General features: G+C 39.5%; 1 protein-coding gene, 1 non-coding gene and 2 pseudogenes across 4 annotated transcripts; 2 read left to right on the forward strand and 2 right to left on the reverse strand.

Moving 5' to 3' along the window:
* The first annotated feature begins 947 nt into the window (after nt 1–947).
* SPATA18 (spermatogenesis associated 18) lies at nt 948–44,014 on the forward strand. Of its 3 annotated transcripts, none has more exons than XM_074324681.1 (13): nt 948–1,323; nt 10,846–10,951; nt 11,059–11,174; nt 22,032–22,144; nt 26,559–26,654; nt 28,218–28,712; nt 30,375–30,687; nt 32,237–32,395; nt 33,257–33,432; nt 37,075–37,198; nt 39,007–39,090; nt 41,474–41,519; nt 41,818–44,014. In XM_074324681.1, exons 1-13 carry the CDS (start codon nt 1,237–1,239, stop codon nt 41,823–41,825), a joined length of 1,923 nt encoding a protein of 640 aa, XP_074180782.1. In that variant the 5' UTR covers nt 948–1,236; the 3' UTR covers nt 41,826–44,014. The 3 variants fall into 3 exon arrangements, 2 of the variants coding, with proteins under 2 accessions (XP_074180782.1, XP_074180781.1); XR_012493739.1 differs by having other exon boundaries at nt 1,095–1,323; nt 37,075–37,248; nt 41,818–41,907; XM_074324680.1 differs by lacking the exons at nt 39,007–39,090; nt 41,474–41,519; nt 41,818–44,014 and having other exon boundaries at nt 1,095–1,323; nt 37,075–37,514.
* On the reverse strand, nt 31,663–31,765 carry LOC141570226 (U6 spliceosomal RNA). Its single transcript, XR_012494237.1, has one exon. It is a non-coding gene; the product is annotated as a U6 spliceosomal RNA (small nuclear RNA).
* Nucleotides 44,015–44,158: 144 nt separating the features above from the next.
* Nucleotides 44,159–51,955, forward strand: LOC141569981 (protein FAM136A pseudogene; annotated as a pseudogene).
* On the reverse strand, nt 48,950–50,077 carry LOC141570006 (patched domain-containing protein 3-like; annotated as a pseudogene).
* Nucleotides 51,956–72,089: the final 20,134 nt, after the last annotated feature.

Consider the following 72,089-nt stretch of genomic DNA (forward strand, 5'->3'; position numbering starts at 1 on the left):
ACAATGTTCATATATTTTCAAGTCCCTAAAGAAAAGAAACTGAATTAAACTAGTAAAATGAGCTGAGGCCCTGCTCCACCCTACTGTTTTAATGACTAGATAAGGCTGATTTGCTACCAGTACATCATTTGATAGAATATAAAATAAGGGCTTCTAAAGTGCTTAACGATGGTTGAAATGGTTTCATTTCAAACTATTATCGTGGTTTAATACATCCTTTTGAAATGGTATCAAAACAGGTCTGAACTTTCACAAAGTCTCAGAGAATGCAGAATTAAATGAAACTTTAAAGTACTCAATGATTCTAAAAATATACTAACAAATCTTGTCTAATCCTGAGGGATTCATTTTAATTTGTGAACATCCTGGAACTAAAATCTATTGACTTGGGCACCCACCCAGTGGGCCAAGGAACAAAGGAAATGATAGCAGTTGGCAGAATTGAAACTTTAGTTAAAGCAAGTTTCATATACATAAGCCCTAGGTATTACAAATGAAAGATTAAAGGCCTGAGAAGTGCAAGAATAAAGAAGGCGCCAAACATGCTTTCCTAACCAAAAACTTCTATAGAGAAATAATCGTTGCTTTTCTAGACAAGAGGTCTCCAGCTGACCCCCTGTCTGCCTCTCTCCCCACACCCACCCTCCCGCCCGCCCTTGTTCCACACTGCGGGCCTGTCTCCTGCAGCCGCCGTCTGTAGTCTTGGTTTCCTCCAGCCCCTGGCCCAGCAAGGACTCTCTGCGGTAGGAGGCGCCCTCGCCTTGGGCCAGCAGCCGCAGCTTTAGGAGCAGCAACACTGCGCTCCCTGGCGGGTGCCCAGGAACCCTGAGGATTCTGGGCTCCAGGTGAGTGGAGGGCGCAGTGCGGGCTGAGTGGCGATCCGGGCGTTGCCACGACGCCAGCGGCGCGCGTCCCTAGCATCCGCCCCCCCACGTCAAGGTTTGTTTAATAATCGCCCGGGTATTTATGGCCGGGCTCTGGGCAGCCGCCCGGGAGTCAGGAGACTGCGGGGCAGCAGAGGAGGCGCGGCAGCGGTGGCTCAGGGCACCTCCCCCCTGCTCCCCAAACCCTGCCAGGTCTGACCCGCGGGGGAGGATGGAAATATCCGCCGCGCTCTGAGCCCCTCAGGAAGATAACACTCTTCCCGCCATATCACCCCGAGGTCCTGCGTCGGCTACCGACTGGTCCCCTCCACGTCTCCATCTCCCAGAGCCGGGCCGAGCGGAAAAGCGAGCGATGGCGGAAAACCTGAGGAAACTAGTCTCCAGCGAATCCTTACGATCGATGCAGGACAAGCTAGAGCTCTGGCTGAGGGACTACAACGTGAGTCGGGGTGGAAGACCCCCGGGTCGCCCTCCCTCTAGTCCCTGTACAGCCCTCAGAGGAGGTTTCTTAGGGCTGGCATCCAGGTGGCTGCTTTGCAAAGCCGTGGCGGTTGTGATTCCGAGCAGGGACGCAGCCTCAGACTGGGATCGCGGGGACAGAAGGACAGGCACGTGTCTGCCAGCGCCCTTTGCTCGCCACCGCGCGGGGCGGCGCTGGGGTGGCGCGGCCGGCGGAGCGCGGGATTCGGAGTGGAGCAGTAGAGAGCGCTGTCACTTTAGTGGTAACTAAGGACGCTGGTGGCCCTAGCAACGGGAAAGACCTGTTACCTGACCTGGGTCTGGTCAAGCCTGCCACTCTCCCTCCCCTTCTCTCCGCCAGCAATCCACTCACTACCCCCAACTCGAATTATAACCCTCCTCCTTCTTCTCCATAAACCTCCTATTCTTGGAGATACTCAGCGGTTGTATCAGGACAGATTTTACAATATACCCAGGAATTATTACCCAGAGCAGAGTGAGTGAAACGGACACTTGTCAACGTTGCGGTTTCACTGGTATGCTGGCACAGTTAAAACACCAAGGCAGATTTCAGAAGGCCTGTTGCCAGGGCATTTGTAAGAAGCCAGCCTCTTCAAGTCTTCTTAATCCCCTCTCCGGCTCCCATTACTTCTCCCCACCTCCAGAAAGCAGAACTCCAGTGCTGAATTTGCTTTACATTCGGTCAGTCCGTCTTAAATAGGAGAGTCCACGTAGCAAGTAGAACGGTGACGCAGACAGAGCTGGGGATGTGGAATCCACCCTCCTAGATTCTAGGATCTGGCTCTGTGTAGAACTAGCTGAATGACCTGGGGCCATTTATCTAACCTCTCTGGGCCTCAGTGCCTTCTCTGTTAAATGGGAGAGTCTGGACTATATGATACATAAAGTTCCTTTTCTGATCTCAGTTTTTTGAGTCTAGATCAGCTTGTTTCTGAAACCCTACCAGGAAAAATGGAACTGGCTGCTGTCCTGAGACCCTTGGACTTTCCCATTCACCCTTAACCAGGACACCTGAGGTGGAAGGGAGCTCAAAGAACAGCCACGGCTTTCTCCTTAGCCTTCCTTCCTAGTGTTTGCCCCCTTTGCCCACTTTTAAAGAATCAGCACTGACTATTCCTTCTCTATCAAGATTGCAGGAAAATTAGAATTTCCCTCTTTATCACAAAAGCCTTGTGTTTCCCCCACCACCTTTAAAAGTGCCTACTTGCTACTTGGACTCAAAAGGTTGAGAATAACAAATTTTGATACATGTATTTACCCTTCTTAAAACAATCTCAATGAAAGAAAATTTGTTTTATTGCCCTGTGGCCTAAATAAACTCTGAATGTTAAAAAGACTATTTAGTTTGCCACAAGACAACATTTAACACAAATGACACTAGCATATAGCTGGACCAAATTAAATGATTGTTTTAGAAACTACCTGTAAGTACTGAGAAATGCTCAAGTTTATTGTACTTTCCCTTCTCATTAACAGTGGTCCATCCCATTCCTCTGTTCTCAATGAAACCATTTCAACCTAGCTCTGCCCACTACCCACCCACATACACGTAGTAAAGACTGCACTCTCAGAGACCGGTGTCTTTCCAAATTATGTGCCCATCATTTTCTTCAACTCTCTGGCATCTCTGTCACATTTGACTGTTGATATTCCCATTCTTCTAAGACTCTATATTTGTTATTTGTCTCCGTGCCTTAATCCACTTCCTCTTGTGGCTGTTGTTCAAGGGCCAGACTTTAGAAATCTTACCTTCTACCTTCATTCCTGCTTCAGCTCTTATAAGTGAGCTGATGAATCTCATAGCTATATTCAGGGCCTATTCTCACTTCTCCAATTGCCCATTGGATATTTCCAATTGTGCTGTCATCTCAAAGTCAAAACCAACATTAGCCTCTCCTATGCCCCAAACACCGACCTTTTTCCTAATTTGTCTTAAGAACCACTCCATATCCTTTTCACCAGCATAATGTGTTGGTACCAACTTCTAAATTTACACAGAACCTCAGCGCTTTTCATCACTTCCACTGCTGCCACCCTTGTCCACTTTCAATCATCTTTCATCTGGGTTATTATGCAAATAACCCAAAGTTATTCTTCTAAATGTCAAGTCAGATCAAATTACTCCTCTAGCAAAACCCTCCAGACTTGTATCTCACTCAGAATGAGTCACATTTCCTAAAATGGCCATCAAACTCCTATGCAATTGTGTTTTTTTAAACTTTGTGACCTCATCTATTACTCTCCTTGCTCAATCTGCCCTAGCAATTCTTGGCCTTCTTGTTCTTTCTAGAGCAAAGCTGTCCAATAGAACTTTCTGTGATGACGGACATGTTTTGTATCTGCACTGCCCAATATGGTGGCTATTGAAGCAAATCATAAAAACAACAGCAAACATTGCCGACTCATTTTCTTTTAGTTATTAAAGAGATGCTGGATTATTGCATTACTTGGCCTTTAAAGCTTGGATCCCACTGGATGTTCAGGGACAGCTTCGTGTGGACACCTAACTTGCAGAATTGTTTCCCTTTTTTGTGGTTATTGAGAATGTTGGTGAAAGAGCCACAGAGAATCCCTTCTTGTTCAACCAAGAACTGAACCAATTGTTAAGAGCTTAATAATTCATTCAACAAATGGTTACTGAGCTTCTGCTATGTGTAAAGGTTTGGGTGAGGCACTCTATACTTTTTTGCAGTGCATTTATGAATTTATTCAACAAATATTTTTTTCAGAATTTACAATGCACCTGTTTGCGCTAGGTGCTGGGAATAGAAATGTCAAGTGCATCGTAATGATGAACTTCCCATTGGGGAAGAGAACAAAGGGTAGAGGAAATAGCATGTGCAGAAAGCTAGGAGGTGTGAAAAGGTTAGGAGTGGAAATGAGATGAGGCTGAGGAGGTGGGGTGGGGTGGAGCCAGAGGGTGGAGGGACTCGGATGCTGTGTTAAGGAGTTTGGATTTGATCCTGAGGGCGGTGGGGCGAAACTAAAAACGTTGTGCAGAGAGGACACGTGTTTGGGCTGTGTTTTGGAAAGTTTTCTCTAGCTGTTGCATGATGGGGATATTGGGAACTCTAGGGAGAATGGACAGGGCTAGAAGATACTTTAGGCAACACATGATATGAATCAGCCTCTTGTAAACTACGCTGGCGCATTTAGTAAACAAGGGCAAAGATTCTGAAGTGAAAGGCACTAAAGGATTGGTGGTCATCCTGGTGCACACATGATATGTGCAACGGCAGAGCATGATAATGACTGGAGTGGAGAGAGTCGCTGGAGGAAATTAAGGACCTTGGAAACTAGGCAACATTTAGGCTCAATGGGTCAGGAGCTTTTGCTTGGGCAAGAGAGTGGTGACACTGAAGGGATGGGAACAATGTTTCTGTCCTGTTGCTCTTTCCCCACACTGTGACTATGACACTTCTTGAAAGAGGAATCTGTTCTTCTGTCCTCATTGCCTTAGCTTCTTCAACTCCCATTTGTTCCTCATCATGGAACAATCTGGAAGTCCATCGAGTACCCCTCCCCCCCATCATTCTGGTAGAACAGGTCTCCTAACAGTCATTAGAGGCCACCTGGTTGTCAGTCAAGTCCAATCTCGTTTTTTCCTAGTCCTTATCTCCTTTATTTCTCTGCAGCAATTGGCACATCTTATCAAATTGTATGGCTTTAGCTGCTTCCCAGATGCTGGTGAGTCCCAAATCTATTTGCAGCATGCGCCATTCTCCATCACTCCTGATGTGAGTGCCCACCTGCCTTCCAGACAGCTCCACGTGGAAGCTCCACCTCCTCTAATCAGCACGAACCACGCAGGACTAGTTATCCTCTCTCCAGTCTTGTTGGCTCTCCGCGTGTGGCCTCTGGTTGGGCGATAGCCCCTGAGACCCAAGTCCTGGGTCCAGAAACCTGGGCCCTTCCCTCCCCATTCTGCCTCACAAGTGGGTTCATCAAGCCCTGAGGACTCTACCTCTTCAATATCTGTCAAACGCCTCCCACCTTTCCCCTCTAGCTACTGTTGCTCTTATTCAAGCTCGCATCATTTATTACACGTGCAGGAAAACCAACTTCTAGGGTATGTTTAGGGCAAATCTCAAGCGAAGTTTGTTGCAAAAATACCTGTTGCAGCCAAGGAGGAGACCCAGGTATAGTAATAGTAGCTTCTTGCTGTCCAGAGAATTCTGTCCCCAGCAGGACTCACAGTATCTTTACAGCCATCGTGGTTACAAAAGGAGGCTAGTAGCCCATCTCTGTTGCACAGGGGTTGGTAGCTTTCAAAGAACAAGTTCTGCATATGCTAATAATGTTGGTAGTTATATTCCTTAATGTTCTACTCCTTTCTGTTACCTCTTGCTTTCCCATGTGCTCAAAGCCGTAGACTAAGTCTGAAGGTTATTTAAGTTCCCATCTAGAACATGGCATATTTCTATTGATTTCCCTGCGTTGCTCCTTGCCGACCTCCAATTCAACTTTGATATAGCTGTTTGAGGGGTGACTTTTTTTGGCTCCTCATTTCCCAGACCAGTGATTTTCAACACAGAGCAAAGCACTATCCCCGAGGCAGTGCTTTAAAAACTTACCCACAGAAATCAATGCATTGTACTCCACAACATAACACATATACACCCTTATGTATATGTAACTGAAGCAAAGTTTTCACGAATCTTTAGTAATTGTGATATACTCTGTTATCTCTTAATTTTTCTTGGTGGGGGGCTGGTTGAGCCCTACTAAATTGATCTCACTTCCCACTAATGCCGTGGTTCTCAATCTTGGTTGCACATAAAAATCATCTAGAAAGTTTCAAAAAATTTTCTAGCTCCCAGGCCTCACGCTCAAAGAACTAGAATTTCTTGGAGTAGGAGCCCACCAAGCTCCTCAGGTAAAGGCTTTCCTGAATCTTCCTGGCTTCTTACCACGTCCTCCTTTGAGCCTCACCACTGAAATCTGGTCCTACCTTTATGATAGCAAATAGTACCTGGTTTTGCATTTATTGACATGTTTGTCTTAGACTATAAATTCCTTGAGGGCAAGAGACTGACTCCTTCATCGTTGTGTCCCTCGCCTGCAGTGCCCAGTAGCTCCCTCCAGAGGGATTTGTTGAGAGCATAAATGCGCGAGTGAAGCATTTTTTGGCTCCTGGTTGCCTTCCTGGTTCTTCATCTTTCTTCCTGGCTGTCCTCTAATTTCTTACCGCTCTTGTTTTGGTTTTCATTCACTGGCCCTTCCTCCTCAGTCCACTTCTGAATTAGCAAAATTGCCCTCTGCCCAGCCCTCAGCCTTCTCCCCACTCTGTACTCTCCCTAATGATCTCATCTACACATATGGCTGCTTCCACTCTGTCCCTCTGCTGAAGGCTTCCAATGCCACATCCCCCACCCCACCTCTCTTCTGAGAGCTAGGCTGATTTTCCAGCTGTTTTTGGTAAAACATCATGGTTGAGAACTCGACTTCAGTGTCAGAGGCCGCAGGAATGGGTTTAGGTTCCAGCTCAAACACTATCTCTTCCAAATAACTTAAGACCTTTGTTTTGCTCATGTGTGAAGTTGGGATGATGAATGGCATCCAGTTTGCAGGGTTCTTTTGAGGATTAAAGGAAAGTGTATTTAAAGCCCTTAGCACAGTGCCTGGCTGGCACAGAGTAGGTGCTCAATAACTGTTAGGTATCATGACTGGAAATCTCCATCGGAAGGTCCTGCAGACACTGACTGTCCCCAAACAGCATCATCCTGCTCACACCTCGTATCTGGTTCCAAACTTCCCAGCTGCATCCTCAAGTCCTGCCTCAGTGGTACCTTGGCTGACGCAGCTGTGATTTGGGGCCTAGATAGGAGCTTTAGGGGACGCTTGACGTCTCCGCAGCCCTCAGCATCTCAGCCAGACTCACTCTCTATCCAAACTCTATCTGGTCTCCTTCTGCCAGACTGATTTTCCTAAAATGCAAAGCGAATCTGACCATGTCATACCCATCCTCATCTACTTGCCCCATTAAATCTTTTAATGATGGTATAAAGCCCAGAACTCCTCATGTGGCAAATTGAATTTTTCATTATTTGGTCTCTGGACCCTGTGTTCCACTTTCCCCTGTAATGTACCTCGCTGCTTCTTGCCTTTGTACCTGCTGTTCCTCTGCTTGTGATGCCCTAACCTCTCACCCCTCACCCTTTATCGGAGTGTGCTTTGTCCCTTCCATAGCTCACTGCCCACCTAGAGCACTTAATAAACTCTAAGGTAATATTTAACCCCTGTGTATTTTCCATTCTTCGTTCCACTTCCCCAGCTAGTGAGCTCAATGACAGCAGGCAACCTATTTTTTATTCTTAATTTCTCTAACGTGGCTTTGTGTCCAGAAGTGCCAACCCAAGGCCTTACACATAATAGGAATTCAATGGTTTGTGAATGAATGAACTTTGAAAGTCTGTGCTTTGGAATGAGGAGGCAGTATAATTATTTATCATGTGCGAGTACACGTTTAGTAGAGTAACGTGACCCTATTGAAACATGAGTATCTTGTGCGATGCTTTGTGTTAGAAGTTGCAGCATGTTGTGACATGTCTTGGGAACAGGAACTGTCTGACAGTATATTCTCTTCTGTTATCTAAGTTGTGTATGCAACCATTTGACAAGCATTCCTTTAGGTTCCTACTTTGTACCAGATACTGGGCAAGGCCTAGGGGCATATAATAATACCACAGTAATACTGCTAATTATTATGTCCCTTCTCTGCTCTGTATTTAAGTTAGCTCGTGAGATCAACTTCTTCCTAAATACGAGTAAACAGAGGCAATTTCATATTTGAAATTTCTTTTCTAAGGGAATGCAGCTAATTAGTGGAGAAGCAGATTTGAACCAAGGTCTGCTTTATTCCGAAGCCCATTGCTCCTTTCGCTACCACATACCACCTCATAGGGACCAAATATTGGACATCTCCTGTCTCTGAGGTGCTGATATGCATTATTTTGTGCCTGCCCTGTTCACTCTTGCATTCCCAGCCCTGTATTCTAGCTTCTCTATGTAGGTAAACTCAATAATATGTGTTGGATGGATGAATAAACATGAGACAGTTCACTCACTTTGGATTTGTTACATACCTCCTAAGTGCCAGGATCACACAGAACTTGTGGCAAGTGGCAGAACTGAGACACTCATTCAGGTTTGCTGGGCTCCCATGCCCATTCTCTGTCCACGTAGCACATGGCACGGTCTAGCCAGGGGGCAAAAGGCTGCAACAGGGGAGCTAAAGGTCAGTGTGGTAAGTGCAGGAGTTAAAGAGCAAGGACAGGGGCTGCTGGTTCATGAGGAAGGAATGGAGGGCGCTGTTCAGGCTGTGGGTTCCCGGTGTTCTGATCATGTCGATATTATGCTGTTAAGTCACTCATTCATTCGTCCATCAAACGTTGTTGGGCCCTTCCATTTGCTATGGATACTAGTGGCAATTGATACAAACATGAAAAACACAGTCAATTGTAAAAATCTCATAGTCTTCTTAGGAGAAGCAGAGAGGGTAAGACAGAAACAAATGGCCACAACAGAAATAAGCGCTACAACAGAGCTGGTCACCAGGTACTACTTACCAGGCAAGGAAAGTAAACCTGCAGTTGCCCCCTAGGTTATGATAAGTCATTCCATCCAAACTCCTTCCAGGCTCTGTCCTGCCAACCTCTCTGACCTTCTGGGCTTCGGCCACATGCACCCACTTTTGGTTCACAAGGTGGCCAAAGTCCTTCCTGCCACAGCGCTTTGCCCTGCTGTTCCCACCGCCCACACGCTCTTTCTCCTGTCTCTGCATCCAGGGCTTAGTGTGTGATAAGCGTGGGAAACCACTTACGTGCGGAGGAGGCCTTCCCAGGCTGCCCTCCCCATTCATTCTTTGTCGCAGCGGCTAGTCCTCCCTCTACTCCCAGCACTAATCACCGTCTAAAAGTCAGTATAGTTTAGTGGGTAAGAGCACGGGCTCTACACGAGGCAGCTTGGGTTCTAGCCGCAGTTCTGGTATTTTCCTAGCTAAGTAACCTTGGGCTAGTTATTTCACCTTTCTGCATCTCAGTTTTCTCATCTGAAGGTGGGGATGATAACAACGGCACTCACAGCTCCTAGCATAATATTGTGGGGATTAACTGGGTATATATGGAAAGTATTAATAGCGCCCGGCACTTAGGAAGTGCGTAACAAATCCAAAACGACTGAATTATCTCATGTTTATTCATCCATCCAATACATATTATTGAGTTTGCATATATAGAGACGCTGGAATGCAGGGCTGGGAATACAGGGCAGGAACAGGGCAGGCCCAGCCTCCTTCCATAGGGAGCTCACTGCCTGTTTGAACCATTTCCCTTGATGACACAGATGTGCATTTTGTAAACTTATAAACTCTTGCATGGAGATCATCTAAACTTTTCCTCTTCATTCTCGTTTCTATCCTCCTTGTAACCCGCTTCCTATCTCAAGACTCGTAGTGTCCAGGAGGCACCCATGGCTAGTGCCTTATTATGGCTTAAGTCTATGCATTTTTACACCCATGTTATTTGTTTGTTGCTTGTATTTGTGTTCTTTCCTTTAGTGTTAGGATCAATTAGAAGTTTGGCTAATTAGGAAACGTTAAACGTTCACCAGGAGACGACAAAAGCAGGATGATAGCTAAGCCCTACCTCCTGGCTTCTTCATGTTCTGCTCTTATTGCTTAGACGGTTCCACAGCCACTCGAATCACCCCTTTCCCCAAGTCTGCCTAATTTCTTCTCACCTCTCGGAAGTCTTCCCCGACTTTCCGCGACAATGGCTCGTGAGTAGCCCTTGTGCTCGCCCTATAGTAAGACTTACATTCCACTGCAGGTAACCGTCCGTGCTCCCGTCTCCCGCACTCGTCTGCATGTACCATGTGGCCTGGCCCCTCGTTTTGTCGTCTTCACCATTGTATCCTCCACCCGGCAGTACCTTCTTACTGTTAACAAGTGGTGTTCTTTATGCACACATTGAACTTAGGTAGAGGACAGAACCAACAAAGCGGGTAAATTAGGAAGCAATGGTGTGTATTGTGTTCTAGGGTCTATTCACTTTATAAAATGACTTTTTGTAGAATTCCATTGAGTAGGAGTCAGGGTTATTGCTATTAAAAATACCCCCAAATCTCAATGGTTTAACATCCACAAAAAGCTTTCTCTACTAGGTAACAGTCATTAGAATGTTCAATGAACAGCTTTCCAAATCTCGTGGCTCCACCATCCCTTATGTCCTTGGGGTCCTCTGCTGGGTCCTCTGCATTTGGCTGGCTGACGAGGAAAGAGAGAGAAAGAAGAGAATCGCTCAGGAGGTTTTCTTCTGGTCACACCTGGAAACGGCACACATCTCTTCCCATCCCATGGACCGCAACTCAGTTACATGGCTGCACAAACTGCTAGGGACGCTGAGGAAAATGTTAGGAAGCAATGTGTGCCCAGGAGGAAAGGGAACTATGTCTACTGATGCCTACCGCTTTGGCTTTGCAGAAAAACTCATGTGATCAAAACTTAAATGTTTGCCTCGAACTCATCGAACAAGTTGCCAAAGTGCAAGGACAACTCTTTGGAATCCTCACTGCAACAGCTCAAGAAGGTGAGAATGGCCAGAGCTTGCCCATGCGGCTCTCCCTCTTTTCTTCATGCTCTTTGAGTTGGTGTGGTTGGATTTCTCTCATTGACCTGATTTGTGGATTCTTTTAGGAGGACGTAATGATAGTTTGGAAGTAATCAAATCACGCCTTTTGCCTTGGCTAGAGGCCACCTTTACTGGTGCTTCCCTGGGAAAACCTGTTAGCAGCAAGGCCCCCTTTCCACAGGTAAGGATGCTAAAGGATTCCCCTTGACTTTCAGCAGGCTCTGGGAACTCAAACATATGGAAGATATGGTTTTGGCCTAGTGAGGGGCTCAATTTTACTTAGGGAATTGGGACATAGGTATGAAAGGTGAGTTTCTGTTTACAGTTGTATGGGGCACAGCGGACTGAGTTTTCCCTTAAGACAGGCCTGCATCCAATTCTCAGCTTTGCCTACTCACTAGTGGTGTGACTTCAGACAAATCAATGAGCCTCTGCTTCCTCCGCTATGACAAGGGCCTGGTGATGACCTACACCTGGGACATTGCTTGGCTCACACTAGACATTAAATAGTAACCTTTAAATGACAAATCAGTCACCCAGATAGTTAGGGTACCACGGGTGCTCAGAAGGGAAAGAGATCATTAGATGGGGGAAAGCTCGGTATTCTGAAAGAGTGAAATAAAACTAATTGGAAACTTCCGAGATAAGAAGAACACTTAGTTCTGGTAGACTGACAAAGGGAATCACAATGTGTTGTTGATATTGGTGGTTCCCATGGGACAGTGTCAGTGTTATAACAGTTGAAGACCAGCCTGGAAAGAGAACATATAGCTTGCTTAAGGCATTGGCATCGTTATGGCTGGGTAAGCAAAACATTAGTAACCTGGATTTTAAACGTTTATATGCATTTACATAAGTTCCTTTCTAAAATTAAAGCATGTTGAGCCAGGCCTTATGAGGTAGTGGCTGAAGGATTCCGGTTTGGAGATCACTGGACAGAATTCTACTTCCTCTTCTGTGGTCCTTGGCAGGTTGTCTAACCTTTTACGTCATAGTGTCCTTATTTGTTGAACGGGGACAATGGTTTTGCTGGTCTAATAGAGTTATTATGAGAATTAAAGTGATAAGCATGCAAAACAACGTACATGTGATAAGTACTCTATTAGACATTAGTTGTCTTTTTTTCTTTTTGATACTTTTATTTGGTATTTATTTATTTATTTATTTGGTCAATCAATTGTCTGCAATCACAGGAGAATTATATTTTATTTTATTGTTATTAGTTTCAGGCATACAAAACGACAAAGTAGTCAGACATTTATATAACTCACAGAGTAGTAACCCAAACAAGTCTACTATCCATCTGACAATGTACATAGTTATTAGAACATTATTGACAATATTCTCCATGCGGCACTACGTATCCCCATGACTATTTTTGAAAATTATAGTTGACATCAATATTATTTTATATTAGTTTCTGGTGTACAGCATAGTGGTTGGACATTTATATAATTCTTGAAGTGCTCCCCCCAATAAGTCTACTACTCATCTGACACTACACAGTTTTTACAATACTATTGACTGTATTCCCCATACTGTACTTTACATCCCCATGACTCTCCTGTAACTATCAATTTGTACTCCTTAATTCCTTCACCTGTCTTACCCAGCCCTCCAGCTCCTCTCCCATCTCGTAACCATCAGTTTGTTCTCTGTATCTATGGATCTGTTTTGTTTGTTTATACTGTTCTTTAGATTCCACATATAAGAGAGATTAATGGTATTTGTCTTTATCAGTCTGATTTATTTCACTAAGCATGTTGTCACAAATGGTAAGATTTCATTCTTTATTACAGCAGAGTAATACTCCGTAGTATATAGGTACCACAATTTCTTTATCCAATCATCTACTAATAGGCATTTTGGTTTTTTCCATGTCTTTGCTATTGTAAATAACACTGTAGTGCACATAGGGGGGCATATATCTTTTCAAATTAGTGTTTTAGATTTCTTTGGATAAATACCCGGGAGCAGAATTGCTGGGTCATATGTAGTTCTATTTTTTAATTTTTTGAGGAAACTCCATACTGTTTTCCTTAGTGGCTGTACCAATTTGCAATCTTTTTTTTCCACATCCTCGCCAACACTTGTTGTTTGTTGATTTATTGATGATGCCATTCTGAGAGGCGTGAAGTGGTATCTCATTATGGTTTTAATTTGCATTTCTCTGATGATTAGTGATATTGAGCATCTTTTCATATGAGGTCAGACAATTAAGTTCTCACACTCATTCTAGAAAAGGTGCCACATACCTCATTGTTGAATGATTACAGTCACCTTCAAAGTACTCTTCTTGGAAAGCTATGCACTGATGCCAGTGCCTAGTCCACCCTTCAAATCAATTTGGAACTCTTTCTGGAATGGCCATCAGAGCTGTCATCGTATTACCCTTGATGTCCTGAATATCATCAAAATATCTTCCTTTCAATATTTCCTTTATTTTTTGGTAAAGAAGGAAGTCTTTCTGGGGGCCAGATCAGGTGAGTAGGGAGGGTGTTCCAATACTGTTATTTGTTTACTGGCCAAAAACTCCTTCACAGACAGTGCCGTGTGAGCTGGTGCATCGTTGTGATGCAAGAGCCCTGAACTGTTGATGAAAAGGTCAGGTCACCTAACTTTTTCATGCAGCCTTTTCAGCACTTCCAACTAGTAAACTTGGTTAACTGTTTGTCCAGTTGGTACCAATTCGTAATGAATAATCCCTCTGGAAGGTTAGCAACATTGTTGCAACAAGTTGGTGGACTTAATTGTCAGACCTTGTATATCTATTGGCCATCTGTATGTCCTCTTTGGAGAAATGTCTATTCAGGTCCTCTGCCCATTTTTAATTGGATTTATTATTATTATTATTATTTTTGGTGTTGAGTTGTATGAGTTTTTAAAATAAATTTCGGATGTTAACCCCTTATCAGATGTATCATTGGCAAATATCTTCTCCCATTCAGTAGGATGTCTTTTTGTTTTGATAGTTTTATTTGCTGTGCAAAAACTTTTTCATTTGATGTAGTCCCATTTGTTTATTTTTCTTTTGTTTCCCTTGCCCAAGAAGATACCTCACTAAACATGTTACTAAGGGTAATGTCTGAGAGTCTACTGCCTATGTTTTTTTCTAAGAGTTTTATGGTTGCAGGTCTTACATTTAAGTCTTTAATCCATTTTGAATTTATTCTTGTATATGGAGTAAGAAGATGGTCCAGTTTTATTTTTTTGCATGTATCTGTCCAGTTTTCCCAATACCATTTATTGATTAGATTGTCTTTACCCCAATGTATATTCTTGCTTCCTTTGTCATAGATTAAGTGGTCATATAGGCATGGATTTATTTCTGGGCTCTCTATTCAGTCCCATTGACCAATTTGTCTGTTTTTATGCCAATACTATACTGTTTTGATTACTATGACCTTGTAGTATATTTTGATATCAGGTAGCATGAAACCTTCAGCTTTGTTCTTCTTTCTGAAGATTGCTGTGGCTATTTGGGGTCTTTTATGGTTCAATATCAATTTTAGGATTATTTGTTCTAGTTCCATGAAAAATGCCATTGGTATTTGATAGAGATTACACTGACTTTATAGATTGCTTTGGGTAGTATGGACATTTTAACCATATTAATTCTTCCTATCCATGAGCATGGTATATGCTTTCATTTATTTGTATCTTCTTTAATTTCTCTCATCAATGTCTTATAATTTTCTGAGTATAGGTCTTTTACTTCCTTGGTTAAATTTATTCCTAGGTATTTTATTTTATTTTATTTTTTGATGCAATTGGAAATGGGATTGTTTTCTTAATTTCTTTTTCTGATAGTTCATTATTGGTGTATAAAAATGCAATCGATTTCTGAAAGTTAATTTTGTATGCTGCTGCTTTACTAAATTCATTTATCAATTCTAATAGTTTTTTGTTGGTGCTTTGGGATTCTCTCTATATAGTATCTTGTCATCTGCAAATAATGACACTTTTACTTCTACCTTTCCCATTTGGATGCCTTTTGTTTCTTTTTCTTGTCTGATAGCTGTGGCTAAGACTTTGAGTGCTATATTGAATAGAAGTGGTGAAAGTGGACATGTTTGTCTTCTTCCTGTTCTTAAGGGGAATGCTGTTAGCTTTTCCCCATTGAGTATGATGTTAGCTGTGGGTCTGTCATATATGGCCTTTATTATGTTGAGATATGTTCCTTCTATTCTCACTTTGCTGAGAGTTTTTATCATAAATGGATGCTGAATTTTGTCAAGTGCTTTTTCTGCATCAATTGTTATACCATACGATTTTTATTTTTCATTTTGTTTATGTGGTGTATCACATTAATTGATTTGCAGATATTAAACCAACCTTGCATACCAGGAATAAATTCCACTTGATTGTGGTGTTGGAGCTTTTTAATGTATTGCAATGTAATGAATTCTGTTTGCTAATATTTTGTTAAGGATTTTTGCATCTGTGTTCATCAGGGATATCAGCCTGTAATTTTCATTTTTGTAATGTCTTTAGTTTTAGAATCAGGGTAATGGTGGCTTTGTAGAATGAGCTTGGGAGCCTCCTCTCCTCTTAAATTTTTTTTGACTAGTTTGAGAAGAATCAGTGTTAATTTTTCTTTGAATGATTGGTAAAATTCACCTGTGAAGCCATCTGGTCCAGGATTTTTGTTTGTTAGGAACTTGTGGATTACTGATTCAATTTAATTAGTCATAATTGGTCAGTGCAAATTTTCTGTTCTTCTTATTTCAGCCTTGGCAGATTGTATGCTTCTAAGAACTTATCCATTTCTTCCAGATTGTCCAATTTTTTGGCATATGATTGCTCATAATATTTAAAATATTTTTTTGTGTTTCTGTAGTGTCAGTTGTCACTTTTTCATTTCTGATTTTATTTATTTGGGTCCTCTCTCTTTTTTTCTTGATGAGTCTGGTTAAAGGTTTATCAATTTTATTTATCTTTTCAAAGAACCAGCTCTTGGTTTCATTGATCTTTTGTATGTATGTATGTATTTATTTATTTATTTATAGCCTCTATTTTGTTTATTTCTGCTCTGATCTTTATTATTTTCTTCCTTGTACTCACTTTGGGCTTTGTTTGCTGTTTTTTTTCAGAAGTATAGATGTAAAGTTAGACTTTTTATTTGAGATTTCTCTTGTTTCTTTAGGTAGGTCTGCATTGCTATGAATTTCCCTCTTAGTACTGCTTTTGTTGCTTCCCATAGATTTTTGGGTCATTGTGTTTTCATTTTTGTTTGTCTCAAGGTATCTTTCGAATTCTTTCTTAATGGCATTTTTAACCCATTCATTGTTTAGTAGCATGTTATTTAGCCTCCATATGTTTGTGTGTTTTTCTTTTCTTTTTTTTTTTTTTTTTTGTAGTTGATTTCTAGGTTTATATTTTAGTTGTGGTCAGAGAAGACACTTGATATAATTTCAGTCTTTTTAAATTTGTTGAGGCTTATTTTATTTTGTGACCTAAGATGTGGGCTATCTTGGAAAATGTTCCATGTGCACTTGAAAAGAATGTATATTTTCTGCTTTGGGATGAAATACCCTAAAAATATCAATTAAATCCATCTGGTTTAGTGTGTCATTTAAGACCACTTTTTCTGTGTTGACTTTCTGTCTAAAAGATCTGGCTATTGGTGTCAATGGGGTGTTAAAGTCCCCTACTATAATTGTGTTACTGTTATCTCTCACTTTAGGTTGGTCAATATTTGTTTTATATATTTAGGCGCTCCTATGTTGGGTGCACAGATGTTTACCAGTGTTATGTCCTCTTGTTGGATTGATTCTTTTACAATTATGTAATATCCTTCGTTGTCTCTTATTATAGTCTTTGTTTTAAGGTTTATTTTGTGTTGTATAAGTATTACTACACTGTTTTTTTTGTTCATTTGTTTGTTTCCATTTCCTTGAAATATCTTTTTCCATTCCTTCATTTGCAGTCTATGTGTGTCTTTTGATCTGAGATGGGTCTCTTGTAGGCAGCATATGTATGGGTCTTGTTTTCTTATCCATTCAGCCACCCTATGTCTTTTGATTGGAACATTTAATCCATTTACATTTAAAGTGATTATTGCTAGGTACATAATTATTGCCATTTTATTATTCATATTTTTGATCTTCATTTGTTTGTTTTTATTCTTCTTTCTTCTGCTTAAAGAAGTTCTTTTAACATTTCTTGTAATACTGGCTTGGTGGTAATGAATTCCTTTAGCTTTCTCTTGTTTGGGAAGCTCTTTATCTCTCCTTCAATTTTAGATGATAGCTTTGCTGGGTAGAGTAGTCTTGGTTGTAGGCCCTTGTTTTTCATCACTGAATATTTCCTGCCACACCCTCCTGGCCTGCAAAGTTTCTATTGAGAAATCAACTGACAGCCTTATGGGAGTTTCCTCATTGTCTTTCTCTTGCTGCTTTTAGAATTCTCTTTTTGTCTTTAACCTTTGGCATTTTAATTATAATGTGTCTTGATGTGGGTCTGTTTAGGGTCATCTTGTCTGGGAATCTCTGCTTTCTGGACTTGTATATCTATTTCCTTTGCCAGATTAGGGAAAATTTCAGTTATTATTTCTTCAAATAAGTTTTGAATTCCTTGCTCTCTCTCTTCTCCTTCTGGTACCCCTATGATACGAATGTTGGTATGCTTGATGTTGTCCCAGAAACCCCTTAAACTCTCCTCATTTTTTGGATTCTTTTTGCTGTTTGGGTGTTTTCTGCTACCTTACCTTCTAAATATCTGACTCGATCCTCTGCTTCATCTAATCTATTGTTGATTCCCTCTAATGTATTCTTCATTTTCATTATTGTAGTTTTTGTTTCTGACTGGTTCTTTTTCATGTTTTCAATCTCCATTTTTATGTTTCTGATCACTTTATTGAAGTTCTCCCTGAGATCATTGAGCATCCTTATAACTAGTGTTTTGAAATCTGCATCTGGTAGATTACTTGTCTCCATTTTGTTTAGTTCTTTGTCTGGAGGTTTGTTCTATTCTTTTATTTGGGACATGTTTCTTTGTGTCCCATTTTGGCTGCCTCCCTGTACTTTTTTTCTTTTTTTTTTTGTAGGGCTGCTATACCTCCCAGTCTTAGTAGAGTGCCTTATGTAGTTGGTGTACAGTGCAGCCCAGTGGTGTAGTCTCCCTGGTCATCAGAGCCAGGTGTGTTCCTTGTGTGGGTTGTGTGTGCTCTCCTGTTGTAGTTGAGACTTCATTGCTGTTTACACATCAGTGGGAGGGATTGATCCTCAGGCTGATTGGTTGTGAGGACTGGCTGTGACTACAGTGGGAGAGCTGTTGTGCAGAGGTGACCATACAAAGCAGGGTTCACTTTAGTGGGGCTTTGGTGCCTGCCTATTCTGGCCTTTCTGTATGTCATCTTTGGAGGTGACTGGGTGATACTCCAGGTCAGTCCAAAGCTGTCTACTGGGCCTGCCATCCCCAGGGCCTCCTGGGCGGGTACCTGCTGCTGGCCAAGTTCAGTGGCAGTTAGTGCCCTACCCTGGTCCACCTGGCATGAGCCATAAAACAATCCAGAGATGGCCCCCACCTGCACAGTAGTTGGAGGTGCCTTGAGAGGCCAAGCCACGAACTAATGCCAGCTGTAGCTAGTACCAGGCTTAGGGGTGTTTAGCCAGAGGTATGGGACACATAGAAGCCAGCTGCTGTTTGTTTGGGTTTTGTGAACCTTTGAGAGATTTTTAAGAAAGCCTGCAGCATGAGCCAATGCAGGCTGTTTACATGGAAAAGCCACTGGTAGTTGCTTGGGTGTGCCCAAAAGTTGGGTAGAGTGGGGTCTCGGGATCACTAGGGCAAGGCAGATGAAAGGTGATAGCTGGTTTGATGGAGACTCAGATGTAGTGTCTGCCTGTGTCTGCACGCAGGGACAGGGAGGGCTGGACAAAGAAACAATGGCTTCTGCCAGCTTCTCCATCTGGGAGAAAGCTGCTCCTCTATTGCTCACCCTGAAGCTGGACAATTCAGTTCCTCCCTGTATGGTGCCTTTTGAGCTGCTGCCCCAGTGCTGGAGCTCAGAGCAAGTGAGTCTGTCAACGAGTAAGTCCATGTGTGATCCCTTTTAGGGGAGCGCCTGGGAGTTCAGCTGCCCTCCATCTCACTCAGCCACAATCTTTGCTGGTTTCCACAGCCAGAAGTTATGCAGACTTCTCTCCCCAGCACTGAAACCCTGGGCTGGGATCCCTCACTCCTCAGTAGGGAAATTTTGCAGCTGAGAGATCCCTCCCTTGTGTGATTTAAATCCCTCATGTGATTTTTTAATGGTCACACATGATTTTGGGTGTGGCCCATTCCACATCTTTGCCCCTCCTATCAGTCTTGAGGTGGCTTCTTTTGTATGTCCATAGTTGTAGATCAGCTAGGCTTCAGGCAATTCTCAATAATGATTGTTCAATGGTTTAGCTGTAATTGATATGGTCCTGAGAGGAGGTGAGCACAGCATTTACCTACTCCACCATCTTGACCCTATACCCATGATTCTAGTATCTGCTTCATCTAATTCACCTACTCCACTATCTTGATCCTATATCAGTGATTCTATTATCTACTTCATCTAATCTGCTATTGAATATTCTTCATTCCAGTTATTATATCCCTCACTTCTGACTGGTTCTTCTTTTGGTTTGTATGTCCTTCTTTATGCTTACTATCTCTTTGTTCAAGTTTTCCCTAAGTTCTTTAAACATTCTTATAACTAGTGTTTTAAACTCTGTCTGTGATAGGTTGGTTGCCTCCATTTCATTGAGCTCATTTTCTGGAGTTTTCTTTTGTTCTTTTATTTGGCACATGTTTCTTTGTTTCCTCATTCTGTCTGCCTCTCTGTGTTTGCTTCTATGTATTAGGTATCTATCTCCTATGTCTCTCAGTCTTTGCTAGGTGGCCTTATGTAGTAAGTGTCCTGTGTGGTCCAGTGGGCACAATCTCTCTGATCACCTGTACATGTGTTCCAGGAGTGTCCCTTGTGTGTATTCTCCTGTTATAGTTGAGCCTTAATTGCTTTTGGCATGTTAGTGGGTGGGATTGACTCTCAGGCTGACTGGCTGTGAGGACTGGTTATACCCACAGTGTATGAGCAGCTGTGGGGAGGTAAGGGAGTTGGGAAGTGGGGGCTGAGCCCTCAGAAAGGGATTCTCTCGAGTGAGCTGTTGTGCCTATTAATACTACCCTTTGGATGTGCCGCTTGTGGGGCTAATCAGGTAGTGCTCTGGTGTGGTCTGAGGATGGCTTCTGGATGTATTGTTTTTTGTGCCTCTTAGGAGGGGTCATGTGCCAGCCAATTTCAGCCTTGCCTGTGATCAGGGGCTACCCTATAGGACCTGCAAAGCTATATGTGTTTGTTTGCTGCCTGTGTTGGACCTGGAGGCATGTCGGGGTGGCCTTACTGTGAACAGAGGTTGGCTGCCACCTGTGTCAGACCTGGGGCAGCTTAGCAAAAGTCCCAGAGTCCCCTTAGATCTGTTGCCAACTGTCCATAAGGCTCAGTGACTGAAAGAGCTTCCTTAGGTGGACAGGCTGGGCTGGTTGACCCAGTGTTGACAATGCCCTCAGGATGCTGCCTGAGTTGTGTGGGACTGGGTTCCAGGGATTCACTGGGTATGGCCAGTGGTTTTCACAAAGTTAATGCAGACTTAGTTCTTGCGCCAGACTGAGCCTGTGGCCACTCCACAATACCCTGAGAACAATGTGGCCAGCTGTCATTAGCTTTAGGCCCCCAGAACCCTGGGAGCCACCCCAGAAAGACTGCAACGCAAGCTAGGCTGACTACTTACCATTGAAATCTTCCCAGGCCACAGTGGGCTGCCTGCTGCTGTACAAGCCTCCAGCAGCTTGTAGGGCAGGGCCAAATGCCCGGGAGCTAAGGGTGCCTCGGTGATTTCACACTAGTTGGGGGGGGTCCTCGGGAGTCACCAAGGTGGTGCATGCACAAGTGGATTTTACCAGACCAACTCGATCTCAGATTTGGCCCTATGGGGGTGGGCTCAACACAGGAAAGATGGTGCCCTCATGTAGGTTACACGTGAGGTGGACTCCATGCAGGGATAATGGTGGTTATCCCTCTGTGCCTTAATCTGAAGCCACACTACTCAGTCTTTCCTGATATATTTCTGGTGCCTCTTGAGTCATCGTCCTTCCACTGGAACCCCGGGTGAGTGCCTGCAAGGGAGTGACTCAGTTTGCAGGTCCTTTACGTGGACATCTGGGTTTCCAGCCACCTTCTGTCTCACCATGAGGGACGGAGGGAATCCTCACTGATTTTCACAGCCAGATGTTGTGGGGACTCCTCTTCCTGGCACAGGACCCCTGGGCTCATGAGCCCAGTGTGGGGCTGGGATGCCTCACTTTAAAGGGGGACCTTCCTCCCGGTTCTCAACCACTACCTGTGGGTTTGGGATCAACCTGTTTTATATCTCCGCCCCTCCTACCAGTCTCGATGTGGTCTCTTCTTTATAACCTTAGTTATAGGAGTTCTGTTCAGCTAATCTTCAGATGATTTTCAAGGTTGATTGTTCAATAATTGTAATTTTATGAGATCACGGGAGGTGGCAGGCATAGTGTTTACCTATTCTGTCATCTTGCTGATTTCCAGATGTCAGTTATCTTTAACCAGTTTTTTTTCCCTGGGGATTTTCATATGCTTCTTAGCTTCTCACCCCTATGCATGTTATTCTGGGTGTAGAGATATACGATGATATTTCAATGTCTTTTTTAAAAAAACATTGAAGTATATTTACCTACAATAACATCCACAGTTGGATGATTTCGACAAATGCATATATCTGTGTAACTCACACCCCTATTAAAATATAAAACATTTTTATCACTCCTGAGCATTCCTATATCACTTCCCAACCACCTCCCTCCATTCCCAGGGCAACCACTCTTCTGATTTTATCAGTCTAGATTAATTTTGCCCGCACTAGAACTGCATGTAAATGGAACTATACATTATGGGCTTGATTTCTTTTGCTCAGCCTAATATTTTTGCAATCTCTTTATGTTTTTTATACATTCAGATGATTTTTTTATGTGTGTATCCTTGCAGGACATGCTGGATAAGGAGAAACAGAAAGATCCTGGTGTTCGGAATTGGGCTATACAACAATTAGTCTCTGAGCTGAACTCATCTCCTAATCAAGTCAATCAGGGTCAAGACGAGTAAGAGGAATGCAAGTTATCTTTTTCCAAAAAAAATTGTTTGTTCTTCATTTAATTTTTAAGTTTGAAAGGAGAATAATGGCTCATGTATAATGTAGGCATTTGCTAATAAGTAATGTGAGTGTGTGTGTGTGTGTGTGTGTGTGTGTGTGTGTGTGTGTGAGTTGGGAGTCAGTGTCTTTGAAGCTGGGGACAGGATTTCTATATTATGTCATGATGCCCAAGACCCTGCTTCCCTTGGCTCCATTCCCGGAGCTCCTTCTTCTCCATAAGCTCATTATCAGCCATATTTATAATCAGAGGAATATTGTTACATGAAAATCTATTCAAGATGCAGAAAGGAAGAGTTAAGGAGGGTGTAAGATCAGGTAATGAGAAAAATTAAGAGAAAGAGCAAAAGCAAGATGAAGCAGGCTGCATTTATCTGTCATTTAGGGAGTGGGACTGCGAGATAAAACTCTTTACAGAATGAACAATTCAAGATACTGGAATAACGATTAGATATAAAAATGTGTTTTTAAAAAGTGAAGCAATGCCAGACAACAACAGATATCAGATGCATGCTATGTGCAAAGCCAGGGTGACAAGTTTAAGGAATCACTGCCAAGAAAATCCCAAACTTTGGCTTGTACTTGATGAAGATAGACATGTGTGTATGAAACTGCATTCAAAGGACCTAACACAGATACATCAATAAGGTGTTACCCCTACCACAGCATCGCTCCACTGCTGACATATATGGGAGAGTGAGGAATGCTTTGTTAACTAGTTAAGGCTTGTGATGGAATAGGGTGTGGCATTCTGCCTTGTTCTCTGTTGAGATTTCCTTCTAAGGAAACCATCTCGAACGATTTAGTTCTGCCTGATTAGAAAATACAAATTTCTTTCTCAAAATGTATACGACAAGGTATCAAAATGAAAATCACCCTGTTAATCTTATCCCTGTTAATATTCTGGTATATTTTACTCCAGACATTTTTCTTTGTGTGTACTTGCACGCACACGCATAGTTACTTCCACACATTCCCATTCATTATTTTAATTGGAACTATCATCAATGAGCAGTTTTATAGCTGCAGCAAAGTTTACAAATGTAATGTACAAAGAGCATAATTCCCCCAAATTTCTGCAACTTATTTCAACTAATGTCAGCTGGTTTGGAGTGGGGTGAGGAGGATCCTTAAATGTGCCACTTCTTTTCTGGTTTATTGTAGTTCCTTTTATGTAAATATTCAGTTAATTCCAAGCTCAAACTTCTGTTAGGGGCTGTGTTTCCCCTGTCAAGGGGTGTCATTGCCCTCCTGCTTCCTTAGACTGGCATCTAGGGGTGGAGGGGTGCTTGCATGCTCTCCTGGCGCTGGAGGAGAGGGCCTTTTGGTCTTGTACTGCCCGCTGGGTTCTTGCTGGCCTCAGTTACACCTGGGCACTGGTGTCTTGCGCTGAAGGGTGGTGAGTTATGTTTTGTCTGGTTAGGTCTCCATGGACATTTGCTGGCCACTGCTGCTGATGACCAGGTCCCTCCATTTGCCTCTAGTTGTGAGGCAGGGCTTCGAGTCTTTGCTGGCTCTTGATGTCTGTCAGCACCAATAGGGGCCAGGAATCCTACCTCCCTCTGTCACTGTGGCTCTGTAGTTACCTAGGAGCGGCACTGCGGACCAAGAAACTATGACTGCATGCATTTGTTAAAACTTGTTATTTGGAAATTATTGCAAATACAGAAACTTTGCAAGAATGGTACTAAGAACATCCACATACCCTTTCATACACTTTGGCCCTATTTGCTGTATCATTTGTGTGTGTGTTCTCTTTATCTATATACACATATCCCCCATCCCACCCTCCATTTGAAAGTTGCACACAGGAAGGTGCTTGTTGCTTTTCCCTGAATATCCTAATTTTATTTTGTTTTGAATCCACCTATGGTTCATATTCTGTTTTTATCTAAGGCATCACAAATGATGGAGGCTGTTCCTTACACTCTAGGGCAGCCAGCTCTAGGCTCCCTCTCTTACTCTGCCTATTTGTCTCTAAAGCCAGGATGCTGCCTGCTGTGGAATGAATGGGCCACCCAAGGAGGTTCCCATGTTTGGTTGTGACACAGTTCCAAAGACGTGAATTTCAATACAGTGCTGGATGGGGACAGGGCTGCCCAGGTTTGATGAGCCCTAGACGAGGGAAGACCGCTAGGTTTCATGCCTGGATTCTGGTTAGGTATCTCGCTTTTCCTCATTTCCTATATCCAATCTATTAGAATACGCAGTTGAATCTGTCCCCTAAGCATCTCCCACATTTGTCCCTTTCTTTCCATTCTACTGCCATTGCCCCGATACCTCTTGCCTCAACCCATTGCTTTCCAATTAGCTTCCCTGTTTCCATTCTTGTGCTACTAAAATCCATTTTCCACATAGCAAATATAGATATATATATCTGTTGTATCAAGTCACTCCCCTGCTGAACAGCTGCTAGTCGCCTCCTAGACAACAATTCTAAACTCCTTCCCAGGTCTCTCACGACCTTGCCTGATCTGGCCTGACCTCTCACTCCACCCTCGTCTCTTGCCAGGTTCCCCTCACCTACTCCACTGTCTACTGCTTCACTTGAAGGCCTTTGCCTGTGCTCTTTCAGGAAAATGGAAGTCTTCGCTGGCTCTTTGCATTGTTGGCTCTTTATTTTCCTCCAGATCTCAGCTTAAATGCGACTTTTCAGAGTCTGTCTGTGACCACTATACATCAAAAGGTCTTTCCTGCCCCTTCCTTTAATTCTCCTTCACAATGATCTAAGAATAGCACTGACCCTAATTTGCAACTTCGAAAAATTTGTTTGCATGTTTATGATCCACTGGACTCCAAAGGTTACTGTCTTGTGTTGTTATTTTGACACTGTTGTATCTCCAGCCCCTAGCATCATACCTGGCACATAGTAAATTCTCAAGAATTTGCTCAATGAATGAATAAATCTGTAATAAATTTAAATAAATATTAACCTGCTTAAAACAATTCCTGGCACATGAAGTGCCTTCCTTTCTTCTCTCTGTATGTCATCCAAGGGCACCAAATTAGCATGTATGTTTGCTTGCATGGATATGTGCTCACATGTGAATACCATGTCTTGAGAGAAAACAAAAAAAACTACTTTATTCCTGTTCATACTCTCCTTTCTTTCTTAGTCTATTTCTTCTTGTAATTTTCTACAGTTTCCTCTTGATAAAAATGTTCATTTTCCCATATATACTTTTTAAAACCTATAACATATTCACATTTGACTAAGATCACAGCAATTTCCTTCCAATCTCTAGTAGGCCTATTGTGAAGTTATTGCTGCTATGGCTTTGTTTTAGACTTTAGACATTTTGTTCATTTTGGGGGGTAAAGAGATGAATAAAATAAAATCTTTGCCTTCAAGTAGTTCACAGTGTGTTTGTAATGAGATTATAAATGTGAACCGAGTGTTGGAGGAGCTCAGGAGAAGGGGAGACAAACTTGGCTTGAGACAGTCGAGGATGGTATGTGGAGTGGCATTGGCAGGATGAGGAAGACGGGTGTGAGTTTAGAAGACAGTTGCACCCTCTTCGCCTCAGGACCACTGTGATGGAAGAGCCTGGATGTTTTAAGGAAGTAGGGTGAGCTAAGTCAAGAAACCTTTGCCAGCCCGTGATCTCTCACTGCAGTAGGACAACGTAATTGAGAACCATTGATTGGTCTTCATCCAATGTCATCCATCACACTCCCTTTTCCTTTTAAATTTAGATAGACTTAAAGAATAGTATGATTTATTATGATTTGCCTACAATGGAGAGAGTCCTTAACTAACAGTGACTGAGCTACATGGAAAAGTTGGGAAACTCGTGCTTAACAAGTGGTGGAAGTCAGAGGCAGGAAGACATGAAATACGTGGTAGTCAGGTGTAATTGTGGAGGGCTTTCTCTACAGAATGGGTAAATAATTTTTTTTACATTTAGGAGGCCTGGGAAAATTAAGTCAAATGCTGCTCTACTGTACAAAGTAATGAGAATAGGTGATAGTATATTGCAGAAAAATGAAGATTTTTATAGAGTGAGACAACTTGGGAATTTGGTGTAATTAGAGCAGATGAATTAGGGTCGTCAGAAGGAGTAATTGAACAAGTTTCTTTCTCCTTTACATTTTAATATTAGTAATTATTACAGTCTTTTAGAGCTAGTAGCTTTGTAATTTCTTTGTGTTTGACATTGAGAAAGGATGCTAGTATGTTTTTGCCTACAAGTGCTCCATACTATTTGCAATATCATCTAATTGAATGTGGATGTCTTATAAAGTGAGCTTGTTTATATTGAATTTATATCATACGCCAAAAGTTCCTGAGCGAACCTATGCCTTGATTTAGAAAATCTGCCAATTTTGGAGAATCTGTCTTTAGTTACTGATTTCTCTTACAGTCTGACTGAAACTGAAAAGACTCTTGAAGAAACCAAGGACAGACCGGCCATGTCCCTTTTGGCTGCAGAGGAGGAAATAAATCAGCTAAGAAATCAGTAAGAAAAAGAAATGGCAGGATTATTTGCAGCCTGCTGACCAATCTTTGAATTTAGCTTGTTTGGTGTTCCATCGAAATATGAAAGAATCTGTTCACAATCAAAGAGGAAAGGCAGCAATATTTTTATTGTTTTTTTTTAAAATATATTTTTCTTACTACAAAAACATTACCTACCTACTAGAGAAAAGTTTCAGAGTACAACATAGTATAAAGGAAACTAAAAGCCCTCTTGTAATTCCAGAACCAGTTACTGTTACAATTTGACATAGCTTCCAATTCATACATTAAAAATAGGGATAAAACTACAAAATAAGTATGAATTTATAATTTTGGATCCCATTTATTCACTTAACATTGTTTTTCTCTATTACTAAGAAAAAAAATGCAGAACTTAGTTTTAAATAGGTGTATCATGTTTCATCATTTGGGTATTTTCCTAATATTGATTATTTTGATAGCAGTTTTCAACACTGGAAATAACGTTGTGATAATTTTGTGGCAAATCCGTTTAAATTTCAGATTATTCTCTCAGGTAAATTTCTAGAAGGGGAAAAAGACACTGATCCTTTAAGATTATACCTTCCTTGATCTTAATTTTGATTCCCACAAAAAGAACAAGTAGAAATTGTATTAAAATACATATATGTAAATACATATATGAATACCGTTCTATTGTCTTTACACGTTCCAATTGTTCTGATTTCTTCAGGAATATCAGTAAATATTAACTTGGAGCTAATGTTTTCCACTTCTATCTCCCCTCTCATCATTTTAATCTCTTATTCCTATCTTATGCCTTCTCAAATACATTGATCATTCTACTCTGATTTCCAATAGCACCAATTCTGTTCTTTAATGTTTGTAGCGCAACTTTTAATTCTGCAGTTGCATTTTTAGCTTCTAACATCCTTCTCAGTCTTACCCCTTACCTTTTTCATCTTACATCGTTGTCTTTTCATTACAGCATGTCCTCTTCTTATGACTTTTGCTCCTGTTTTATGATGGCCATGCCTCTTTGTATCTTTATAAAGGTGCCAATTTTATTTCCAAAGCTTTGTTTATTTGTAATACATTATTTTCATAGGTCCGTACTTCCACCTAGTACTGAGGATGTTATTCAATTTCCATTGTAGTTTTCCCCATATTCCATCTGTGTAGAGAATGGAAGAGCTAGTGAGGATAGCAGATTATGTTTTTACCCAGCTCTGGACTAGGTTTTAGAGGTCAAATGTTTCCAGAGTTTTGTACAGTTAAGATCGGTCCAATATAGAATAGTATGACTATAGGCTCGTTCTGCTTTTGCTAGAGATCTGCATGCCTCTCTTCTCTTCAAGAGCCTTTTCCCTTGCAAACTGCAGACAGTTGGAGTGGCCCCTGACCCTGGCAAGTCTACTTCCTACGTATTTCTAATTGCTAATTCCTATGTATTTCCATCAGAATAGCCACTGTTATTAAGTATACCCATTGTTGTTTATTGCTTTTTCCTCCATCCCTCCCTCCTTCTCTTTTCTTTCTTGCCTTAAAAAAAAAAAATTTTTTTTTTTTCGTTTTTGCTGTTCAGGCTTAAAACTCTTCAAGCCCATGAGGAGGCCCGCAACAGGAACTCAGAGCTAAGAGGCTCGGCGCGTAAGACCTTGGAGCCTATGCGCTCCGAGCCGAGAGGCTTGGAGCCAACGCGCTCGGAGCCGAGGGGCTTGGAGCCTACGCGCTCGGAGCAGAGGGGCTTGGAGCCTACACGCTCGGAGCAGAGGGGCTTGGAGCCTACGCGCTCGGAGCAGAGAGGCTGGGAGCCTAGGGGCCCGGATCAGAGAAGCTTGGAACCTACACGCTCGGAGCAGAGGGGCTTGGAGCCTACGCGCTCGGAGCAGAGAAGCTGGGAGTACAGAAGCCCCGAGCCTAGGCGCTGGGAACAGAGGAGATCCGAGCGGCGGGGCTCGGACAAGCGCGGCTCTGAAAAGCCCAGCGCAGAAGCGATATGCAATTATGAGAAACAGATCCGAACGCTGAAGGACGAGATCGCTGCTCTGTGTGCTGAAAAATCTGCACTTCAAGGAAGGTCTGAAACATTCTCACAGACCTTTTCCTTTAAGTTCCTTTTGTTAGTGATACAAGCCTGGCTTGGAAAACAACGTAAAATGACATGCTTGAACCCAAATCCCAACAATGTGGGAAGCTTTGAATTGTAAAGGGCTTTCTCTGACTGCACCCTTCCAGGGTGAGAAAACACTCCCTGGATACCCCAGTACTTAGGCACTAACTGATCTGGGGCTGACGACGGGGCTTAAGGAATGAAACTGAGACATATGAGAAAGGAAAATTCTTTGGCTTGAAACCAGATTTGAGCGGGCCTATAATGCAAGAATGAATGTTCCATGGTAGGAAGGTCTCTGCGTCCTCAGAGTCCTCCCTCCCTCCAGGGATGACCAGCTGTCATTCTACTGGAGGGCAGTTCCTTTTTATAGCTGCCTGTGTGTGATAGCTGTGTAGCTACCTCTTCTTGTGAAATTCCTTCCTAGCGATGGACAGAACGTTACGACTGGTCATTCAGTTAGTGTTAAGTGAGGACAAAACAGTATGTTTCTGTTTGGAGTGGCTGCATTTTCTTTGTTCTAACGTTCCCTCCCTCCCCGCATGCCCTGGTTCCGGCTATCAAAGCCACCACCGCACCCTGCTCCCCTAAATGTCTTTCATTTTGGGGAATCACTCCGCCAGTGTCGTGCTTGTACCACCTTGTACTGGCTCCTAGGAGTGGATTCTGTGCATTTTTGCCTAACTCTGCGTTCAGTGACATCACATTGATAGCTTGAAGTTGGCCATGGGTGGAGAATTTGTTGCACCCTAGAAACTGGCAAACGCCATAAATGAGGGCTTCCCCACCTCCGCTCCCCACGCTGTCCCCCACTCAGAGTCCATGTTGCACTGCCTTTTGCCCCATAGTTTCTTCTATAAAACTTCCCTTTTTAGGAGGCCCATTTCCTTTGGGCTAGCTAGTCTATACTTGGTTGTACTTGGTAGTCACATATGTTTCACTGATATGGTGCTTTCCAATTTTCCAAGTACTTTCACATGTATTAGCTCACCTGGTCTTCCAACCTCCACCCCCACCTCAAAGTAGAGCAAAATTTATGTGGGTGAAAGCTGAGGCTCTGGAGAGGAGAAATGATTGCCGACGCTGCCACTGCTGTGACATGGAGAAGCTGGGACGGCAACATAAATCTTCTTTCACATACGGCTCATGTGGTGTGAGCTCTTACACCACAACACCTACCGAGGTGTTGGGGCACGGAATACTGAAAATCTGACTTCTTTTTGAACTCGGTCTCTTGCTAGCTGTGTCACTCTAGGACAGCCAATTAACTTTCCTGAGGTTCAAGTTCCTCATCTGTAAAATGGCCAACAATCAATGCTGGCTTCACAGGGCTGCTTAAAGGATACGTTGAGGTCCTCAATGAGTGAAAGGGTTTTATCAATTCTAATTCACCCTGCAAATAAATATCGAGTCTCGTTTGGTGGTTGTGGTCACCTCTGAGGCCTCGTGGATTCACAGTGCCTCTGACAGGCCTAGGGGAGAGGTCAGGAAGGCAGCTGCGTTCCCCGCCTGCAGGGGCGCATGGCTCCTTAGTATCCTTTGCAGTTTTTGTGGGGAGGAGCAGCAGAGTCCAGGAAGGACAGAGAAGTGAATCAGAGTGCCTCCCTGCTGATTCTTGCTTATCAACAGGTCTGCCAGGAGCCGGTCTCCTAGCCCTGCCCCTCGCGGCCGCAGCCGCAGCCACAGCCGCAGCCGCAGCCGCAGCCGCAGCCGCACCCGCAGCCCCAGACACAGCCGGGCTGGCAGCCCCTCCACCGCAATGGTGAAGATCAGGACCCCGTCTCCGAGTCGCGCCCGACTATCCAGTGCGGCGCGCAAGGCTGCGCTCCTGTCGCGGTTCAACGATGCCTATTCCCAGGCCCGCCTGGATGCCCAGTGCCTGTTGCGGCGCTGCATTGACGAAGCCGAGACGGTGCAGCGCATCATTTACATCGCCACAGTGGTATGTGACACTCCAGCTGCGCTCTAGAGGTCCTTGGGCGCAGCGGGGACACAAGTTTTGGTTAACTGAACAGCTTAAGAAGACTGGTAGAGCCTGAGGTCCCTGCAAGAGGGTGGGATTTCCCTCCCGCCCTCCTTTCTTCCTTCCATTGCAAGTGTTTAGGATGCCATTTTTCGCAATCAATAACTATTCATATATATTAATATAGATATTGACCAGACATTTGTTGAAGTAGTCGTAGCTGTAGGACTATCTCAGATGGGTCGTGATTGTGTTAACTCTTCTGTTTATTTAACTAAGACTAGTTGCTAAAGCTGCCAACATATCAGCTACTTGAGTATGGCAGATTAAAAAGCGCTCATATATAATCCTAAATCCCAAAGCAAATGCGTTTGTTCCTTGAGTACCATATTGAGATGCTGAGTTCATTATGAGAACAGTTAAATGTTAAAACAACAGAACAGACCATTGGTGTGGGAGCAGAATAATCAGAATCTACTGAACTTTATGCTGTATTTATTCATTTATATCAGAGGTCAGCAAACTAGCACCTGTGGGCCATAGCTGTCCCTGGCCTGTATTTCTAAGAAAAATACCACCAGAGAATTAAGAATATAAGAAAGGTTTTACATTTTTAAAACGTAGTAAAAAAAAAGAGAGAAAGAGCCTATGTCTAAAGCCTAAAATACATACTATCCAGCTTTTTACAGAAAAGTTTGCACACCCCTGGTTTTATAATTAAGGATCACTTTCTGAGTTGGTTAAAGTTCTATAAACATAGAGACCATGTCTTTGACGCATACCTAACTTTTCCCAATGCCAACTACATAACAGGCATTTCATACATAATTCTTTTTTTTTTCTTTTTTTTTTTAGAGGAGTTGGGGATGGGGTTTGAGACGGGAAGCAACTTCAATCCTGTAAAGCACTTCCTTTATTTTGTCTCAGTTCCTCCACCCGCTGATATCACAAAAGCAAAATATGGAATGCTTCACGAATTTGTGTGTCACCTTGTGCAGGGGCCACGCTAATCTCTGTATCGTTCCAATTTTAGTATATGTGCTGCCAAAGCGAGCACCATACATAATTCTTGAATTATTTATATGCCAGCTAACATGCCAGGCCTTTGATGTGTGTCTATGTACTGCATAAACCCTAGATTGATCATTTCCTCTCATTTCTTCACCAGTAGTAAGGCATTACTGTGACAGCATAGCAACAACTAGCACCTTTCCAGTATTTATGTAATCATAGACGATCTATTTCCTTGAATCTCTGTACCAACCTGCCTCCTGCACTCAGGATTACCAGAACGATAGTCCAGCGTCTTGAAATTAATGAACATGGATAGTCAGATACGCATTTGTGTACTTTTCAAAATTGAGATGTGTATGTTCTCCCAGATTAAAATTAGTTTTGACCAACTGTGTTTAGTTATTAGAAGATCCATGTGATATTGAATTTTTGATGGGCATTCTTCATTTCTTGCTCTGGACATCTTTGCCCCCCTCCTCTCACCAAACAAATTTGCTGATATTTTTATGCGCAGGAGGCATTTCATATAGCTAAAATGGCATTCAGACATTTCAAGACCCGTGTGAAGAAATCATTGACACCGTCTTATGCGGGGACGAATGACTTTGAGGATGCTGTTTTGGATTATATCCTTTGTCATCTTGATCTGTATGATGCCCAAAGCAGCGTAAATGTAAGTGTTAGGTCTCTTATTGGGGATGGTTTGCTGCTGCTGATGTTTACACCAAATACTAATGACTCAGAAGTCCATTCAGTGCTTAGTATTGCTTCTATGTAATAGGAGAGCAGAAATGAGCAGCACCCAATTCACTTTGTAGAACTAGCCATTATTGGCTGTTTCTTTCTTAGACATTTTATGGGGAAAAGTATTCTGAACTTTATAGTTCTATTCTTTCAATAGGCTCTTAAGACTGCAAGATAGAATATCATAGTGCTTAAGAGAAATTATTTTGGGAAAGATAGGTGTGGATTTGCATCCTGGCTCTGCCACTTACTAGCTGTGTGATCTTGCACATCTACTTAACTTCTCTGTGATTTAGTTTTTAAATCTTTACATGGGAGCAGCAATGGTCATGACCTTATAGAGTTCTTGAGAGGATTAAGTGAAAGGAAAAGGGTAATTTGCTTAGCACAAGACTTGGCACAGAGTAGACTCTCAATAAAAGCAAGCCATTATTATTATTATTATTATTTATTTTTATTATAGATTATGAACAAGTCAGAGTTCTGTGTTGGCATATCGTATAACTTGCCCAGAATAAGGAAAGAATAAATAAAAGCTACTAAGGCTTTTTTTTTTTTGTTTTTTTTTTTGAGACTCTCTTGAGGCCTTTAGTATGTCATTTGTACTCTGTCATCTCTCCTCCTTCCCTATCAGTCAGGCTTTCTCCTTTTAGCACATGTAATCCTTCTCTACTGTAAGTTGTTTTTACTCACATGCTCTTCCCACCTTCCATCAGTCATAATATCCTTAGGATTGTCAGTTTCATGTCACAGGTTGGTAACAAGGTGATGCCATCTTTTTGTTTTTCAGGATGTGATCCGAGCCATGAATATCAACCCCAAGATTTCATGCCCTCAGGAAGTTGACTTTTGCATCCTCAGTAACTTCATCCAGGAGATATGCTGCATTGCCTTTGCAATGCAGACTTTAGAGCCACCCTTAGATATTGCGTTTGGGGCCGATGGAGAGGTTTTTAATGATTCCATGTAAGAGACATAGCAGAAGCTAAGGGATTCTCTGTAAATAAGTGACCTTGTCTCTATTCCCTGGGAACAATTTAGGGGAAAGGACTCTGGGTGGGGAAATCAACAAATACGACCTGATTTCTAGGCCCTGCCATGTACTTTCCGGTACTACAGGGCAGGGCCCTCTCCTGGGGTCATTTTCTTTCTCAGCCAAATGTGATTCAGGAGGGATAATATGATTTCCATTCAACATATTGGTCTTGGGGAGAACTAATGAGTACCTGGAGCTTCTCTGGACCTTTTTAAAAGAAAGGTGCTATATAAATACAAGTGTGTATTACTTTTTATTGCTTAAAAATTTATTTCTTATTGAGGTAGCATTGACATATAGCATCATATTAGTTTTAGGTATGCAACATAATGATGTGATGTTTGTATATATTTTGAAATGATCACCACAGTAAGTCTCGTTAACATCTGTCACCATACATAATGACAAAAATTTTTTTCTTGTGATGAGAACTTTTAAAATCTATTCTCTTAGCAACTTTCAAACACGCAGTACAGTATTATTAACTATAGTCCCCATATTGTACATTACATCCTTAGGACTTGTTTATTTTATAGCTGGAAGTTCGTACCTTTTGACCTCCTTAACCCATTTTGCCCACCCCCTCATGCCTCTGGCAACCATCAATCTGTTCTCTGTATTTATGAGCTTGATTTTTGTTTGTTTTTTTGATTCTGCATATAAGTGAGATCATATGGTATTTATCTTTCTCTGTTTTATAACTCTTAGTATAGTACCCTCTAGGTCCATCCATGTTGTCACAAAAGAAAGATTTCATTATTTTTTTATGGCTAAGTAATATTCCAGTATATACGTTGTTATATATATATATATATATATATATATATATATATATATATATATATATATATATATATCACATCTTCCTTTATCCATTCATCCATCAATGGACACTCAGGTTGTTTCTATATCTTGGCTATTGTAAATAATGCTGCAATGAACATAGGGGTGCAGATATCTTTTTGAATTAGTATTCTGGATTTATTTGGATAATTACCCAGAAGTGGAATTGCTAGATCATATGGTAGTTCTGTTTAAAAATTTTTGAGGAACCTGTATATAGTTTTCCATAGTGGCTGCACCAATTTACATTCCCACCAACAGTGCACAAGGGTTTCCTTTCTCCTATATCCTTGCCAATACTTATTATTTCTTGTCTTTTCAATAACAGCCATTCTAACAGGTATGAGGTTGTAGTTTTGATTTGCATCTCACTGAGGATTAGTATGCTGAGCACCTGCACCTTTTCGGGAACCTGTTGGCCACCTGTATGTCTTCTTTGGAAGAAGATTGATTCTCTGCCCATTTTTTAATCAGATTGTTTGGGGTTTTTTGCTTTTGTTGGTTTTTATTGCATTATTTAGGCCAGATTTCTGAAAATGTGGTGTTTGGGTCACCTGCATCAGAATTACTCAAGTACTTGTTAAAAATGCAGATTCCTGGGTCACACTCCATGACATATTTGTAGTATAGGCCTGGGGTGGGGCTGAGGAATCTGTATTTAACAAGCGCCTAGGTATTCCTTCTGCACACTAACATTTGGAAATCACTGCTCTAGACTCTTTTATCTTGGAACACTAGATTTCTACCAACTTTTACATGGTAAATGTTTCCTTTATAAATTAGAAGAACTTTAATTTAGAACATTTTACTTAAATTGTATGAGATCTTATGATGTAGCTGGAGATTATCCTGGAGGAGGCCACACTGATGGTTAAGAACAGGCCCTGGTGTCAAACTGCCTGGGTTCTAATCCTGGCTACACCACGAATCAGCTGTACAGGTTTAGGCAGCTACATTTTTACTTAATTTTTACTTAATTTTCCTGTTCCTTAGTTTCTTCTGTCAAATGGAAGCAATAATTATACCTATTTCCTGGGGCTATAGAAAGTTCGTTGAGATCATTCAGATAAAGTACTTAAGGACGCTGCCTGGCATGTAGTGTGCTCTCAGGAAATGGTAGCTCTGGGTCTTTGCTCAGGTTATAGGGTTATGGGTTGGTGGCAGCCCCCTATCCCTACCAGCTTGTGATGATGGAGACCATATAGCTTTATTTTGCTTATAAAAACCACAACGATGGCATTTCCAATTGCCTTGCAGCATGTCATATTTTCTTGCCATCTCCCAGCTTCTAGATTCTTTCAGATGACTGCTGCCAGCATGAATCCCCTCATGGAAGAGCTGAATATTAGAACATTGCACTGCAGTTGGATCTTTTTGATTCTCTTACAGAACACAATATCTGCATGCCTCTTTTTAAAATTCCTTTTTCCTTAGAGCATTCATGGTCCCATTCGGAAATATTCACCCATTTCAGTTCATGGAATCTGCACATTTCCCAGACCTCTGGCAGGCCTCCTGCTTCCATGCCTTAATGAGAGGGAACATGCAGCCTCTTGGGGCTCTCTGTGGCCTGCGCTCCTGTATGGCTGTGGAGTGGAAACTGGAGTCCTAGTAATGGTTGGATTTGGCTCTGCTTCTAGGATTTCACAAAACAAGTCTAATGCTTTTCCTTTTCATTCTCTCTTTTTTTTACTTTGGCAGCCTTTCACGAAACAGGTAAAAGCATTACTTAAATTCTCCTCCTTCTGATCTCATGGCTTCAGGTTTTTTCCTATGAAGGGGGTTTGAGACTTCCTGACAAATGGATGGGTTTCTTTGGCCTGTTGTCCATGCTCTTCTGGGCATTCCTGTTTAAGAAAGTGTCCACATTGCATGGCGTCCCCTGCTTTGAAATGACCAGCCTAGAGGGACTAACATGATTTCCATTCTTATTCTCTATTATTTCAGCTAATTTGTAGTACTTTTTTCTTTTTTCCAGCCATATAACACTGTTCACTCATTTTGAGTTCAACTAAAATCTGTTATTAAATTTTCACTTGTGCTATGATTAAGCCATTTATCACTTTTATCTGTGCAGTTAAATGCTTTTTAGACTCAATTGCAGGACCCCATAGGTATCTGCATTATGTTGGATCTGATTAGATTCAGCTTACTGTTCCAGCCAGTTACTGTCATCTGTTTTTTGTTCCTATCCACTCCCCACCTTTGAATGATTTTTCTATATTTTATGCAAATCATTGCTGAATGTGTTGATTTATCACAGGATTGAGACAGAGAGCCCTTTGCACCTTCATTCATATTCTCATTGACCCACTAATTATCCCACTTTGGAAATGATCACTGAATCAGTTTCCACCCCCCCTATTTAAGTTAATCACCTACTTTATACTTATTTTGTCTGCAAGTGTACATGAGAAATATTGTAGGAAGCCTATGGGACTTCACATAGTCTCTAGGATTTCCCTGAATTGCAACTCATGTAATCCTGAGACGAGAAGGACAAAATTAGTCTGACACGACTTGTTCTCAGTGAGTCCCTGTCAGGTCCTTGTCGTCACTGGTTCCCATTCTAAGAGCCCACAACCATCTCTTTAATAATAGCACGAGGATCCATATTTATCTAGATCTGAGCTTAACCAAAACGAAAATTTACTCTGATGTTCCCCTGCCCAGTTATGCCACATAATTGCTTAACTTCTCTTTCTCCTTCTTTTGTGTGTTTAAAACAGGTACCGTCGCAGCTATGACTCCGATTTCACCGCCCCCTTGGTCTTCTATCATGTGTGGCCTGCGCTCATGGAGAATGACACTGTCATCATGAAGGGAGAGGCTGTCACCAAGAGAGGGGCTTTTGTACGGATGTCTTGCATAGTGAAAATTCATCCCAAGTGTTTGATTCACAAGTTCGAGAACATTTATAAACCCAGAGATTCTATAAAAGAACTTTATAAAGAGTTGTTTGATAAAATTTCATACAAAGGAGAGAAAAGGGATAAGCAGGGAGAAAACAAATTCTTTTCTTTGATGCATTCATGATTCTTCATAATTTCCTGGTAGTAATTTCTTTGCCTGTTGTTTCATTTATTTATAAAGTGGAACAAGTCATATTTACCTCCTCCATCTTAGCAATATTATTCTATTATAAGTGCTAAACCCTTTGAAGTCACCTTATTGGAGGCCTTTTGTAACTCCAAGCATTTGAAAATAATTAATTCACTTTCAGGAAACAGTTGCCAAATTTTTACTGACAATTCTCTATTTTTGGAAACCAATGAATGTGCCCTGTTGTTCTCTCCTTGGTATGATGTGTAGAGAGGGGAGGGATGGAGAAAAAGAGGGCAGAGGACTTGGGGAGAGAGGAGCCAATCACCTTTGGAAGGTTGCTTCCTGCATACATTGGTTGTAGAACATGCTAAATAATTGGGCAGCCTTCAAACTAGTCTTAGGTATGCAAGTGTGTGAGTGTGTGTTGTGGTGGGATTGGGTGTTGGAACTGCTGGCCATGGGTGCTTGCATATTCTGTATAGTGAACATTAGGGAGTTTTGACCCTGCCATTCCTAGAGGTAAGTAACTCCTGAAGTGAAGCTCCTCAGTCCAGAACAAAGCCACCACCTGTGTGGTCTCAGTCCTGTTCTCTGTCAACTAGAGAATAGGGGCCATACATCATGGCAGATTTTCACCTATAGAGTGGAGAAGGGGAGCAGTATGTTTTAAAAGAATTTAAGAATAGAGTTTTTGCACTTAAGCAGCCCACTGCAGCTAGTTGTATCTCAATAAAATATTTTGTGCTATGCAAGTCGAGCTCATAGAAATTGGATTGTGTTGATCTGACAACTGCACAGGCTCTACAGTGAATAAACTCATAAAACATGCTTCTTGCCCCTATAATAATCACCTTCTGTTAAGAAACTCTTACTGTAGATGGTCTACAGTGCAATTTGGAAGGGAGGGAGAGGAAATAGTAACTATTCTTATGTTCTAGCAATTGCCTTTTAATTTCCTTCTCTCCCATCAAGCATATCACCAACATTTGCCCAAGTGTAAATTCCTAAAACAAAACAAGAATACCCTAAAAGGAAGAACTTGGAAAATGAAAGGGTTAAATGAAGGGAAATTTTTAAGGAGAATTTTACTAATGAAATCTCATTATAGTGAATACAATTTTCTTCTTATTAACTTAGTTGGAGAGTAGATGGGCAGCATTGGTGAATCAGTCACTCGTTCATGAATTCATTTCATTCAATAATAGTTATTTATTCAGTAGTTATTTATGACCCAAGCACTGTGTGTAGGGGCTGAAGATCCAGCAATGAGCAAAACAGACACAAATCCCTGCCCATGGGGAGCTTACATTCTCTAACACTTGCAAACTTAATGTAATTTCTAACAACTTATTCATCAAAACAAAATTCTACTAGCACCAAGAGTTTGAATATCCTCAAGTTTGTTGTAATGGGGTTTCTTTTTCAGAAATACTCTAAAGGTATTGTCAAATATTGGGCAACTATAGGAAATGAAGGGAGTGTACCTTATGCTAATGACCAGTAATGGGCAAGTGTAATCATATCATCAAAACCGTGGTCTGTGGGATATGCATACTGTTTTAAGCCATGTGTGCTTTCACGGACTAGTGACTGTTTTTCTTTCTCTCTCTTCGTAGTGGAATTCGATGAGGTCTGTAAGTCGAAGTCGAAGCAGGAGTTTAAGTCCCGTCTGCCTCCGTAGCCATATTGGTTTAAGCACGGTACATGTCTAGTTATTTTTACACAAAGTCATCCTACGGTTGACATTTTTTTCTTCAACAGTCGCCTATAAAAGAGGTGATTATAAGTCTATAGGTAGAAAGAGAACCTGTTGCAATCACCCCAAACTGATTTTTATACTACCTTGGGAGGAGGAATTTATCATTCTAGAAAGAAGGAGGTAGAGGTAGTTTTTTTCTGATTTAGTTGCAAGACAAATAGACTTTACTTATTTCATAGTTTTATGAATGAAAATGGGGTATTAGGTATCAGTCTTCTGAACAGAGAATAGGACACCTTGGTCAACTAACCTCGGAATAGGTCCCAGCTTCCTCTGGAACTTACTGTATGATTCGGAGAAATTGCTCAAATGGTCTGGCTTTCAATATTGTATATTGGGCATTGCAGGGATTAACTTTCCTCCCAACTTCAAACTTGGAAGAATAAGATTAGTATTATTTTCTTTGCATATAAGTTCTTGGAAGGATTATTAATACTCTGTCAAATAAAAAAACAATAGTAAAAGTACCTCTGAAAATGGAAAATATTATTAATGATTCACCACTGAAAATATTATTGATTCACCACATTAATATTATTAATGGTTCAATAGTGTTCATTTATTCAACAAATACTATTTAGTCAATGCTGTTTGAATACTGGGCTGGACCAAACATGTGGACACCAGATAGGCTAACAAAGTGCTGTTCCTTCCAATAAAAAATTTAAACTATTTGTTCAACCTTGTTTTAGGTAGACTGATGGAGAAGGAGAACCACATCTGGGAACACTCCACTTCTCTGAAATTATCTCTAGCAATGCAGCTTTAACCCAAAAACGTCTAAAACCCTCTTGGCAAAAGAAAAACAAAAACCCCTGCAGTTAATAAGACTCACCTTTCTTACTGAGTTTAGTGAGCATCTGTTGGTACTCTAGCATGCTCCTTTATCAAACTTCCACCCCCCCCCCCCCGTATCTGATGAACGCTAGATTTATGGCACGATCGGCACATAAAAATGGCTAAAACATGGTCTCTTCCCTGAATGGGTTTCAATATAGGAAACTTAATGTGATGTAAGCAAAGTAACTGAATGTGGTATATGATACAATCTATAAAAGCAGCACAGAGTAGGCAGAGCTTCCTCCTGGATTTGTTAGTGAGGCTGGGGTTCAGCTTGATCAGGCAGAATTTCAGAGAGCTGGGAAATTGGGGAGGAAAATCCAAATGAAGCAAATGGCTTGACAATGGAAATGACTTGCATCTAACACAGTTCTTTTGCTCTTAGATTTTAATATAACTTACTTGTCTTTATTCATGGATAATATTTATAGTAGGTAAAAGCAAAAGGAGAGTGCATTTAGTGGACTGATGAATAAGAAGGAAATCTTGAGTTTTATACTGGAAGATTCTCCTCATTCTAAGAGGAAATGGCACGTTAGAAGAAAGAGCAATTTAGACCCTATTGTGCTTACAGCCAAGGTGTATTTTACCTCTGGATGCTCACTGGGAGGATATCAGTGGGCACCGTCACTCTGTAATAAACCCCTGTACGTGTCTGAACCACCTCCTCTCTCCCACTTTGTGCCTAGAGAGAACAAAGTAATCTAAACTTTAGATGAGAATAAAATATAGCCTCAAATGTGAAACTGCTACAAAGTTCTGTCCCTTCCCACCACTGTCTCCTTACAACAAGACTGGTACACCTACAAAATAAAAGATAAATATTTTTGGTTAGTCTGGGTTTTTTTGGCTTATCAGAAGTGTCTCATCCAGAACAGCTTCCATCTTTGTTAGTGTCTATTTATCTGAAGTGTTTGAAAGCTCCAAGCAAGAATGATGCCTGTAGTCAGTTATTTGTGAGCTGTAACAGGTTTGTAGGCACAGGTGGTGGCTTTTGCTTAGTGAAAGCAAAGGTGAGATTTGAACAATGATTTTTTTTTTCTGGCTGCTGAGTGACCTTTTTTTAATAAGGCAGCATTTTGGACACATGAGATAATTCATATAAAGGATCTATCAGACAGTATTTGATCATTTTAGCTTTAACTAGTTAATAAGAGGAATAATTTTCTGGAAAGCTTTTAATTCAGTATGGCCTCTGAGCATCCAATCTCAAAGTCTTTAGCAATCGTTAAATAACAATAACAAAAGCAACAAAAACTAGGCCACTGAACCCAGATTTTAATTAATAATATAATTTAAATTAAGTGCCCATTTACTTCAGGAAGTTAAAAAGGAATTGCAGTACTCAACCTTAGGGGCGAAAAGCATAGTTCTAAAGTGTCTCAAAACAACTATTTAGCTGGTTTTACAAAAAAGCATCAGAAGGATTCACTCATCGAGCTCCATGTACTGTGTGATTCACATTACACTTTTATATTTTCCAGGTATCTCAAAGCCGAAGTCCTTCTCCAGTAAGATATGGATTGCCAAGTAAGTGGGATGATTTAGATGGAACAATTTTCTGTGTTTTAGTGCTATTTTTAGTACTCAGCACTGTGCAGCAAAATGAATGTTTTGCTTCCAAGGGGACAGCGTTTACCTCTACCTCATACCTTTCATTTCTGGGTGGATAGTACCTGAGCAGGTGCCATGAGTGACATAGGAGGAGCTTAAATTGAGAGATTTTATTGATGTAAACTTAGATTAACTACCTTGCTTTATTTAGGTCCTCCGCCAAGAAATTCTAAGAGAGAGACCATAATAATGAACTGTTTATTTTTCTCCTTAGGGTTTTAAAACCACAAGACATGTTCCTTTGCCACAGGACATCTGCAACAGCCAACCTCCCCAGCGTCTCCATCTGCCTGCAGTGTCTGCCTCAGACCTCACTTAAGATAATGTGAAAAGGCAATTCTGTGTATCACTCCACAAATAGAGTTAAATGTTTTGGCATAGTGCATTTGTAACTTCAGATATTTTGCATTTTATTTCATTTTATAGATACAAATTCCATTAATTTGATAAAAACTCTTGCCCAGGTGTTTAGGATCATACTCATTGGAAGCAGAGTCCATTACACAGGTTCAGGATTTTCATCCTGAAGTACTGGGCCCTTTTCTAGGAACTATATGAACAAAAAAGGAAAACCTTTACCATACTTAGTCCAAAAGACAAGAGGAGTCATTTTAGTTTACAAATTGATCATAAGTATTATAATTGCTGGTATTAGCTTTAACTTGAAAACAATATTGCTGCTTTCATTTTCTTTTAAGTTTGGGAAGACAGCCCTAATCTCAGGTTGGGGAACTCCTAGCAGTCACATTGACTTCAGGCTAAATGTAGATGGTGATGATTTAAGAGACTGTGGTTCATTGTTGGCTCTCTTTTTCCACTTTGAGTACCCAGTTTGGTTTAACTGAGTGCTATATGTCAAAGCTACTTACTTAAGAGAATTTTCTTGCTTCATAAATGCAGAGCAATTATTTGGATAGAAGCCAGCTTTGAGATGAATGTTAATTACCTAGTGTTTATCTCCTGGGAATGTTTCATATGGTTTTAATGTACATGTTATGTATATAAAAGCTACATGGGAAGAGATCCAAGATGGTGGAGTAGATCAATGCTGTGCTTGCCTCATCCTGTGAACACATCAAAATTACACCTAAAGTATAGAACAGTCAACCTGGAAAGTCAACCATCTGAAGTCTAACTGAACAGAAGTTTTATAACTAAGGATATAAAGAAGAAACCACATCGAGACTGGTAGGAGGGGCAGAGACATGAAAAGTCCTGGCCCCAAACTTTCCTGTAGTGGTTGAACATTGGGAGGGATATCTTAGCCACAGAGGTTCCCCCGGAGGAGCAAGGGACTCCAGCCCCATACCAGGCTCTCCAGCTTAGAGTACTGGTGCTGAGAAAGGCGCCCTGACATCTGGCTGGGAAAAACAGTGGGGATTCTGACCATCTGGGTGGGATGGAAGTCTGCAGGAAACCCAGAGATCCTCTTAAAAGACTCATACACAGACTCACTTGCTCACAGGCACTCAATCTGGGCCCTGGTGGAAGGACAGTGACTCTAGGGGCATCAGAGACATACAGGGATAGACTGAGGTGTGTGGCTTCTACGTGAGGACTGGAGGGACAATTGCCATTTCCCCTCTGTGCGGTTTTCTTCCCATGCAGCTGGCAGGCAGGCAGGCAGGCAGCTTCTTTTCTGTATTGAGCCCTCCCCCCACCATGCTCATGGCCAAATCTGAATCTCAATTGGTTTGGTGATCTCTGCTTGCTCCACTCTGGTGATTCACTGAGATCTGACACACCCAACTCCCTACCACAGGAGGCTTTATGAGTGGCTGAACCTTAGGGGAACCAGCAGCTGACAGCAGGCGTCAGAGTGTCCTGGCATTTTTCTGGAGCTACCCTGTACCTGGTACTGTTGGCAGCCATCCTCGGTTTGCAGGGTGGCCTCTCCCACACGCCTCCAGGTCTAGCACAGGCAACAACCCACCATGGATCACTTTGTAGCTCTTTCCAGGTAGTGCCCTGCCAGTCACAGGGAGTGGCTGATCCCACTTCTGGGTATTTATCTGAAGAAACCAAAAAAGCTACTTTGAAGGGACATGTGCATCCATATATTCATTAAAATATTGTTTACAATGGCCAAGATATGGAGGCAGCCTGGGTGTCAGTCAGTGTATGAAAGGTATAAACAAATTCAAATTGATTAATAATAAAATGCATACTTGAAGATTACCATTTTATAAACGTACTAAAAATAAGAAGAACCTTTTTGTAATTGGAATACTAGAAGGAGAGAAGACAGACAATTTGGCAGAAAAATATTTGAAGAAATAAAGGCTACAATATTTCCAAACTCGTCCTAAAGTTCAAAGATACCTGAGAAGTTTGAATAGAAAACACATCATACACAACCACCTCATAGTCAAATTCCTGAAAACCAATCATAAAGAAAAGAAATCTCAAAAAGGAGAGAGAGAAATAAAAAGGGCAGATTTTATAGAGAAGAACTATGTAACAGGGAAGGCTGAATTCTAATCCAAGCATTACATCAAGAAGACGATGGAATGACATTTTCAAAGTGCTGAAAGAAAATAACCATGTCAACATAGAATTCTATGCCCAGTTAAAGTAGTCTTTAAAAAGAAAGAGAAGATGAAGTCAGTGTTCGATTGGTCAAAGAAAACATTGGTCAAAGAAGAAATCACAAAGGAAACGGAAACTTATTTTGAAATTAATGCTAAGGAACAGCCATCATATAAAAAATTGTGGGTACAGATAAAACTGTATTTAAAAGGAAGTTTATAGCATTGAAAGCTTTCTTAGAAAAGAAGAAAGGTTTAAATTAATGGCTTAACCTACCACTTTACAAAGCTTGCAAATGAAATTAAAGTAGAAAACAAGAAGAAATAAAAAGGAAAAGTCTACAAATTAGTGAATAGAGAAATAATAGAGAAAAATCAATGAAGCCAAAATTTGGTTCTTGGAAAAATATAATAAAATCGATAATCCTTTGATCAAGAAATACAAATGACCAATACCAAAAATTGCACAGGGAACCTCACTAGAGGCTTTAAAATGATGATTAAAAAATAATCAGTTGGACACTTAGAAAAATGAGTAAACTCCTTGTAAGGGAAAAACATACCTCAACTGACCCAGTAAGAAACACAACATCTGAATGGCTTTATATTTGTTAAAGAAAGTGAATTTGAAATAAAAAGGCTTCCCAGAGAAACTTCATGCCCAGATGACTTTATTGGTGAACTCTACCAAATATTTAAGGGACAAATGAAGAAATGATAATCATACATCATACATTTCAGAAAATAGAAGAGGATTATTTACCAGCTCATTTCTTGAAGGCAGCATAACCCTGATATCAAAACCTGAGAACGACATTACAAGAAAAGGGAATTGTAGGCCAATATCTCTCATGATCTCAGGAACAAATATCATTGATAAAATATTCACAAAACAAGGAGCAATATTTGACAAGACCAAATGTGAGTCATCCTCGGGGTGCCAGGTTGGTGTAATAATAAAAAATCAACATAAATTACTGCTGTCAGATTAAAATAGAAAAAGGACATGATGATGTTAAAAGATGGACAAAAGTTACGTGACAAAATTCAATACCTAAATTAGCTCAACTAATTAGGAGTACAACGGAGCTTCCTCAACCTGATAGAACCAGCTGTGAAATACCTTCAAGTGATGATTATACTGGATGAGATATTCAACATGTTTACCGTAGAGTTGTGAACAAGGCAGTGATGTCTGTTCTTAGCATGTTTTCCGACATTTTTCTGGACAGTCCAAGCCAGTACAATAAGGCAAATAAGAAAGATTATATAGGAAGAAATAAAATGGCCTTTACGGGAGCCCATGCATGGAGTCCACGTTGGCCCTGGAAGAGCGGGGTGCAGCGACGGGGCTCCATGGTGGCGCTGCAGCAGCTCCGTGTGCAGGAGGCGGTGGACTCCACGGTGAAGAGTCTAGAGAGAGAGAACATCCGGAAGAGGCAGGGCCTCATGTTCTGGTGCAACGCCCGCTGCTGTGAGGACAGCCAGGCAACCACGCAGCCGGGCTTCCAGTGCACTGATCGCTGCAGCGCGCCTCTGACTCAGGCCCCAGACCTAGGGGCCAGTGGGTTGGAGAAGTTCCAGGACCGCCTGCCCGGTGCATCCTGCATTGCAACGACACAGCCAAAGATTCAATAGATGCTGGGAGTAAAGAGCTTCAGGTGAAGCGGCAGCTGGAGAGTTGCGACCAGGTGTGTGGATGACCACATGAACCTCATTCCAACCATGACCAGGAAGATGAAGGAGTCATTCTCATCCACTCAGGAACAGAAGTCTTTGCCATTGGCCATCAGGGCTGAGGGCAGAATCTATTTAGGAAGAATGAGAATTTTGGTCTTTTACGCAAAGTTTATAAGTGAAGAAATTAAGGGTGGCAGCAAGTTTAAGGCACATGTCACTTGCCTCAAGACACTGGTTCCTTTATGTTTTAATCCTAGAAAATGAAATGGAAAAACTGGTGCTAAAATTTGGGTCAGAAAGTTTTTGAGAACCTAAATTTCTTGTGGCAAGGGCTTATCCTGGCAGCAGGCATCTCCCTCGTACCAATCCAGAGCCTCAGGTACCAGATTCTTCTTAGTGCACAGGTACCACCAGGCTGACAGGCTCCTCTAACCTGCCAAGGACCTGCTGGTGTGTGAGGAGAGGTGTTTCTGTTTGTTGCCGACCTCCCGTTTACCAGAGGCATCACCACACCAGTTTCCATAAGCTGTAAAACAAAATCCATGAGGTCACTAATTTAAAGGGGAAGAAAGGTTTCTGGGTAATTGTTTTGCTTGGTTTTGTCTTACATACAAGGGCATGAAGTTGATTTAAGATGTGGAGTTGGGAGAGATAGTTTAGATAAGAACTTTGAGATTCCTTTGGATATCCATTTCTGGCCATCAGATGTGGCTGTGCATTTCTTAAAATTCTCATGTATTACATCTTTCAGCCTGGAGTTCTCCTAAGACATGAGAGGTGATGTCACACTGGGTATGGGAAGCAGACCTTCCCTCTCACTGGCTGCCAAGATGAGGCTGTCTGCAGCAAAGTGACAGGACACTCTTGCAGTTGACGCTCCCTTGAAGGGAAAGAGGATTTTGATTGTGCTATATACCAGTACCCAGGAATGAACAGTGAAAGAGGAACTGTTGGCTGCTTAACAGGGTTATGAAGTAAATAGAGTTGGAAAAATCTTGGTTTTCAGGAATGGAACCTATATCCAGTATTGCTTACTTAGCCCCCTGAATTAATACAGTGCTACTGAGACGATCCCTTGGCAACAGGAAGGTCAAAGGAGAAAAAGTAAGCAACTCAGGTGAGCTGCGGCTCCTTTAGAGCAAAAGAGGGGCAGCTCCCCATTTCCAAATACCACTTTTGCCTGGGGCCTTTGCAACGTGCAGTGTTCCTGCTCCAGCTCTGGCACCTTGCCATTTTGATAAGGACCTTGTTGTCTTTTTACTAGTTTATTACTTGAAATGATAATGTAACCTGCCTGCTATTTCAGGACTGTGATATATTTTCCTAGTGGTCTGGTTTTTAAAAATAAATAGGATTTAATTTTTTCTCCATAAACAAACAAATAAATAAATAGCCTTTATGTGACCTTTATATAATTGCATAGATAAAGAAACTACATTTATTAGTTCTGCAAGAACTGATAAATGAACCTAACCAGGTTACACAATATAAGGTAAGTATTCCAAAATCAATTGTGTTTTTATGTACTAGAAAAGAATAGAAAAATAATTTAAAAAATATTGTTTAAAATGTCTGTCACCCCAATAAATTTAATAAAAATTAAAACAAAAGAATAGAAAAAATTAAATGCCATAAAAATAAAAATACTCAGAAGTAAATCTGTCAAAATCTATAAAAGATATACTTGAGATAAGTTAAAGAAGACATAAAAAATGGAGAGATAAACCATATTCATATATTGGAAGATTCAATTTTGCTAAAATAGGTATTTTCCCCAAATTAATCAATAGATTCACCATACTCCAATCATGATCCCAGAAGTCTTCTTTGATAAATTGGCAAGTGATTCTAAAAAGAATATTTAATTGCAAAGAACTTAGAGTAGCAAAAGCAATTTGGAAAAGAAGGAAAATGTTGGACAACTTATGCAACCTAATTTCAAGAATTACTATAAAGCTTTGGTAATCAAGCCAGTGTGGTGCTAGCTTTTGTAGACAAGCGGATTAATGATCAGAAATAAAGCCACAGGGGCTGGCCCGGTGGCTCAGGTGGTTAGAGCTCCGGGCTCCTAACTCCCAAGGCTGCCGGTTCGATTCCCACATGGGCCAGTGGGCTCTCAACCACAAGGTTGTTCGACTCCCGCAAGGGATGGTGGGCTCTGCTCCCTGCAATTAGCAATGGCAACTGGACCTGGAGCTGAGCTGCGTCCTCCACAACTAAGACTGAAAGGACAACAACTTGACTTGGGGAAAAAAAGTCCTGGAAGTACACACTGTTCCCCAATAAAGTCCTGTTCCCCTTCCCCAATAAAATAATAAAATCTAAAAAAAAAGAAAGAAAGAAAGAAAGAAATAAAGCCACACATAAATTGTCAATTGATTCTTTGAGGTGCCAAGTTGATCCAAGTTAATTAGTGAAAGGATTGTCTTTTCACTAATGATGCTGGGACAACTAGATAACTATTGTGGGAATAAAACGAATCTCTATCCATACTTTCTGACAAACAGAGGTCTATGGATCAAATGTAAAGTTAAAACTATTAGTTTTGAGAAAAATACTGAGATGAACTTTTTTTTGTGATTTTCAAAAGAAGAAAATAAATTAGATTTCAAAACTTTAAAAATTTCTGTTCATCAAAATACACCATTAAGAAAATGCATAACAAATCCCCAGACTGGGAGATAAAGTAAGTTGAACTTTTACATGATAATGCATGTAGGAAGTATAATAAAACTAATGTTGCATTTATAATATAACATATAAAATACTTGAATTCCAGGCATAAACTTGTATTGAAGAAATAAAGGGAAAAAATAACTGGAAAGTTATACTTTATACTTGGTTGTATAGATCATAATAAAGATGACAACACTTCCTAATTTATGTAAGATATTTTAATGTAAGACTAATTATTTTTTCTCAGGGTATTTAAAATAACATTTTAAAATGGAATTTCAAAGCCAAGGAAAAATGCCTCTGTTTTTAGCTTATTGACTATTTTTTGTTTTCCTAGTTATTTATTTTATTTTCAGTAACAGTTGACATTCAGTATTATTTTCTATTAGTTTCAGGTACATAGCGACATAGTTAGACATTTATATAATTTATGCAGTGATCACCCCATTAGTCTATTCTTAATCATGCATTTTTACCTGTTCGAATTGGGGCAATCAGGAATTCTATAATTGGTCCTTGATTTGCTAGTGGATATTCAAACAAACCTTTAAAAAAAAAAGTTAAGAATACAGGAATAAGAATCAAGCCACAAGTAGCCCCAAATACCATAACAAGAAACATAATCTTTAAAAATGTCTTGAAGATGTATGCATTAGCTGCAGATAAAACACACACCCAATTACTGTTGAAGTTACACTTTGTAACACTGGGTAGCCTAGCATACACAATGCCTCAGTTGTTTTTTAGGTTTACTGAGGGCTTAGCACCATAAACAAATGCATAGGAAATGTGTGCAGAAAAATGGAAAGAAAACCCTATACAAATGGCAAGATTAATCATGGATATGGACTCAAGATTGATGCTCCAGAATGCTATGAAACTGGTTACTCCCACAATCACAGGAGCAATGGCAAAAGTTACCCACAGGGAACACAGTGGATGAGGAATTAACACTAAGGAAACAATGAACGTAGCTGTTGATGCAACAATGACTTTTCAAAAAGTGTTTTCTAATATTGCAGTATACTGATCAAAATATATAAATGCCTGTTTATATACCATTAGGGTAATTTCACACTTTTTGGAAACGATTTCATATGGTGATGAAATATTAATACCATACATAAAAAGTGGAAAATCCATAAAAATTGGAAATACTGTTTATAAAAGCATTCTTGTTATGTACATCTTGTCTGTTATATATATTGCACATATTCTCATAACCAAAACTGTAGGAATATTATCTACATAGTCATTCTTTTCAAAATCTGCCAGACATTTTCCACTTTTTGCCTAGCATCTTTATCCTACTCGTCAAGAGTTTCAGTAACAATAGCCATAACCCTGGGACCATAATCTGAAAAATACTCTTCATCTATAGTAAAATACTGTGTGATGTAGGAATTGTCACTTGCCAAATTTTGGAGGTCTAAAAATTCCTACAGTTGGAAATAGCTCTATGTACTTCTTAGGAGGTACAAAATGTATAGAAGCACTACCAAAAACGGACTCAGTGCTTGTCAGAAAAGGGCCAAAATAGTCTCCTAGAGCAGTAGAAATAGTCTTTTTTTTTTCTTTTTTGTAATCCATTTCTGAAAACTCAGAAAAACACAATAGTAAAAGTTGGATTCTTTCCTTTTGAAATGATAGACTGGAAAGACAGTAGGTGCTTTTACCACTAGATGGCAAGCTTAAGTAGTTATTAAGGAGCAATTTTCACCAGTTCATAGCTTTTTAGGTTCAAATGTACGTGGAACTTAAAAGCATAAAAATGTAATAGTAGTCTTAATGTGTTGTAACATAAGGATTTCATCCCAAGAAATTTGTCAAAGCTATTACTGATTCATCTTTGATTTTTAAGTATAACCCTCCATGATTTTTCTAATGTTTTATATATTCTCTTTAATTTTATTATTTCACTTGATGTAAGTAAGGATTTTGCTCAGAATGTCTAATGATGTCTATGCTTGATAATTATATTATGTTTGTATGATCTATGCTTCTGGGTGTTGGTAAATTCATTTTTATATCTTCATGCAGTATTATAAGGAGAAAAATATGATTAAATACTCAAATATTGGCAAAATCATTTTACAGACAAGTGTTTTGACGCTGCCAAAAATGAACTGTCAGTAGTGTGGTTATTCATGAACTGATTAACGTAATCTAAACAGGCAGTTGAAGGATTTAAATGACAAATTTAAGGTGGCTGCAAAAAAAGTGTATGAAAATCAAGGATCAGCTGTAATAATGCTGGTACAGTTGTCACAATTGAAAATGAATATACTACCAAGTAAAAGAATGGGAAGGTAGGTCTTTCCTGGCCATTCTAGATTGAATATACTGGTGAAATTGTGTGGCAAAAGGAGCAAACTTTCTTTCTTTCTTAACATATATACTGAATAGTGAAATAGATTTCTATGTTCACAGGCCTTATTCAAAAGCAGATAAGTACAAAGCTGTCCTGTCCTGCACGACAAGAGTTGTGGTGAGCGACGAGGGCGGCGCAGAGTTAAGAAAAGACAGCAGCCATGAATAGATTTTAAATGTGGAGGCCAAGGGACGGCAGCCTCAGCGTCTGGGCTGTGGCAACTGGTCGGGCCAGCGCAATAACTTTTATTAGTTAGGTGGGGAAGCAAAGGAGATAAAGCTTGTCAATCTCAAGATCTGTGAACCTATACATCATAATAGAAAACCATTTGAGTCAATCACCCTTGCCTGCAGATAGCTGGACCATAAGTCTCAACTTCCCCAAGGGACAAAACCTATATGCATATGAATAGATAGAGAGCACCTCATTGAATCACTTCCTTTGCAGGTTTTCGGAAGGAATGCAGCCACTGAGGCTGAGGCTTTCCTTAGCCTGAGGAAGGTGGGGGGCTGTGCCCACCTCTGTGAACCCTGTGGGTTCTCCTGTTGGTTCCCACGACTGCATCTGGCTTGAGTTGTTCCTTCCGGGAGAAATCTTATTTGTCATTGACTGTGCAGTCATCTTTCTGGGACCAAATAGGGAGGCATAGGGTGCAAACACAAAGGTTTAGCAAAGTCCCTGAAAGGATCCGTCTCGCAGATTCTCCTTTCTTTGGGGCAGGAAGAGCTGAACCTCCCTGACAACAAGAACTGGGCAGCTCTAATGAAGGTACGCAGTAGCCAACTATGTCAACACAAGACGGATTTGATTTAATTGTTTAAAATAAAAACGAATTTATCTCATTAAACTATAACTAATTGAGGAAACTTGCGGAATGCTTACTTTGAATTCCCAGAATTTACCGTTTATTTAATGGCATAATCCTGGCAGGCGGTGCTGTGCCAGGAAGAGGAGTGTGCAACAATCCTGCTAAAACATGCAGCGGATCCAGACATGAAGGACGTGGAGGGCGACCCCGCTCTCCACTGTGCGGCCCTGGGGCAGAATGTAGCGATGGCCGCAGAGCTGCTGCTACGCAGGGCGGCTATGGAAGCAACAAGGTATAGATCCACAGACTGTATTTACACAATATTTGCAATACATGTGTTTTTTAGCCACAAGCATTTTATTTCTAGTAGAGGTATACTGCGTGTTGTACATCAGGTCCTGTTACCACGGAAACAACTCCAAAGCCAAGTCAGGGAGGGCTGGGAAATGGGGTGTTCAGAAAAGGGCACAACTCTAGTCTCCCGGCTTCCCTTCCACCTCAGAAGGAAGCACTTCCTGTTATTGTGTGGGAGTGGGTGCCAGGCTCAGAGCCCAGCAAGGACTGAAGGCCTGGGGGAGGGAAGTATGTGGGGGTGGCTGCTGCAGGGCAGGGCATAGGAAATGGGTGCTGCTGGGGATGGGTGGGAGGAGGAGTGGAGACCTGGAGACCTGGAGACCTGGGACCTGCATGTGGGGAGGGGAAACAGCAGGCTACAGGCCCTGAGCACCCCAGGAGCCCAGAGTTCTGAAGATTGGGGCAGGAGGGTCAGTCATGGCTGGACATCCAGCAAGACCATCCGCCTGTGCTCATAACCCCTCTGCCAGCCATGGCCCCCTCGGGGTCTCCACCTCGGAGTGGGGCTCCTGCTCAACCTTGTGGAGGTCCTGGGCGGGTTGTAGGTGTACAGAGGGAGCAGGTGATGGGGCCGCATTCACATGCTTTTGTTCCTGTATGTACATCACTTCTTTCCACTGCAACCCCAGCAGGAATGCCCTCAGTTGACACTGGTAGGGTGAGTTTTACATGTTTGCAAGTCAAGCAGTTCCCTGAATGAAAACATTTTGAACTCAATTTTCCAAGATTTCACTTTACATGATGATACTTCTAAAGTAACAGTAGAGGGCACAGCTCTCTGTTATGCACTTATGGCAAATATTTGTGAAAACACCATTTGCTCAAGGCAACATTTTCTTTTCCAAATATTTTTTCACGTCCGACTTGTTTTCCAATTAATGCAAAACAATGCAGGAAAGCAAAATTTGCCTTGGAAATAGGCTTTATTTTAAAACTCAAACAAAAGCATTTTACCATATCATAGATAGAAATCTTCCTGCTGTTGACAAGTTCCCATTTATAAACAAGTGATTTATATAAAAGTGATGTAGCTCTCATTGGCCAAAGCTAAGAGGGAAAAGGAAAGAGCTATTAGAAATATACAGGCCAATTTGGAAATTTGACCACTGAGAGGATATAACCAGGAGAGGTTTTTTTTTAAAAACTTGTGAGCACAGACAACAGTTTAGTGGTTACCAGAGGGTTAGAGGGGAAAAGGGTGGTAGAAGAGAGAAGTGGGTCAAATATACAGTGATGGAAGGAGAACTGACTCTGGTGGTGAACACACAATGCAATATATGAGGTGTGATCACCAAATATGATGAATGTTTAAATAAAACAAAATTATTACAGAAAAAAATATATTGTCATTAATCCCCCTCAAAATACTCCCCTTCGTTTCGAACACACTTATCCCATTGCTCTTGTCACTTTCTGAAGCAGTTGTGGGAGTCCTTTTTCATGAGTGTCTTTTGTTGCACTGTTGTGGTTGCCTCGAATTCCTGAATTGATTCAAACCATTTACCTTTCATGGTCATTTTGACTTTGGGGAAGAGCCAGAAGTTGTATGGTGGCAGATCTGGTGCATAAAGTGGATGAAGACACACCGTAATGTTTTTATTTGACAGAAATTGCCATACCAGAAGCAATGTATGACCTGGAGTCTTTCCGTTATGATCACAAAATACGGTAAGTGCTGCTACCAAGTGCCATCCAATGGAAAGGCAGGGATCTTCAATACAGGAAGCGGTGCATAAATCCTTAGTAACAGTGTGTGACAAGTTTCAACTTGTTCAGTGCAGTCAGTCAGTCGGGTGTGAGCCACGGCTGACAGAAGGTGTGTTTTAAAGTGTGCCATAAATCATCATCATGACTTGCTCCGTGTCACAGTGTGGTGATTACATCCAATTACCCAAACAACACTATTCTCAAATTTTTATGCCAAGTAACGTTGTTAGAAACATTTTATGTTTTTAAACATTATTTTATATACATTCATGCAGCACATACAATGTTTTTGTTAATGACTAACCATATATATGACAGTGGTATACCATATAGCCTAGGTGTGCAGCAGGCTATACCATCTAGGTTTATGAAAGTGTGCTCTATGATGTTCACACAATGACAAAATTGCCTACGACACATTTGTCAGAATGTCTCCCATGATTGAGCAGCACATGACTGTATATTGAAGGTGTGGTGATTAACATTGTTCACTAAAAGAACAACTCTTTTCTACTTTACTATCCAGTAGCGTTCTTAGAATTGTCTTCTATACATGAATTGTAAACACTGTTTTACATGCATTACAGTTTGTTACCACATCCATTCACTGACATACATTATTCTCAACTACTTCCTCATATATCATTCTTAGAAATATCTTATACATGTGTTTTTAAAGGCTATTTATTAAGAATTATAGTGTGGTCACATCCATTTACTGAAATAACACACTCCTCGACTTTACATGCAAGTTTAATTCTCAGAAACATCTTATACACATGGGTATTTAAACACTGTATTATATGCACTATAGTGTAGTAACTACATCCATTCACTGAAATAACGCTCAACTCACACAAGTAGAATTATCAAAGACATCTTAAACACTGTTTTATATGCATTATAGTGTGCTAATCCCATCATCGATCATTAGCTGAGAAAAGGCTGCTCAATTTCTCCCACTATCAACATTATTATTATTATTTTTTTTATAGAAAAAAATTGGCTGAGCATTCATTCCCGGTAGTTTTTGTTTTTAAATTATTTCATTTTGAATTTCTCAAAATTTTTTTCAGTACAAATACTTTTATTCACAATTTGCATATGAGAAAACTAAGACTCATATAGGCTAATTAATTTATCCAAGACAGTAAGTGAAGAAAGCCAGACTTAGTCTGTAAGCCTTTTGTATCCAAAGCCCATGTACTTTTACTACAAATTGTTGATGATTTTATTATTAGCTAAAAATTAATGCTATAAGAATTTCATAGAATTACTTATATTAAATCTCATTTTAAAAAACATATTTAATTTGCTCTCACTATATATAGATACAACATTAAAGCAATGTAATCTTATTAAATCTTAATAATACTGTTAGATGTGTATTTTTTCAATTTTACAGAGAAATTGAGACAAAGAGAGGTTAAGTAAAATGTCAAAAATTTACAAATTTTAAGGGGTGGAGCCCGTATTTGAAAGCAGATCTTCCTAAGACTAGGGTCCACATTCTAAGAAATGTGGTTACTCTATCGTATGTAATACAAACCTAGTATTCACATTTGTCAATGTCAGGTGGTTAAATGTAGTATTTACTGTAAATTAAGTTTGCATTGTGCTATGTTTTATGTATTGATTGTGGGTTCATACAATTTTATATATATATATATATATATATATATATATATATATATATATATATACATATATATGTCTTTTTGTGTGGGAGAGATTTAGACATATGTGACTGCTTCTCATATTTAATTTTATGTTTGAGAAAAATTTTATATTGTCATAAATTTCTTAGTGAATTTTTTTTTTTAGTGAACATTTCTGTATCGAAAGGCTTGAGTTCTTTAACAGATTTTACTCATAGCTTTTGTTTAGTTTCTTGCATATTTTATATTCAATTAAATTTTGCATACATTAGTTTACACATAGTATTTAATTCTGTATATCACAGTATATCTGTGTGTATGATTTTTATCACATTGTCACCATTAATGACTGTACTCCCTTGTGTGCGAAAACATATTAGAGACTCCCTTCATTCAATTACAAGCCATTGTCTATTGCAATTTTACAACAAACATGTTTTAGATTGAATAGTTCTTATTTTTTTAAACAAATATTTTATGTATTTAGAGAGTACCCAATGGTGATACATATACATAGTGAAATGATTACTACAGTTAAGCTAATTAACATTTGCTCTCCACACATAGTTATAATTTTTATGTGATGAGAGCACCTGAAATTTGCTCTTTTATAAAATTTCCAGTATTCAATATAATATTAATAATAGTCATCATGCTGTATATTTGATCTCTACAGAAATGTAGAACAATTGTAGCAGAAAAGAGAGCACAGAAATAAATCAAAAAATGTACAGTCAACGAAATTTCAACAAGAGTGTCACAAATACACAATGGGGAAAGGATAGGCTTTTCAATAAATTTTGTTGGGTAACTGGATATCCACATGCACAAGAATGAAATTGGACCCTTATCTTACAGTATACACAAAATCAATTCACAGTAGATTAAATATTTAAATGTAATGTCTGAACCATAAAAGTCCTAGAAAAAAATTAGGGAAAAAGTCTCACTGACATTGACCTTGGGAATTTTTTTTTAAAATTTGACCTTAAGAACTCAGGCAATAAAAGCAAAAATAAAAAAGTAGGACTGCATTAAACTAAAAAGTTTCTGAACAGCAAAGGAATAAATAAAATGAAAAAGCAATCTATGAAATGGGAGAAATATTTGGAAATCATATATCTGGTAAGGGATAAATATGCAAAATATGCATGGAACTCATACAACTCAATAGCAAGGAACCAAACCCAATCAACAAATGGGCAAAGGAACTGAATAGACATTTTTAAAAGAAGTACAAATGTCCAGAATGTATATGAAAAGGTGCTCAACATCATTAATCATCAGTGAAATAAAAATCAGAAACACAATGATATATCATCTCACACCTGTTAGAATAACTATTATCAAAATAGACAATAAATAACTAATGTTGGAGAGGATGTGGAGAAAAGGGAATCCTCATTCACTGTTGATGGGAATGTGAATTGGTACAGCCATTATGGAAAACAGTATGGAAGTTTCTCAAAAAAATGAAAGTCGAACTACCATATTATCCAGCAATTCCATTTCTGGGTGTACACCCAAAGGAAATGATATTAAACCTTGAAGATATATCTGTACTGTCATATTTATTAGAGCATTATTCACTATGCACAAATATGGAAACAACCTAAGTGTTTATCGACAGATAAATAGATAAAGAAATTGTAGTATATATACAAAATGGAATATTATTCAGCCTTAAAAAAGAAAGATTCTGCTATGTGCTTTCTTCGTTGACTCACTGGTTAAGAGTAAGTCGTTTAATTTCCACATTTTTCTGTATTTTTCTTCTGCTATTGATTTTTAATTGTATTCCATTGTAGTTGGAGAAGATACTTTATATACTTTCAATCTTAAATGTGTTAAGAGTTGTTTTGTGGCCTAATATGTAGTCCATCCTGGAGAATGTTCTAAGTGTGCTTGTGAAGAATATGTTTTCTGCTCTTGTTACATAGTGTTTTATATATGTCTGTTACATTCAGTTGGTATAATATTGTTCAAATTCCCTGTGCTCTTACTGATATTTTGTCTGGTTGTTCTACCCATTACTGAAAGTGAGCTACTGAAGTCTCCTGCTAGTATTGTATTGCTTTGTATTTCCTCATTCAGTTCTGTCAATGTTTCCTTCATAAATATATATGAAGGTCTAATGTTAAATGCATGTATTTCTTTTTTTAAGGAGGGCACAGCTCACAGTGGCCCATGCAGGGATCAAACTGGCAACCTTGGTGTTATTAGCACCATGCTCTAACCAACTGAGCTAACCAGCCACCTCCATGCATGTATATTTTTAACTGTTATACTTTCTTAGTGAATTCATGCTTTTTGTCATTATGTAATAACCCTTTTTGTTCTCTTGTGACAATTTTTGTTTTAGAGTGTATTTTGTCTAAGTATGGCTACCCTTACTCTCTTTAGGTTCCTGTTTACATAGAATGTATTTTTCCGCCCTTTCACTTTTAGGCTATATGCGTCCTTGGATCTAAAATGAGTCTATTGTAGATAGCATATAGTTGGAAATTTTAAATACTTTTTGCCAATATGTCTTTTAATTAGGGTGTTTAATCCATTTATTTTGAGGTAACTACTGATAGTCCGTACTTACTATCAACATTTGGTTAATATTCTTGTCTTGTATCTTTCTTTGTCTCTTTTTTCCTCTCCTGCTGCCATTTTTGTGTGTTTTTTAAAAAAAATTTATTGATATATTTTGATTTGTTTACCATTTCCACTTGTGTGTATTTTATAGATATTTTCTGTTGGTTATCATTGCAACCAATGAAAATATTAAGGTTATAATAATCTACGTTAAACAGATAACAACTTCAATTGCATATGAAACTCTACTGCTTTACATCTACCCCTCCCTTCCTCTACTTTATGTTATTGGTGACACATTACCTTTTAAAAAATATTTCCTATATATTAACATATTTTATAATTGCTCTTTATGGTTTCATTTTTAAATCCTATACAATATTTGAAAGTGACTTACACACCAAATTACAATATTACTGGATTTTATACTGGTCTATATATTTACCAGTATAAACTATTATTTTATACTTTTATATGATTTTATGTTGCTATTTATCATCCTTTGGCGTCAATTGGAAGGCGTCCATTCATTCCTTCACTATTTCTGGTAGGTCAGCTTTAGTGGTGATGCACTACCTCAGCAAGCCTTAATTCCTCCTTCATTTTGAGCGACAGTTTCCCCAAATATAGTGTTCTTGACTGTCAGTTTTATTCTTTCAGCTGTTTGAGTATATCATCCCTTTCCCTTCTTTGCAAACTCTCTGCTGAGAAAACCACTGATAATCTAATAGGAGCTTTACTACATGTAGAGTCATTTTCAAGATTCTCTGTTTGTGACTTTAGACAGTTTGATTATGAAGTGTGTAGTTGTGGGTCTCTCTGAATTTATTCTAGTTTAAATTCTTAGACCATTTGAAACTTTTATGTCTATTTATCTCCTCATATTTGGGAAGGTTTTAGCCATTATTTCTTCAAATAGACTCCCGGTCTCTCTCTCTCTCTCTCTCTCTCTCTCTTCCTTCTGGGACTCCTTGAATGTGTATATTGCCTGCCTGATAGTGCCCCATAAGCTCTTTAGTCTATCTTCAATTTTCTTCTTTATTTTTCTTTTTGCTCCTCTGACTCAATAATTTCAAGGGGCTTATCTTCAAGTTTGCTGATTTCTTCTTCTGCCTAGTTAAGTCTGCTTTTCTTCCCCAACTTAATTGCTTTGACAAAGTGCAGAAATTCAATTCACACTGTGTAGTGTGTTTATTTCTGGGCTATCTTTTTCAGTTCTATTAATGTATGTATCTATCCTTTTGATAATACCACATTTTTTTTAGATACTATAACTTTATAGTAAGAATTAGTGTCAGGTAGTGTAAGTACTCCAAGTTTGTTCTCCCTTTTTCAAAATTGTTTGGACTATTCTATTTCTTTGACTTTCCATAAAAATTTAAAACATCTTGTCAGTTTCTACAAAACATCCTGCTGTGATTTTGATTTAATTTATATTAAAGCTATAAACGAATTTGGGAGAACTGACAATATCACCTTATTGACTTCTTCCAGTTCATGAACAGAGCACACCTCCATGTTTATTTAGGTCTTCTTTAATCAGGGTTTCTTCTATCAATGTTTTATGGTTTTGACATAAAGATCATTCACATCATTTGTTAGATTTATGCATAATAATTTTATGGTTTTTGATACTATTGAAAACAGCACATTTTAAAAATTTCAAGCTCTAACCATTCACTGCCAATATTATAGAAATGCAATGGATTTTTAAATGACTCAAAAATCTCTTTTGTTTGTTCTATTAGCTTTTTTTTTTTGTAGATTCCTTTGGATTTTCTATTTAAATAATCATGTGATGTGTAAATAAAGACTATTTTATTTTATTTTTTATTTTTGGTAATCTATGTGGACTTTATTTTATTTTCTACCCTTATGGCTCTAGCTACGCTCTGAGTGGTAAGATGGAACATCTCTATGTTATGTTTGATTTTAGGAAAAAAACATTCAATCTTTCACAAGTAAGTATAATGTTAACTGGAGATATTTTGTAGATATATTTGATCAGGTTTAGGAAATTTTCTTCTATTGAATGAATGAATATTAATTTATGTGAAATACTTTTTCTGCATTTAGTGAGATAATCATGTTTTAAAAAAATTCTTTAATATTGCTTATTACACTGAGTTTTGAATATTGAACAAGTCTTTCATTTTTAGGATAAATCCAACTTGGTCATGACATAGTTCCATTTTTACATAATGCTAGATTCACTTTGATAATATTTTGTTGAATATATTTTTGCTTATGTTCATTCATGAAGGCTACTGGTCTGTAATTTTATTTCCTTGTAATATCTTTGATTTACATTTCTGGGTAATGCTTGCCTCATATAATGAGTTAAGAAGTTTCTTCTCAAAAAACAAAACAAAACAGAAGTTTCTTCTCTTACTGTGGAAATAATATTGTATAATTTGTATTATTTTGTCAATAAATATTTTATAAAATTTACTAGTGAAGAGTTCTGGACCTGGAGTTTCCTTTGTTTAGAGATTTTCCATTACAAATCAATTATTTCAATATTTCCACTCTATTCTAATTATATGTTTTTTAAGTGAGCTTGTAATTTGTTAATATTTATCCCTCACTATGGGACTTTCTCAGACCTTCTTAGTTGACTTCAGGTGTCTCCTCTCCTTCTTCCATGGAAACACAGAACAAGGACTTAACTTCTGTGTATTAGGGGCTGTAATAATCACAGGAGATCATATCTCCTGGCTGAGAGTCCTGAGATTTCAAAGAGGGCAGCAGAACCTAGCCTGTGGTAGAGCAGTGAGGGAGGCATTTTTCTCCGTTGGCTCCAGGATCAATGTTCTTCCTTTTGCTCTTCTCAGCATCCAGAGAGAACTTGGGCTCAAGGAACTTAGTTTTTGTCTTCAACACTTTTGGCCACTCTTATACACAGTGCTCTTCTCCTCACAGGACAAAGTAAGATGGTGTTTTGGAAATTCATATCCAACAGAGTTTGAGTCCCTAGAGTGAGCAGTTCACATAGGTTTGCCCTGAACTTTCCTAGTTTTAGCAGTGAAAGTCCAACATCCTGGGAACAATTTCAATCCCAGGCAAATTGGAATGATTGATTACCTAGTCCTTTCTCTCTCTGATGTTCCCCAGTTTGTTAGGCTTTGTTTTAAAAACATCTAGAGTAGGCGTAGAGAAGGTGGGAGTCATTAGGAGTCCTCTAGGGAAGAGTGTGGCTCCTCAACATTAAGGGAGGCTTTTCATTTACTTCCAGTGTCCAGAAGCTGCCTGGTCTGCTCAATAAATAAACAAACATTTTTCCTGAAAGCAGTATATTTCCTTGTGGATTTTTCTGTTTCAGTGTTGAAAACCTTTTGAGTCGGCAGTTGCACTCATACTGTCATTTAGCTAGAGTGTTGGGGCTCCCTTCCCTCTGTCATGATACCATCCCTTCTGCCTTTCATTGCAAAAAGAGTGAACAACAACCAAGGTTCCATTTGAGTGGTTAGTTTCAATCCCACCTCTTGTTGCTCATACTCTAAACATTCCTGCATAGGAAAGTGATCGGAAATAGGAATAGACAGGGAAGTGGAGTATCCTTACTTCTCCTTCTCATACCCAACTGGGCAAGAGCATTCACTACCAAATCCTGAGAAGTATTCTTATGTCTTTTAACCTAGCCCTCAGGGGTCTTCACGTTTCTTCATAGTTCCAGAAAACTACGCCTCTGGTTTTCTATCCCATCCTCATCACCAAAACTGCCCAGAAGTGTCCAGGGTCTGAGATTTTGCCCTACTTGCAAGGTCAGGGGCCAGCTTATTATTGTCATGGAGGCAAGCGGAAGACGTGAACACCTGAGTCAGCAACAAAGAACTTTATAACATGGCAAAAGCAGTAGCCAGAGCTTCGTGTTCATTTACATTGATTCCCTATGTCCCTGCCAAGTAGTCTCTGGTAGATTGCTTGCCTCCATTTCATTTAGTTATTTTTCTGGATTTTTCTCCTCTTCTTTCATTTAAGATGTCTTTGTTTTCTCATTTTGGCTCCCTCTATGTGTTTGTTTCTAGGTATTAGGTAGATCTGCTATGTCTCCCAGTGTTGGCCAGGTGGCCTTATATAGTAGGTGTCCTGTGGCACAGCTTCCCTGGTCACCTGAGCTGGGTGCTCCAGGAATGTTCCTTGTGCAGGTTATGTGTGTTCTCTTGTTATAGTTGAGCCTTGATTGCTATTGGCACATCAGTGGGTGAGATTGACCCTCAGGCTGACTGGCTTAGGAGTTTGGCCACATCCACAGCTGATGGGCTGCTGTGCAGGAGGCTTACCCCACTGAGTGGGATTTGCTCCAGCAGGCTCTGGTGTCTATTGAGACTACCCTTTGTGTGTGCCACTTGTGGGGTTAACTGGGCAGTGCTCTGCTGTGTTTGGAAGCCAACCTCAAAGTATGTTGGTTCTGGGGTATCTTGGGAGGGGCTCCAGTGCAGGCCCAGGTCAGCCACTGCCTGTGACTGGCTGGCGGCTACCTGGTAGGAGCTACAAAGTGATCTACAGTTTTTCACTACCTGTGCTAAACCTGGAGGCGCATGGGAGAGGCCACACTGTGAACTCAGGGTGGTTGCCACCAGTACCATGCCTGGGGTAACTCTGTAAAAAGCAAGGAAACCCTGAGGCTTGCTGTCACCCGCCAGCTCCCTTAAGTTTCAGCCACTGATAAAGCCTCATGCAGTACGCCAGTTGGGTGAGGCAATGTCTCAGGGAGTCACTAGAGTGGGAAGAGTTGTGGTCACTAGGTTAATGTAGACTCTGGATTGGTGCCAGTGCTGAGCCTGGGGTGGCTCAACAAAAATCTCAGAGCACACCGAGGCCAGTCTCTGCCTGCTTAGGGCCTGTGGACTCCTATAGTTTTCCAAGAAAGAGTGCAATTCGGGAGGGGCTGGAGAAAGTGCCTCCAGCTGTGCATGAATTGGGTAGGGAGGAGTCCCAGCTGAGTCAGCAGGGTGGAGCATCAGAGCTCAACAGGCTAATCAGATTCAGATTTGGCCTGTGGGGGCAGGCTCACCATCGGAAAGATGGTGCCTGCCTGCTGGCTGCATGGGAAAAGGACCCCTCAGCAGGAAAATGCTGACTCTCCTCCAGTCCTCCCCCTGAAGCCACACCCCTCAGTCTGCTCTCCTGTATGTCTCTGAGGCCCCTGAGTCACCATCCCTCCACTGGAGCCCAAGGTAGGTGCTTGCGAGCAAGTGAGTCTGTGCATGGGCCGTTGAAGAGAATGTCTGGGTTTCCCACAACCTTACATCTCACCTGACCGGTTAGGAATGCCCACTGTTTTTCACAGCCAGATATTGTGGGGGCTCTTCTTCCCAGCACCAGTACTCTAGTCTGGGGAGCCTGGTGTGGAGGGCTGGGCTCCCTTGCTCTTCCGGGAGGAACCTCTGCAGCTGAGATAACTTTCCTGATTCTCAACTACCACAGGGAGGTTTGGGGCCTGTTATGTATCTCTGGCCCTCCTACCAGTCTCCACATGGCTTCTACTTTATGTTTTTAGTTACAGGATTTCTGTTTGGCCAGACTTCAGATGATTCTCCAGGTTGATTGTTCTATAATTTAGTTGTAATTTTAATTTGTTCATGAAAGGACGCAGGCACAGTGTTTATCTACTCCACCATCTTGGATCTCTCTATTCTCCATTCTTAGTTTTCTTAACAGATATTTCTCCATTCACACATTAATGTCGGTGGTCCCACCATTCAATCTTTAACCTGTTTTTATCAATTACAGGAATTTACTTTTCATCATTTTCACTACCATCTATATGCTAATGACTTTCAAGTTTATACAAGAGTCCTGACATCTCCTGTTCCTCAGACACATATTACCTATATGTTTACTGGATAGTATTATTTAGATGTCCTGTAAGCAATTTCTGTTTAATATGCTCCAATAGATTTATTTATTTTTCTCCTCTTGCCCAATCCCAACTATTCCCCTTGTATCTCCTATTCAATTTATGGTACCGTTTTCCACCAAGTTACTGACCAAAATATCCAGGAGTCACTTACTAAACTTCACTTTCCTGTTTTAATCAATTAAGGAAAATCATAGAAATTGTGCCTCCAAAATTATTTTTAGAATGCTTCATATCCTTTTAATTAGTGCATGAACTGTTTGCATTGCAGCAACATTGGTTTCTTCTTTAGTCTTAATCCCACTTAAATCCATCTTCCCCACCATTATCTATCTGAAATAGAATAGTAATCAATTTTTCTTCTTATTTAACAGCCTTTTATATACCTCCTTCCACTGTAAATATACAAGTTCTCTAGCAAGTAAATGGACCTTTACCATAGCATCTAGTTTCATCTCTTCTCATGCCATTCCTGGCAAATCATGGCCTAAAAATATCAAAATTACTTGTATTTTTATGACTACACTGTATTACACTATTTCTTTACCTGGAATTGTTTTCACCATATTTATTATGAAGATATTCTTTAATCATTTTTTTAAATGTTTCCACTCACAACCTTTTATTCAGGAACCTTCTTCGATTCTCTAGGCAAAGGCAACTTTTCCTCTTTTATTTAATGTTATATTCTAATGGGTAGTTCAGATATTTATTATGTTGGGTGTATATACACACAGATATATGAAAGTAAAATTATACACTTATAGGTCTGGCTTCCATATAAGGCTAAGATCTGGAGCACATTTAGGGTTGTATTATATTTGTATTTCCGTTTCTTGCATCTAGCTCAGAGTTTGGCCCCAATATAAGTACCAAATAATACTGTATGAAGTATTCTAAGCTAACTGGTACTGGGATAGTTGGGTTATCTTTTTTTTATTATTATGATCAAAAGCACATAAAAAATCTACCCTTTTAACAAAATTTAAGTGTATAATACAGTATTGTTAACTGTAAACACAATGTTGTACAGCAGATCTCTAGAACTTTTTGAGATACACAATTTGTATTTCATTAGCCAGTGTCCTTTCCATTGAAACAGGCACTGGCATCAGCCAAGAGTAAGTAGAGATGACAGGTGAGGCATAAGCCTCTTTTATTTTATTTGTTCTTAATATCTTTTTTATTCATGGGTCACCTTAAACATCTGATGAATATAAAGAACTCCTTGCTACAAATAAATTTATCTATGCCTATATACACCATATTTTGCATGTAATTCCATAGAACTCTTAATCTCCATCCTTTTCCCAATGAGTATATAGATGTTACGTTTTCAGTTGTTCAGTATAATTGAAATAGTGTTTAATAAGATCAGGTGAACCAGAAAGAATGGAAGATAATGTGGGTATACATAGATCAAAGGACCTGGAAAAAGGCTTTTAATAAACCCAGAGAGTTTCCTTTCAGCTTTTGTTGATAACAGATGATTAGAATATGGTAGGAGAAGAACTCTGGAGATACTTACTTTAACTCTCCCTCAGTGTTTATCAGATTACGTCACTGGTGCTTCAAACGTTTTCAGGAGAAGTTGACAGGTCCTCCAGGTTTTCACTAACACTTACAATGTTAGAGGTGTTGACAGGGGTGGTAGAATTAATAGGGGCAAGAACCCTAATTCCTTTGAGGAAAAAAGAGTGTTCTGATGAGGAGTGTTCAAGTGTTGTTATATGAAAAATCTGGAGTACAAGGAAATAATCCAAAATGGGGTAGTTTATGAGGACAGAAAGCCAATCCTTCCACCTCTCCTTTTGGAGCTATCCTTTCCTGATGTGATGTACCACTGATATCACCATCTTTTTAGGCCAAGTACTCTCTCTCTAGCAAACTTTTCCCCTTGGCACATAAACATGCTAAGGTACCCCATTAACAAACATGCAACAAAACAAACCAATAAAAATAAAAACAACAATGAAAAATCTGAACCCCTAAATAAAACAAAATATCTTTATTATAACCCTAATCTAGCTTCTACCCAATTTCTTTTTATTCACAGCCCAAACTCTGTAACAGATAATATGAAATCTAGATTTTCACATCCTATGTCACCTTCATTCACCCTAAATCTACTGAAATTTATCTTGCATTCATATGAATTACACTGAAATTGCTCATATGAAAATCACCAATAAACTTTCAGTTAACCTATTTTCTCCTTTAAGCAATTTTTCAGTTGGATGTCTGTGATACTGCTCTATTACGTTATAGATATCTTTGTCTTTAACTTTCAGAAAACCCATGTAAAAATGAGATAATCTCATTTTAAAAGGAAATTATGCTGTCTCATTTAATAGCCACACACTTAACAAGAAATCCCAATATACTAAGTGTTCATGGTTTGTCAATAATAAGTTCATACATCACTGAAGACATAATAATTTTTCATTTTCAATTTTGCCATGTTCAAATTTTGTGCTTATTTGGGGGCTTGTGTGTTTGGCAATAGGAAAACCAGATATGACAATATCTATTAGAAGTATGGAGACTTGTTTCTTTCCATGCAGCTTTCATCCTTTCTCTTGTTTTCTTTTTCCTTCCTTCCTTCCTTCCTTCCTTCCTTCCTTCCTTCCTTCCTTCCTTCCTTCCTTCCTTCCTCTCTCTCTCTCTCTCTCTCTCTCTCTCTCTCTCTCTCTCTTTGTCTCTCTCTCTCTTTCTCAAAAAGGGGTGGACAGAGCTCTACCATTAAGAAAGAGAGCGTGAAGTTCGTTAAGGGAAAAAACCAATAATCACTTTCTACTGGAATTTCTTTAGTATAATTATTCAAGCTTCTCATCTTCTGCTCACCCTTGAAATGTTCATGTTAATAGAGTTGTACTAGGGCACTGTCTGGTCATTTTCTCCCTTCTAGCTCTTCATTCATAACTTTGGGTCTGTCTGTTGTCTATATGTTCTTGACTTTGAAAGCCATCTTTCTGGGAAAGATATTTTATGTGTGTTCAAACTGATATTCTCTTGAACAGACAAGACAGAACAACTAAACTAACTACATCTCTGCAAATTCACACACACGCACAGATATACAGACATATAGATTCATTGCAAATTTTTATTTTTGTCTTGTATTTGTATTATTGGTAAATCAAATCATCATCAACTCAATTTCCCAAGCCAGAAACCATGGAATGATTTCTAACTCATATACTTGCCCTACTCCCTACAAGCACTACATCTCCACATTTCTCACAATTTTCCACTCTACAATATTTCTGACGTTGTTTTGTTCAGGCCTGTATGTAATTGCAAATATTTATTGCCTCTCATTCAGAAATGCAGGCTTGTCCCTTTCTAGTTCTTTCTGCCTGTACCCAGATTGAAGAGGCTTCACAGCCAGGAGGAGTGCAAATGTTGTAGGGTTTTACTCCTTTTATACATGCTCAAACTCATTTTATGGCCCAGGATATGGTCATTCTCAGTGAATGTTCCAAGTGCTCCTGAAGAGAATTATATTCTGCTTTGCTTGAGTACAGTGCTCTATACATGTTAATGATGCTTAGTGGTAGATACTTTCAGAGCTTCTCTCTGCTTAGAAGAGAGAATTTAGAAGAGTGGGGTTTTAAGTATTTGACTTCTGTCTGTTCTGTCAATTACTGAGAGGCATGTTGAAATCTCCAACTATGATGGTGAATATATTTCCCTTTTTCAGTTCAATCAAGTTTGGATTCATATATTTTGAAGCTCCATTATTAGGTCCATGCTCATTTAAGATTAAGATGGAAGCTACCCTGTTAAAAGGATTTTATCCATATAAACTTTGCTTGCTATCCTAAGAAGTATGATGCCCTGGAGGGCAGAAACTGCATATTTTATTTCTGTATTATTTTTCCTAGCATGACTGATGAATAAATAGCAGAATACTCTCTTTTCCTCATGATCTGGCCCCTTTCTTTTTTAGACAGTACTTGGTCTTATGAATAATGGACAGACCCTGCTTTCTGATTCCTTCTCTCCAACAAACTCTCACTTTATTCCTACACCACAGTAGGAATGATAACAGTGCTGAACAAACAGCATTTCCCAATCCTGAAGCATTTCCCTATAGCGTAAGAGAGTAGCCCATATCAAGTGAGGCAGTATAGTGTGGTATTTATGTGTGCCTACTCTGGAACCCAGCTTTGAATCCTGCTCCATCCTTTACTGGATTGGAATCCTGGATAAGTTACTAAACTTCTCTGTGCCTCAATTCATTCATCATGAAAGTGTGGTTAATAACAACACTTCTCTCGGGATTGTTGTGGAAATGGCTTTAATTAATACACATGATAAGTTTAGAAGAGTTGAGTTTTAAGTATTTGACATAGCTATTATTAATTATTAAACGAGCATCAAACTAGTTATATGGTATTCTAATACACTTTTCATACAAGATTATATATATATATATATATATATATATATATATATATATATATATATATATTACAACTGGCTAGATTTGAGCTTGCCTATTTGTACCTGAATCTCTGTTCTTCCCCTGAGAATTCATTCAAGTCACTTGGGTCATGTGAAGAGTCACATATTTGCAGACATATTCTCTGGTTATTTTACAGCAGCTAACCTGGACCATTATGTATGAATTTTACTTGCTTCACTCTTATAGAATGATTTGTTTTCTTTAGTTCTTAGAGGTTGCTTCATGTTTCCTATTGTGCTGGCTGTGTGAAGTCAGTGCCATATTAGCAGCATAAACCAGAAATTCAAGGGAGAGACTGAATACTGACCGGAATGACCAGAGTCACTGGTCTGTACATGACCAATAGCTTACTCAAATGATCTGTCTTGAAGTAGTGGCTATAATCAGAATGCCCAAGGAATTTTTAAAGAAGCTATTTTAGACAAGGAACTTTAAGAAAGCTTAGTCTGGAATTCTGTAGTAATGAAAGTCTTCTTCAAGTTAATAACCATTTTTATCTGTAATTATACTCTTTAATTCTGTAATTATTTTTCAAGGTGTACTTTTTTTGTGGCCCACAAGCATTTATTTGGCACCTAACATTAAAAGGACACCAAGCATTAAGTTCCTGCTTCTAAGTTCTTCAATTAAATACTAAAAACAAGATTTTTTAGATAGTTTAAAAACTCAGCTTTAAAATCAAAGAGACTGGTACTTAAATTTTATAGAAGAACTCAGATCTTTAAGGCTGGCATATATTAGAATATAAAAATATATGATAAACCAATGCTGACTTAAACAAAAGTAAGATGTTATATAACACTTTGTAAGCTGCACACTAATAACTTATTTTGATTAATTTAAAATCAATTCACAATAAACTATATGAATTTGAAAAAGAATAAAGAGGTAGGGCACAAAGTACAGATTTAGATTGTTTTTAAAATCTTGGGTATGCCAGTTACTAAGTTAATTTAGTTATTCTCAGCATCATTGTGTTTCCCTGTGAAACTTGAATAGTGTAGTATATAATTCACATACTGCATAGGGTGATTATGAGGAATAAAAGAATATATAAAGTCCTTATCCAATAGTAGGAAGCAGAGTAAGTACATTTTAAAGTATTTAATTAATTTATTTGAAAAGCATGCCTTATGAAATATTTATAGAGCTTCAGATTACACTATGCTTGTAAACATCTTATGGAAAATTACTATCGCTATGGATAATTTAACATCCAAGTCAAATAGCCAAGAGATGCCAAAATTCAATTTTATAAGTCAGTAATCTCAAAGGAGCCTATGTAATTGAGATATTGTGATTATGCAACAAAATTAAAATGAGTAAATTGAATGAGATGATTCCTGAGGCTTTTCCAATATCTAAAATTTGGAGTGTGATTCACAACCCTGTGATTTATTGATAGTTTAAACCCTCACTTGAACACAGCTCTGTCTGCATTTTGAGAAATGGCCAGCAGAGGGGAGGAAGAACCAACTTATGAGGTCTAAATAGTTACATCAGAATGAATGTTTTCAACTAATTATCATTGAATTTTTGTATGTTATTTTTCCTCAGTTGCGTTTTCTAAATAAATCATGTTATTCATCTGTACAGTCCCCAAATATTTCCAAAGTTCAGACAAAGCACATTCTAAGTGATATTCTACTTTACAGTTTCTGAATTTTCTCTATATTACTATAAATAAGATAATGATTTCTAAAATGGTGTTTGTAACAAATACACGTTAGTGCTATACTTTTGGCCTACTAAAGGGAATATTAAAATGCCTTTCTCATTTTCTTTTATTTTATGAACAATTTTAGAAAACTTAAATTTAAGACATGTATATTATAAAAATGATCTCACAACATCCAAGTTTTAAAAACATTCAATCTCCTGACTGTGGAGAAAAAGAAACTCTCATATACTACTTGTGGCAATGTAAATTGGCAAAGCCACTATGGAAAACAGTATGGAAGTTCCTATAAAATTAAAAATAGAACTACCATATGACCCGAACCCCCTCTTCTGGGTATCTACCCCCCAAATCTGCAAATATCTGTAAAGATATGTATCCCTATGTTCATTGCAGCATTATTCATAGTGGTCAAGACATGGAAACAACAAAAGTGTCCTTCGATAGATGATTGGATAAAGAAGATTTGGTACATATACACAATGGAATATTGCTCTGCCATAAGAAAAGATGAAATACTGTCATTTGTGACAATATGGAGGAATCTTGAGATTATCATGCTAAGTGAAACAAGTCAGACAGAAAAAGTCGAGAACCATATGATTTCACTATGTGGGACATAAAACTGAAAGCAAAAAATGAACAAGACAAAGAATCAAAAACTCATAGACAGACAACAGTTTAGTGGTTACCAAAGGGCCAGGGGGGCGGGGGGTGGTAGATGAGGGTAAAAGGGATCAAATATATGGTGATGGGAGGAGAACTGACTCTGGGTAGTGAACACACAATGTGATACCGTGTTTCCCAAAAATAAGACCTAGCTGGACCATCAGCTCTAATGCGTCTTTTGGAGCAAAAATTAATATAAGATCCGGCATTATATTATATTATATATTATATTATATTATATTATATTATATTATATTATATTATATTATATTATATTATATTATATTACATTATAAAAACTTGGTCTTTTATTAATATAAGCCCGGGTCTTATATTAAAATGAAATTGGACCATTATCTCACACCACTCAGAAAAATAACTCAAAATGTACTAAAATTTAAATGTAATACCTGATACTGTAAAACTCCTAGAAGAAAACATATGGAACAAGATCCTTGACATTGGTCTTGGTAACAAATTTTTGGATGTGACTCCTAAAGCACAAGTAACAAAATTTTAAAAATCAACTATGTCAAACTAGAACACTTCTGTTCTGTAAAGGAAGCAATCAACAAAATGAAAAGAGAACCTATGAAATGGGAGAAAATATTTGCCAATCACATATTTGATAAGGGGTTAACTTCCAAAATATACTAAAAACTCATACAACTCAACAGCAAAAAAACCAAACAACGAAATTCAAAAATGGGCAGAAGAATTGAATAGACAGTTTTCTTCAGAAAATATCCAAATATCCAACAGGTACATGAAAATATGCTCAACATCAATAATCATCAGGGAAATGCAAATCAAAACCACAATGAGGTATCGCCTCACACCTTTTAGGATGGTTATTCAAGAAGACAAGAAATAACAATTATTGATGAGGATGTGGAGCAAAGGGAACACTTGTGCACTGTTGGTGGGAATGTAAATTGATTCAGCCCCTAGGGAAAACAGTACCATGATTCCTCAACAACTTTTTTTAAACTTAATTTAAATGATCCAGCAATCCAATTTCTGGGTATATATCCATAGGAAATGAAAACAAGACATTGAAAAAAATATCTGAATTCCCATGTTTATTGCAGCATTGTTCACAACAGCCCATTTGTGGAAACAATACAAATGTCTAACAATGGATGAAAGGATAAATAAGAAGATGTAATATACAGAGGGTGCCAAAAAAATGTATACACATTTTAAGAAAGGAAAACTGTATTAAAATTGTAATACTCAATATACACTGATAACAAAAGATGAATACAAGTCATGTTTGACTTCACAATTACAAGAGGTGCTCAAAATGGTTACCATCAGCATCCGGACACTTCTGATTACGGCGAACTACTGCTTGAGCAACGTTGACCAAAGTGTCCACTTGTACACATTTTTTTGGCACCCCTGATTTTTAATAAATATATATATACACACCAATAT

This window comes from Rhinolophus sinicus, linkage group LG02 (assembly GCF_036562045.2).
Source record: "Rhinolophus sinicus isolate RSC01 linkage group LG02, ASM3656204v1, whole genome shotgun sequence".
NCBI lineage: Eukaryota > Metazoa > Chordata > Mammalia > Chiroptera > Rhinolophidae > Rhinolophus > Rhinolophus sinicus.

Bases quoted from the DNA above. Each gene is read 5' to 3' on its own strand.
- SPATA18 (XM_074324680.1), top strand. From the start codon at position 1,237: ATGGCGGAAAACCTGAGGAAACTAGTCTCCAGCGAATCCTTACGATCG. The intron at 10,952-11,058 runs GTGAGAATGGCC...GGATTCTTTTAG, and splicing joins CACTGCAACAGCTCAAGAAG to GAGGACGTAATGATAGTTTG. The intron at 30,688-32,236 runs GTATGTGACACT...TTTTATGCGCAG, and splicing joins TCATTTACATCGCCACAGTG to GAGGCATTTCATATAGCTAA.